Raw genomic sequence first — 71,722 nt, forward strand, 5'->3', positions numbered from 1 at the left:
GATTTCCAAAATACTGCCTTTTCCCCTGCAAAGTTAAGCTGTCAAATCAATCCATTTCTGCTCGCTGCAGAAACAGCCAATTTCATCTAACTACCTTTCTTCCAAAATCTTTTGCGAAGAAACATCCAAACACTCTGCATGGCCCAGGCAGCCAGGCTGGGGCAGAGACGATACGGGTCAGTGGATATCTGCAAAGCATTAGAACTGCAAATACCAGAGCTAAAGAATCCATCTGCAGTACTTCTCTTTTTAGTCAATACTGTCCTACAAGATTAAGTAGTTACTGGATCGTCATCCTTTACAGATCATAAGCAGATTTAGTTAGTTACAATGGCTTAAAACAAGAACGTGGGGCAGTTTCCCTTCCAGGTCTATCTCCTTGAGCAAGCCAGACCATCACCAGTTAAGGTGCAGCCAGGTGGGACCCAGGTGGGCAAAACCTTCCCCTGCTGCTCTTCCCCACAGCGTCAGTGCCACCAAATCTCAGCTGAGCAGAGGTGCTGAGCCCTCAGCTTGCTCCTTTCTACCTCAAATCCTACCCCCCAAAAAGAGAAAACCACTGAGAGATCCCAGGAGGCAGCAACCAGTGGTATTTCAGAGGGCAGGATTCCTCACGGAGCGGAGGCTGCAGGCAGTATTTATACTTCAGCAAAAGAAATGGACTCTCCTTGCCAGCCAGAGAGGTAGAAAGGACAGTGCCATCATGTGCAGGACAGCAAGGGCAGTGCTCAGGGCTTCCTCTTGGTTTTGCCCTAAGCTAAAGGGCTCCTTTGTGAGAGGAGTGACCTGACCCTGCATTGGCCTTGGGTTCACCAGCAAGGCTCCTGCAAACATATAAAGCAGAAGATTGAATGATTCATGGGAAGAGGCACTTACCAACACAATCCAATATTTAGCACCCATGTAGCCTCTCAGGGGTCACACTTGTCCATCTTCCTGAAGGGCAAGAACCCTTTGTTTTTGTTTCTCATCCAAATGTCCTTCAGTTAAAAGGATTCAGTTTTATTGAAAGTGATGTGAAAAACTGTTCCTTTCTGTCAATTACCATTAAGAAATGACATCGTCTTGTCTCAAATTTTCCAGTAAGAATTTAACTTCAGAACTGTGGAATTTCAGTTTCAATTCTGTTCACAGCTTTGGTGGGGTATTTTTCCATTTCATGACAAATCCACTACAACTAATACCACACGTTACTATGACTGACAAGGGCTGCCATCAGGAATGATGAGCTGAAACACCTTTGACTTTTTATTTAAACACACATCAGGGACAACAGATACCAAATACTTCTTCTCTAGAACAAAACATTTCTTGTTTGTTCCAATGAAGCGAGTTGAAGCAAGTTGACACATAGATCAAAGTGTTGCCTGCTTGCAAACTGTCAAACCATTTCATTGCAAACGAGATGGGGAACACTTTGAAACACAGGAAAAAGCTGATGTTTCATTCAGCAAGCCAAATCCCAGCCACCCTAATGCAAACAAGGAAAATGGCAGTGTGGTTTGCTTAACAGGATGTCATAGTATATTATTATCAGTGAAATCTGCTCTTCGCTATTAACACAGTGTCACAAAACGATCGTAAAACAAAACAAAGATAAAAGTGAATTTAAAGGGTCAGAGTTCCAAAGCGAAAATTCTTCTGGTCTATTTTAAAGGCATATTTTCACCTGGAAGTTCAGGTACTGAAGAACAGCAGCACATTTGCTGTCCTGGCCCTGTCCACCAGGCACTGTGGCTGGTGGAGTAGCGCAGGGTGCCCACCCCAGCCATTGGCTGCTGGAGCCTGCCAGGGCACAGCAGAGATATTGTGGCACATCATTAGGGAATTTCTACCATCTCCAGCATAACATTTTCTCAGCCTCTGACCTACCTGCCCTTAAACCATTAAATACCAACACATTGAATGAACTATGGAAAAGCATCTAGTGAGAACCACATCCTGGACCACAGAATGGAGGTTGTAGAAACGGATTAATGTAGTTAAGGACTGTGTAAATGAGTGGGGCATGCATTTAGGAATTAAAAAATAGTTATATATTGCTGTAGAGCTTGAAAGGAACCTCCATAATAAGAAAAAGATCAAATTTGTCATAAGCCAATGACCTGAAGAGTTCCTCTGTTATTCAGCAGAGCTGTTACCAGCTGCCATTGCAAAAGGTAATGCTTCACTACTAAAAAGGATGGATTTATCTGCATAGATATTTCAATTGTTACTTGTGACAAAAAGGTAAGAATTCAGACTACAAGGGAAAGCAGCAGTCCAGAGATATTCATACAAGTTACAGGTTTTCAAATCAGCTGGGTCTGCTGAGATTCACTGTCAGGTACTTAGAAGTGTTGGAGGCAATCCAAGGGCTGTTAGGGCTTATCTTTGAAAACTCAGGGACCGTGGTGTGTCCCAGAAGAGCAGAGAACAGAAAACAGAGCAGGGAATTACAGGCCATGCAGCTTAACTTCAATTCCCAGGAAAAATACTGCAACAAATCATCAGACACACACTTTCTAAGTGCCTAAGAGATAAAAGGCAGTGAGGAAGAGCCAACATGGCTTTGTCAAGAACAAATATCAATCCAGTCTCATATTTTACTATGGCAGGGCAGCAGGACTCATGGAGATGGAGATGTGGTCACTGTTGTATACAACAACCTCAGCGAGGCCTTTGGCATCATTTTACACGGCATTGTCTTAAGCAAGCTGTAACAGCACGGTTAGGTGAAACTGTTATAGTGGTAACGCACCACGTAGAAAGCAGCTTTCAACGACTTATTGTCAAACTGGAGGAACATATCTGTATGCATTAGGTGAGGATTTGTTCTGAACCACTGTTATCACTGTCACTGTTATCGCTATCTGACTGGGTAAAACATCAAGTTTGGAGACCCCATCAGCTGGAGCAGCGATGCAAGCAAATGGATGACAGTGGGCACTTGAACCAGTCTTGGTAAACAAGGGAAATGCTTCACAGAAGCAGCAGGTTGAGGTCAGTGAGGACCTGTGCAGAGACTTATGGTCAGATAGGAAAGACCCAGCACATGACCATCAGCCGAGGACAAACCTGAACAAAAACAGGGCCAGCAGTGAGGAAAGCAGGGCAGGACAAGGCATGGGGCAGTGGTGAGGCTTCCAGGCACTGCCATCCAGGAGGGATGTGGATGGACTGGGAAAACAAGAAAGGTGACTGTTAGGAAAGATGAAGGAGCTGGGATTCAGTTTAAAGAGAAGTTGTCGAGGAGAAATTAGGTAAATCCTCATGTTAGAACACAGAAGCCTCAAAGAGGGAGGTGGACAGATCATCCTCTGTATCTGCTATGGATAAAGTGAGAATGAACATGTCTGAATCACAGTAATGCACATTTGGGGTCAGTGTCAAAAGAAACCTGAATTGGAGGGGTAGCAAAGCGCCAGAACTGACTGCTCAGAAAGTATAAAAACATAAACCCATCACCAAAGCATTGAGGAAAGGTCAGGTAAACAATTAGAAGGATTATATCAGTTAGAATGCCCCATTCAGAGGCAGATCCACCCTGAGCTGCTCTTCCCTGCACCCAGCTGCCTGCCTGGCTGCCCAGCAAGATGAGCACCGTACCCTGCCCATCAGGAGCTCTTTGTCTCAGGTTTTATTATTATTTATGGGTTTTTTTTAAGGAAAAGCCAAAAATCCCTTTAAAGAAGCACCACTCATCATTGTTAGTGACTCATGAAAGTGCTACCTCTGTGAACAGGACGATTAATTCTCCACAATGTACTCTGCCACAGAGAGAGATTCGTTCTAGTGTCTAATGAAGATGGTACTAAACAGAAGATAAAACACACTTCCATAACAGCCACAATAATCTGAGTCCATTTTAAAAGAGCAGCAGAACACTGACATTTTCCAACACCACCACCCTTACCCCCATCAAAAATAAACTCTGGGCAATAATGAAGCACCTGTCATTTCATGCAGAGCCAAAGTTGCCGAATTTTTTTTTCATATTGATTTCTCTACAATATCACCTATAGATTGTACCCTCAAAGGAATAAAAAGGATACTGGCACAACATAGGAGCCAGGAGCACTTACACAAGGGCTTAGCTGAGGGGAGAGTGCATGGCTTGCCCCTCAAGAGGAAGATTCAAAGGAGCAAAGAAAGAAGAAGGGAAGAAATTGGGATCGTCTGCTCCTCCAGACAGCACACACAGATGCAGTGTCCCCGGTGGCACAGCACTGTAAATCCTCAGGATCAAAAGCAAAGTCACCCACTTGTGTCAGGCCAGGAACAAATCACCCCTATGGGGAAGTATGGATCAGCTGGAGAGGTGAGCGCTGCATCAGCCACAGCCCCGGACAGCAGCACTGCCAGGAGCAGCCTGCCAAGCTCAACTGAGCTAATGCTCCTCTCTTTGACCTCCCTGGCTGTAGGCTCTTACAAACTGAGTGCGGGTCCCAGGATGGAGCATTTTGCTTGTCCTGGGTCTCCCTTCTCACCCCAGGCCCCACACAAACTCTATTACCTTAAATTAACAGCTACAGGCTGGGCAGAGAAGAGATTCAGAGCAGCCCTGAGGAGAAGGACTTGGGGGTGTTGGTCAATGAGAAGATGAACATGAGCTGGCTTCAGTGTGCGCTTGCAGCCCAGAAACCAACCGTATCCTGGGCTGCATCAAAAGGAGCGTGACCAGCAGGTCGAAGGAGGTGATCCTGCCCCTCTGCTCTGCTCTTGTGAGACCTCACCTGGAGCATTGTGTGCAGTTCTGGTGTCCTCAACATAAAAAGGACATGGAACTGTTGGAACAAGTCCAGAGGAGGCCACGAGGATGATCAGGGACTGGAGCACCTCCCGTATGAAGAGAGACTGAGAAAGTTGGGGCTGTTCAGCCTGGAGAAGAGAAGCTGAGTGGAGACCTCATAGCAGCCTTCCAGTATCTGAAGGGGGCCTATAGGGATGCTGGGGAGGGACTCTTCATTAGGGACTGTAGTGACAGGACAAGGGGTAACGGGTTAAAACTGAAACAGGGGAAGTTCAGGTTGCAGATAAGGCAGAAGCTCTTCCCTGTGAGGGTGCTGAGGCGCTGGCACAGGGTGCCCAGAGGAGCTGTGGCTGCCCCATCCCTGGCAGTGTTCAAGGGCAGGTTGGACACAGGGGCTTGGAGCAAGCTGCTCTAGTGGAAGGGGTCCCTGCCCATGGCAGGGGTTGGAACTGAAGGAGCTTTATGGTCCCTTCCAACACAAACCAGGCTGGGATTCTATGATTTTTCCCTAAGCTAGGACTCCCAGAGAGATGCTGTAAAGCAGAGATTGCAGCCTCCTGAGCCTGTAGGCCATCCTTCAATAAAAATCCAAAGAAATTTTAACTACCTATTGCTTTCATCTCTTTTGTCCCAAAGCACAAAACCACAGCTGCAGGGCAGAGCCTGGAGCAAGCACAAAAATTGGATTGATTTACTTTGGGCCTGTTCATGAGTGTGAAAAATGTGGGGCTTTGTCAACCCTTTGTCTTCTGGTGGTATCCCCCAGGGACCTAAAAGCCTCAGGATATATGGGCCATACCGTGATATTGCATTGCTGCCCAAGGTCCCCAGACTTCCTACCTGCATCAGAACCTCCTTCAGTTGTGGCCATGGGACTTGCATTGCCCTGAAAACAAAATTTAGCTGAGTAATTGTTAATACAGAGCAAGTACTTGGGGTTTCTCCAGATATCTGCCATCAGGGACCTCTATCTGCCCCAAAGTCTGATGGCAAGTCTATGGTTTTGGCCTGTATCTCTGTTTTCTTCTATTTAATTTATCCTTCTCTTCCCCAACGTTCCCTCCCATCATAGCTACTCCCAGTGAATCACTAATTCCAGCCATGCACACCTGGTTTTCTCTTCCCATGCTAAACCCACTCCGGTTGCTGCTCTCGGCCACCCTGTCACAAATCTCACCCAACTGACCCGACTTCCCTGCTGTAATGCCCAGGATACAACAGCAGAGATAAGCTGCAGTCTGGCTCTGCAAATGCAACCCACATGTAAAATGCAACCCACATGTAAAATGCAACCTTGAGGGCAAGGCAGTGAAGAATTCAGCTTGGCAGCATTTTATCCCCACTTAGCACAGGTGTAAATGGCTCCACATGGAGCAAGGCAGAGGAGAACCAAGCCCAGAAAAGGAGATTACTCAGCTGCTGAGGTTTATCTCCATTCCCCCATAGTTTACCAAGCTCCTCTTATAACGATCACCCAGAGCTTCTGCTGGGTAGAATTTAGACTCCTGTTGGCTGCATTGCATATTAATAATTTACATAGATGGGACAATATATCAGATATATTTAAAACAGTACAATCTTGCCATACTCTTTATGGCATTTTAAAATTGATGGGCCCTGGTTTCAATACAAGGAAAATCTGAAACAGTGTTAACACTGACTGTACTTTGCTATTACATCCATTTTTAATTATCAAGAACACTCAACCAGGTTTGCAATATTTTCAACAGCTTTATGTGTTGTCACAAGTACCTAAATTATGGATGTGCACCATGTTTTGTTAAGCATTGCATGAAAACCATGTTGGGGGACATCATTTTCTTAGCATTAAACTGTTAAGGCAGAAGGAGGAGCTTCCAGAAGCAATTCTTGAAGCAGGAGGAGGAAGATGAGTGACAGCAAGATTGATTCTGCACTTCTCGTAGTGTTTTGGAGGGTGACGACCTAAACCCCAGCTGCTTTCCTGTGGGGAGGAGAGGAGATGGAAGGGCAGACATGATCCTGTTTTTTTTGCCTTGATGCTGAAGAGAGGTCTCCAAAGTGGCTGTAGGTGCTTCCTCTAATTGAGAAAGGGACTAAGCAAAGGATTTGCCTTCTTTAAGAGCAACTGCTCCCTATAGCTACACCTGGAACAGGTAAAGCTCTACACATGGAGCATTATGAAGCCTAACACATCCCCTCTTAGTCTAAACACCTTTGGCCTTTGAGCCCTCCAGCAAGACTGACCAGTGCTGTATCAAATTCAGACAAGGGAAGCTGAGGCACATGGACACCAATGAAAACCCAGGTGATGCAGCGAGCCAGAAGAATCAACAAAGGCATCCCCAAACCACTTGGATACAAGAACCACACAAAAAGCATTAGACCAGCTCTTGGCTCTTTTCCTCCTTCCTGTTATGTACCTACATAGAAGCTTCTGGCCAAACATCACCTAAAGATCACAACAGACAGGACATGAGGAAGGAGCAAGACTGCAGCCAGAGGGAGTAGCTGAGACTCAAACCCAGCTGAACAGCCCCATCTCAGCAACTGGGGGTCACTTTGGCACAACGCCTTTGACAAAAGCCTCAAGAGGCACCAATGCCACCCTTCCACACTGTTTTTCCTTGTTGTTGGGGTTGGGTTTTTGTGTTACTGAATAGACTGGCTCTGCCGGGCACAGTTATGTTTCTTCCACAACTGAAGTTTGAACAAGCTGCCTTGAGAAGCAATTCTGGAAGCAGCTGCAATGTTTATCATCAGCATACATAGGTTTTTATTCCTTTCACATCAATCTATCATGCCCCATTTGATCAGTTGCTATTTCTTACTGTTTACCCTCAGATGGGCTGGAAATGTTTCTTTTCTGTCCTGGAACTGGAGAAAACCTGGCAACATCAGCTTCTGATAGCAGGGACCACAGCAGCATCCTGAGGTGCATCCCCTGCTGACCTGCAGAGACACCACGACTGTGTGCACCAATAATGGAGAGGTCTTTTTATTCCCTCCCTAGAAGGGATGGGCTAATTTACATACAAGTGTTTCAAATCAGGAAGCATCCCTGGGCTCAGTCCTATTTCTGTTTGTACTTTCAAGTGACTCTTGAGCAGAAAGGTTCATTCTCATTGGTGGAAAATCATTAAAACATGAACTGCAATTAAAGGTAGCCATTACATTCAATTCCCTGCTTCCTCTGAATGCATCTAAGCAAGTGCAGATCCTGAATATTGCCAGAGTCTGAATATTTCCAATTTTTTGCCATGTTAAACAATGTTAAGAGATACCTTCACAATCTACTAAATGATTTGGACAACAACTGGAACTGAATGAGAATGCACAAATCAGCATTTCAAATAGCTGCCTCCCAATTACAAGTTCTTCATGTGTGCTAGGCCATAAAAATGCTTTTATTAAAGCATGCTTTGCATTTCAATCTGATTTACTACACAAAAGAATTATCCCCAGTCAATAAGATTGAATCACTTGTTCCAATAACTGGGGCCACAACCTTGGAGATGTTAGAGCTAATATCCATTATCTTCTTGCACCTGATTTATTCAGAGGTTGCAGAGGTAAAACAACTTTCCTGGACTGCTTTCTTGGGTTTGTTTATAACCAAATTTGGATTCATTTGAGCTTTATTACTGGCGAAAACTGCTATAAAACAGTTATTCTTTCTGTAACTCCTGCTTTTAAAGTCAAGGCAGCCCTTCAGCAAGGCTCACTGCAGGTGTTCAGCCAGGTTACAGCTACTCTTCCAGTGATTTGATGCACCAGAAAACTTCAGAAGTAGATGAGTTGCTTTAGCATTTGCATTTAGCATAGCTTACTTAAATATATTAAAGATTTGAATACAGATGGTAAGAATGTCACACTTCATTTTCTAGTTTAAGAAATTTGATGGCTTTAAAGCCATTTTTTTTATCTGCCACATCTCCTGTAGAGACTCTTTTGCAGGTAGAACCTAAATCATGGCTCCCAAAGAACCCACAGCTTCAGCTCCTGAAACTTTAACATACGGCAATTGAATATTCAGCTCCTCACCCTGCAGAGTACAACACTGCCTTGATCTCTGCACACCACCTCCTTTCTCCTGCATCTCACAGGGGTACAAAGATGAGGGTGGATGGATGCAGAGGACCAGGCAGCCCCTTGCCCTCAGCCAGCAGCAAGCTTAGCCAGTGATCCTGCTCTTTGTGCTTTGAAGATGACAAAAAAAGCCTCTCATCTTTCCAGGCTGTGGGTGGAGGTTGGAGAGGCTTCATTTTCTTTGCAGCAGGACCATCCTGTGCTCGCCCATTGCTGCATCCTGCCTCTGGAGCACAGAGCCCAAAAGCCACACGCAGGGAAGATGCTACGTACCTCTACAGTCACCCATGCTCCCAGGGCCACAGCCCTGTGCTTCAAAAGCTGAACAAGTCATAGCACCTCTTGGGCATGACAAGGAGCAAGAACTTCACTGTCCTCCAAAAAACTAACACTCGCCAGTGCATTTTTGCAGCCTTGGCCCAGGCAAAATGACAAATCCCTAATGCTTTCTGCAAATCCCAGGTTTTGCCTCCAGAGGTACCCAGCCAGCTAAACCACGCACTAGAATCCAATTTTCCAGAGCAGTGGAAACCAACAGACAGCCGGTTAGGACAGCAAGCCCCATTCTGCAGCCTGCTTTTATTATTACACCAGTCTGCTGTTAGTTTTAAGCAGCAGTGTTCAGCTCTGATTACCTTTTTGCCAGACCGTTGAGATCTACCAGGAAAATAATTTTCACCCACATCAAGGGACTTCAACTGCTGCAGAAAAGTAGTAAACAAGTTTCATTGAGAGAAGTCTCCTTTGGACCATGTTCCAAAAGTCACTGATGACTGAACAGTACTGGAGACGTGAAGGGTGACTTCAGGAATCAATGCTGATCTTGTTTCCAAAGAGAAAATGAAACACCAGGACAACAAATTGATTTGGACATGAGTAATTATTTCATTTATTAGTGTACTTGTCTGTCACACCAACTAAAGCAGAGGTGGCAAGGAGCTCAGGAGGAGCCTACGAGTAGGACAACCACAATGGGCACATTCCTGGTGCTGAGCAGCCCGGGACCACTTGGACCCCCAAAGGCTCCTTCCACCAAATCTGTTGGTGATTCTGCCTGTCCACAACCCTCCTCACAAGTGCAATCCAGTACCTGATGCGTAGAGCAGCAATTTCTTCCAAAGGGCAGAACAGGTTAGGCTGGGAAAAGCACAAATAACAGGAGATGCATCATGGAGGAAACAGTATTTGAGAGCTGTGTTATGAGAGCAGGGAGATGCAGGCGGTAGATGTGAAATACACCCATGTGGGGAGCAGTCTCCCAGTCAGTGCTCTTTCCTTTTCATGTTAAGAGGAGCCCTTTGGGTTTTGTGCCTGGATAGGGAAATGCTTTGGTAACCAACGCAGCCTGCATGAGGTACCCTTCTTAAAACAGCTCTGTAGTGCTGAGCTCCCTTGTCAAACTGAACACTGACCCTCAGGGGACATTCAGGCTCCACTGAACACTGGAGCTCTGCATCCCAGCAGCCATGTGCCAGGCACATCACCTCTCTGATGGCACAAAGACAGAGCACCACCTCCAAGGGATGGTGCAGGGAGAAGGAGCAGTTCACACAGCAGAGAAACAGCAAACCCAATTCAAAACAGAGGGCACATCTTCAAAGTGTTGGCCAGGAGGCAGAGTCAGATGGTGGGGAATGTAGGCTAAGCCCCTGCATGAGGGACATGCATTTTTCATGACCTTCCCCATTCTTGATGTTTCCAACCTTCAAATATATGTAAAGAGAGGTTTCTCCTCCTCTTCTCCCACCAGTGCAGCTTGGCTCTGTGTACACAGGAGCAGCTCAGGGGATGGAGAAGAAGGAGTCACTGAGGAGTCCCTCACTCCCTTAAAGGCCAAGCCTGACCCTACAAAATGAAGGAAGAATCTGAGACTTCCTCGAGATGGAGGACTCAGAAATAATGCACCCCATGGAGCACCGAAGTGCTGCTTGGAAATGAGCAAGTGAGCAGCAAGAGCAGAAAATTATCCTAAAAGGTGCTCTCATTTAAATCTCCAGCCTCAGAGACCGCCTGTCTTGGGCAGACAAGGCAGACAACATCAGCAAGTGGGTGTCCCAGATGGTGGCATTTTCCCATCTCAAACATTTACCACCCCCTTCTGTGCAGGTGAGAGGGAAGATGCAGGAAGCCTACAGGAAAACAGAGATGAGAACAAAGAAACTCCCAGTCCTGGTGGAAGAACAGCAGAGGGGGGTGGGGGTTTGAGGATTACAGCAAAGAAGTCAGCAAACTAAGAACATTTATACCAGCCTACTAGATACAGTAAGAGCTTCACTTCGTATGTACTGTTGTCTCTGCTCAGTCTGTGTGCCACTGCCAACACCTCACATGCTCTACCGGGGCTGTTTTAACGCTCGCATCACTTGCTCCATGTTAGAGAGCACCAGCTGAAAATGCTGCCATCCCTTTACATAGCTGGAAGCCAGGAGCCAGCATTGCCTATTGCCACCACCGGCTTATGCACTTTGTCTTCTGAACTTGCCCACATCCACCACCTTCAGAGCACAGACAGCATCCTCAACTATCCCACATCAGCAGCAGGGCCATGCATGAACGTGGTCTGACCCTTCAGTGGATGATAATCTGCACCTGAGGTCCCACCCTGTTCCATAGCATAGAAACACCAGCTACCCCACAGCACAAACCCATCTGTGATAAGGCTCACACAAATATCAAGTCTGCCTTACATGAGTGCTACCAAACTACAATTCATGGGCTCTTCCAGACTGGGAAGGATTTGTCCTGGGGACAGAGTTAAGAGTTCCCCTGCAAATGAGGTCAGTTTTGGGAGAGAACATCCATTAAAGGAAGCACTAATTTTGTGAAGCTTACAGGACCTCTCATCCCCATTTCTGAGCAGGACAGTGAGAGCTCCTTTGCATCCAAGTGTCAAATAAAGGCTTTGGTTGCTGATCCCTAAACAAGCACCTCCTTAACCAAGCATATATCTGAACCACAGCTGCATTTTGATAGTACCAGCAGAGCAGACATCCCCAGTCCAAACAGAAGGTTTCCACATGCAGAGTCCTTTCAATCATCCTCCCCAGAGCTCCAACTCCTAGACCTGTTGCCCCACTCTCCCACACACAGGTGATAATGTGCATGAGCAGAGTTTAACTCTTTTGGCATGCTTGCCTCCTCCAAAGGGGCCACATGATAATAAATAACTTACATTCACACCCAAGAAAGCTGCTGCAGCATTTTGGTCTCTGCTCCTGGCCCATCAGACAGTGATGGGAAGCACAATGCAAGGCAGGTTTTCTTAGCATGGGGTAAGGAAGAGACCTGGAACCTCCACAGTGCATAAGGGAAGAATTTTCAATCACTTCAGCTTGAGACCAGAAGCAGAAGGATAATGTTCCCATGCCTTGCTGCCGGGAGACCCAGCTTTGATGCCAAAACTCCCTCTGCATGAGGGACCTGGGCTAAACCTGACTTCTGGCTTTGCAATGCCCCATGGTTAAGTGCGACCGACCCAGGCAAAACTCATCCCCATCCCTCCTGCTTCCCACACGAGCCACAGCTCACCCCTCCCTAAGGGATGGACACCAGAAAAAGAAGTGTCAGAGGTGGGAGTTTTGTTGTCTTGTGGGTGTTTGGTGTCAGGGCTTTTTTAAACCATATGAAACTCCAGTGCAGGAGTAGGTGATACAGAAAAGCCTCAATCAGTATTGCTAACATGCACTTCTTATCAGTCAATATGCTGAGTGACAATACAGCAACCTCATGTCCTAATTGCCAGCTCTGCCCCACCAGCGTTCACCCTTCCCTCAGCCTGCCCAGGAGCTGGTATTTAGGCACCAAAGGAAACTTTCTGAGGGATCTGCAAGAAATCCAGGACTTGAAACCACACCAGGGTCCCAACAGACACAAATAGCATCCATAGAAGATATGGAGCTGGAATAGCAAGTCCCTGAGCACCCGCTCAGTGAGGTTTTCACCAGGATACAGGGCATTACACAAGAAAATATTCCTCTTTGCTGCATAAACAGGCTGCAGTTGTGTTCATTGCACAGGCTCACGTCTCTGCTCGGCCGGAGCACATTAAAAGCAAATCAAAGAGGATAAGTTCAGTTGCAGTTAACCACATGGCACATTGCAGGGAAGCTGCTGCTGATTAGGGGCTCACAGAAGCATTTCCTAGGGAAGGAACAAAGCTCCCAACCATCCCTCTGTGCAAATTGCTACCTGCAGCCACAAAGCTCACAGCGCTTTTACTTCTTTCCCTTGGTTTCTGGAGCTGTAAACTGAAGTCATGGGAACAATTGCTTCCCACACCAGCAAACATTCCACAGAGCCAGTGCTGTCCACCGCTGGCTGGGGTTTCTTTTCCTTCTTATTTGTGGCTGACAGATTAAACAAGGAGCACAGAATGTTACCCATTAGCACGAGCTCTTTACAACTTGCTGAATAAAGCTGCTTTGCAGCATTTCCAGCAGGAAATATGAGCTTTTCAGATAAAACATCCCCAGAAGCTACCTGAGTAACACCCAGGAGAGGGAGGGTCCATGGTGCAGCAGACCTGAATGAAGGAGGTCTGAGGTATGGATGAATCTCTGCCATGATGGCACAAAAGCTTATAAATTGGGGTTGGGGCATCCACAAGTGACTGTAAACCCTGTGGTCCTCAGCTACTTTTAACAGACAGGCAAAATGTTGAGCAACCTGAGGCACTTCTGGCCTGTGCTGTTGTTCATACCAGGTATCATTAAGGCTGAGGAAATGTTTTGGTCTGAAAGTGATGGAGGCAAAAGCTGGACATCAAAGGTGTTCCTAATGTGACTATTATAGAGCTTTGCTACCCATACAGGAGGGCATCCCAGCAGGCAGTGCCATCTCTCACCCATTAACAGATAACCCCCTTAGCTGCCTGAACATTTCCAGTTGAGCAGTATTTGAAAGCAGAGCAGGAAAAGACTTGCAAACGCATCTGTAGGTTCTCTGTGTCCTGTGCTCTCTGTTTGGTGGTTATTTTTAATTACAATTCACTCCCAAAATAAATTGTGAGACATTTATCTGCTGCCACTGCCACGACCACCCAGCCTGGGCTTGGCTGAGAGCAGCAGCTGGCCAAGGAGCACACGAGCACAGCTCTGCTGTGGGGCCAAGCACCCACCACCCCCTTGCTGATTGGACTCCTTTTAAATACCATCATTCCAAGGGAACTTTGGCTTTGCGATAAACCTCACAGGGGCAGGAAGTGCACTATTCCTTCTTGTTTCATTTGCAGTTCAAAGATACCATATTGGTCGGAAGCCTTTCTGCTCCGCCAGCTCTCACCCCAGCTCTCACCCCTCGCACTGATGCAAAGCCAGGCTGCACAGGGACACTGCTCACCACGCCAGCAGCTTCAGAGCCCTGGGCCTCTTTCAAAGCCATGCTGGCAGATGGCACCTCCCTATGGTTACCACCAGCTCTCTCCTCCGTAGCCCATGAAAGGGGAAAGAAAATCCCCCACAGTTCACTATCGGGGCACCCAGCCCAGGAACAGACCTGCTTGCACTGAGGCCTCCCATTGCGTTACTGGTGTGAAATGAAGAGAAAATGTAGATTAGAAATTAAATGTAGATGCAGAAATCAAAAGTAGTGGGATTTTCAGACTCAGAAGCATTCTCCACTTTTGGACTTCAGCTTCTCAGCTCCAAGAGAATAAGAATACTGCAGTGCTCCATAATTATTTAATCTTAATTTTCCGTATTAATATAGAATAAGGGAGATTTGCTTTCAAATGCAAATTCTTTCTCTTTTTTTTTTTTTCTTGTTTAAAGTACAAGCCTCTGAGCTGGTTGGCTCCATCTGAAGGCTTTGTTTTAAAATTAAACTTCCCTTCACATACATTTCAATAGCTACAATACTTCCAGAGCTCATGTGAGCCAGCAGCAAAGATGAGTCCAAGGACTTGTAGCAAACTAAGCTGGGTTTTGCTTTGTGCACCCAAAGAGGCAAGAAATAGCCTGGAACTAAGCTTGGGGAATGGAAGGAAGTGCTTAGAAAAGACACACCAGGGAGGGCATCTCCTGCATAACTCATCTACCTTCAAGCACCTTAGAGCCACAGACCTTACTAAATGGCTTCCAAAAAGCCAAGCTGTCCTGAGATACCAGCAAAAGAACGGACTCAGCCACAATCCCAGCTCCCAGAAAAACAGAGATGCTGTTCTCTGCACTCAAAACACGCTGATAGCAGTTGTCAGTGAGCCACCAAAAACACCCCAGTGTTTAGAGTCACTTTAATGCTGCTTATCCAGGGACATACAAATGGCTTACGAAGAAGCTGTATAAAACCAATAAGCCAACACTTCTCGCCTTTCCTTGGTAAGTGCTATTCTTCATCAAATTAGTTACGCTCAGAAAGCCTCATCTCTTTACTTGGCCTTTGTGTGTTCACTCCAAAGCATTTCTCTGCACAGTGAAGTGCAGCGAGTGCTTCTTTGCAGGTTTGCAGTCAATGGACAACCAGAAGGAACAAGCAGCTATTTGATTTGTGGTTTTAATACCGCCAGTAATTACAAGGAACCGGGTGGGATTGCAGGGAAATCCCATGTTACAGCTCCCTTTTACTCTCAGCACTGGCAGCACACAGAGCCTTTTCCAAGGTCCCTCTGACATTATCCCACAGGTAGGTTCACTAAAGCAGTGGTTTCTGCCTCCATTTGCAGTGGGAAGAGCACCAGAGTGTGCTTTAGAGTTGGCACACCTTAGTGCACTCCTGCTGCCAGGCAGAGGAAGGGGAAGGCACTTAGCTAGCTCAGTAGACATCCATTGTACTAACCCCGTAATTATGAGTATGGGCCACCATAAACCCATTTATTTCCTTTTTTCCTTACTTTCCAGTGGGGCTTTACGGGGAAGGCACATTTTCTGTAAAGAACTGAGTGCATTTCAGTGACTTTTGCCCCATGCCATGAAACAATGTACAAATGTGCAGATATCCCTTCGCTTTATACAGCCCTGCATGGAGCCCAAAGCCAGCAGTACAGTCAGTTCAGAGATCAAGGATCACTCCTAATAGAGATGCCTAACGGAGTTCATTTAATATTCTCCTTGGATTTGAAATAATAATATTGTCAACTAAATAAAAAGCAAGCATTCATTTGTATGTAAAACAGTTGGTTATATCAGGCATATTTATGTCTGTTCTGCCTTCCAGCTATGAAGAGTTATGACTGAACACCCAAGGGACCTTTATATATCTATCCAATTTCATGCATTTTTTTCCTTTAACCTATGTACTGTCATCTTGTACAACATGGCATGGAACAATAAGGTAGGGGTTTTTTTTCTTTCATATTCAGGCAAAGGAGGAAAAAATTCCTGCCAATAACAGCAATAATAAACTCCTGAGCTGGTTTGTCATTCATACAGACCTGTATTTATATGTGCATGTATACATATGTAAATGTATGCACACAGAAACATGTTATGGACACATATTGTATGCACACACAGATTGCTTCTTGACCTCCCTCTGCCTGTTCTGTTCCATCTCCCATTCCAATTCTCCCTCAGCCTTCCCACCTTCTTGCCATGCCAGACTTGCTTTTCTTTCAGTATCTCCCTGGTGACAGAGCAGAAAGAGCCTCAATAAATTACTCTATGCTCTTTTGTCATTAAGTATATTTTTAAAAGTGAAACTTTGAAAGACAGAGATGTATTTGTATAGAGCAAGAACAACACCTTTATAACCCAAGGAAAATGACTGCTGGGTGAAAAAGGTGGAAATCTGGAGGGTACAGAACAAAATCCAGCTGCTGATGACACTAACAGGAACAAAAGGTCCTTTAGGTTGACTACTTGTTTGGTTTTGCTAACTCTTATCAGTTGGGCTTGACTGATGCCCTTGCGTACATTTTTAGCCTAGCAAAGCTGTGCCACCAAAGAGTTCACATCTGAAGTCCCTGGCACTTGGCTGCACCCTAAGAAGGGGAACAGCCCCCAGCCCCATTTTGTATTTGGGGACCCCAGGCACTGCTTGGCCAGAGCATCACTGGTGCTTCTTGGGGAAGGAGAAGTGAGAAAACAGGAAAACCGTCCAGCTCTGATGGGGACAGTGGCAGGGCAATGCCTCAGGGCACACTGGGGAAAAAACCCATGTGCCTTCCCCAAAACAAAGCACCATCGGCATCAGAAGCTCAGGATCCTGCTGTGCATCCAGGCTGAAAGACCCAGAGTGGAATCACCCTCCTCTCACTGCAATTCCACCTCTAGAAAATGCCACTCTTGTGGCAAAATGCTTCCTGATTCAGGTGCCAGCAGAACCACTGCAGCAGCAAGCATCCCCCAAGCCCATGATCTCCCTGCTTCATCCTAAATCCACTTGTCACAAAGAACCACTGCTTACCCAAGAGATCCCCGCTTCCTACTGGCATCCCACACAGAACCCCTGAGACTGAGGCACTGCAGGGGCAAAATGACCCCAGTGGTGTGGGGCTGTGTTGCAGTGGAAAAAGAGCACATTGCCTTCCAGACTGCCTGGAGAGCCCAGGGCAGTTTTAAGGCAGCAAGGAGCATACTGAATGCAAGAGACATCCATAACTCTGAGATCTTACTGACTATTGAATTGCATTAAAGCTCAAATTTTCTACTTAAAAAAAATAAAGACAAAACCAAAAACAAGCTCCAAAGAGAGTCTTATTCTTGTATCTATTTCTCTAGGAACTGCTAATGTTTGTTGTTTGAGGTTTGGCAGGGGGAACACATGCAGGATGTTGAGGTCTTTGGGGAACCAGAAAAGCACTCAAGTAGCAAGAGCATCCATGCCCCACCTATCCTCAGACCTGGACCTTCATCTGCCACACATGCACTAAGAGGAATACTGCCGGAATAGCACTGCCCCATTGCTGCTATCCAAACCCATCCCTCTTCCTTCCCACCCACAGCCAGCAGGCACTACACCTCTCTGAAGCACTGTGCCTTGTCATTTAGGTGACAAGTTTCTTCCACACCTTCTGCCTCCTGCCTCTTCCCAGAGAGAATTGAGCCCCTTAAGTAAGCAGTAAAACAAACACAGAAGCTGGGTGGAAAAGCTCCAGCATAAATCTTTGGGGGTTTATAGTAGTTTATTCTATTGCATTCTTGTATTTTTTCATGTTTAATAACACATGCTGAGGCAGAGCAATCAATCTTCAGTGAGAAGAGCAGCCTTTCCAGGAGGAGCACAGTACATCTGCACAGTACTGCTCTCATGCCTGAAAATCTCAGAGTATCTCAATTTTTAATAGAAGCAGCTCCTTTGGGGTACCATTTTCAGCCTACCTTCATTCCACACTGCTGCTGCATGGGTGCAAGGGAGCACTGCAGCATCCAGCCACAGCCTGGTGCCAGCAGGGGCATAAAGATAAGAAGCAGCACTGGGATCAGAGAGTACAATAGACAGTCAGGATGGGCTACTCAGGTGTTCAGGTCATCCCATGCCGACAGTTTCCTGGGACTTTGGCTCTACAGCAATTCAAATCAAGCCCTGACCTGGCATCTGTGCATTTGAGAAGTCTTCCTACCATCAACTGCCATAAGTTGCTTACAAACACCCAGGATGCTGGACATTGCAATGGGTCCAAGCAGGTCTTGGAGCCAGCCACAGATTAAAGAGCAGTCTGGAAGAATCTCACCTTTATGCTGTCATCAGCCATCCCTCCTCTTCCTATGGAGAAGGACTTGGTGAAGATCTCATCCAATAAATCACCTCAGGAATGATCACTAGGACATGGCACTGCCTTTCGAGAGATATTCGTGTATCCTGAGCTAATGAGACCATTGCCCGGAAGGTCTGGTAACCCACTGAAGTTGTACAAATTAAATATGTTTTTCCCTACTTGTTAAGAAGAGCAAGTCCTGCCACCTATGAGACACTCACTGGTGGTGACAGGAAGGAGCTGGCTCACCACAAACCACCCACATCCAACCAAACACAAGGCTGGCATTTTACAAGTCACATTTGCAGCCTCCTCAGCTGCTCCTCAGGTACAACATCTCTGAGACTCCGTAATAAATGTACTACACTGTTCCCTGGTGCAGCCCCTCAGGTACACTGAAAACAGTGATTTTCATGACTAAATGGTTAGGGGCGTTGCAGAACGTGACGGCAGCTTGCTAAGTGCCTCATCTCGGAGTTACACATGATTATTTTCCCTACAAAAATCAAAGGTGATCCATCAATTACTGTCTTTTTACCCCATCTGCTTTTCTATTATTTTGTACTCTTAAAACATTGTGCGTATTAACTAAATAGAATTTACAGCACACACATTGATTTCCCATTAATCTTTCTTTAGCTGAATCTAAAATTCAAGCCGCTTTTTTCTGCCACAAGTGTGTGCAATTGATAGCAGCATAACCGAGATCTTGGTAGACCATTTGCTGGCCACTGATGGCTAACAAACCTCTAACATCATATGAGTGTATCTATTGAAAACACTGGAAAGATCCATCAGAGACCAGACTGCCAAGTGCAGACACATAAACACTGTCGTCTGTATACACCTTTTTAAGGGAAAACAGGATTTTGGGTGGGCAGCGAGTGAGTATTCAAAGGCAGGGACTAGCAAGAAAGAGGCTGACTTTCTCTTGGGCTGTCAAGCAGGTCTCCTTGTAATCCAGAGCCAGGCTGGTACACAGAGGAACACAGCTTCATCCAGGGACCTGGGAACAGGCCATGGTCATCCCCAACGGCCCCTCACATGATGTGGGAACAGATATCTGCATCCCTCCAGTGATGCTCTGCACATTCACACCGCCACAGCCACGCACCTCCTCCCCTCACCCACTGCTTTGAGGTTTCTAGATAAAAAGCTTCTAATGTAGATTAATGTATAATTAAACACATGATTTACACACACAAGCAGCTTGGCACAGCTCCTACCAATACATACATATTTCTAAGTGGCCAGAGACAAATGAAACAGAAGTAAGGCGAAACCCCGCTGCTCTTGAAGCTTCCCAAAGTTAATGGTGCTGCATTCCCAACGCCACCACAGAGCTTGGGACATAGCTGCACCACCACAGGTCTGAAACTTGGGTCTCTTCCAACCCTAATCATGCTATGGGCTCTTTTGCCCAAAAAAGTGGTGAATGCTCCATCCCTGGCAGTGTTCAAGGCCAGGTTGGACAGAGCCTTGGGTGAGTTGGTTTAGTGTGAGGTGTCCCTGCCCATGGCGGGGAGGTTGGAACTGGATGATCTTAAGGTCCTTTCCAACCCTAACTACGCTGTGATTCTGTGATGGTGTTTGTCTTCCCAGGTACAATTATGCACCAGCAGGGAGGGGGCTGAAGGGGCACTTGAGCTCCCTCAGTGATGCAGCAGTGACATTGCTGAAGCCTGGGCAAGCCAGGGTGCGAGGCATTCCTGCTCACACAGACAGCTCCGCCAGCAGCAGGTACAGCGGTTATCCTGCCATGCAGACAGCTCCGAGCACACCTCCACAATGGCACAGGTGTATAGGAAATGCTCTCACAGTCCTATTATTCCATACTACCACCAGGATAAATGGCAGCTGGGGAAAGCCAGGGAAGGTTGTGTCTTTTTGCTCCCCTGTGCACTGAAGATTAATTTAGAACAAATTAATTACATTTGCATACGCCTGAAAGCTGGCAGAGAGTGAGCAAGTGTCCTGAAGGTGAGTGAGCGCTGCAACAAGGGAGGCATTTCTCTTTGCAGGGTGGGGTGAGTTTGGAGATGGGAAGAGGCATGTTGCGGGGCACAGCTCAGAACATCCCTCTGACACTGCGGCATTGGGTGGGCTTGGACACGAGGTCTCGCCTCGGACACTGCAGGCTCCAGCTGGGCTTTCACTCCAGGCTCATCCCCATAGGATTCAGCTGCTGCAGCAAAGGGACCCGTCCATGCACAGCGATAATCTGCCTCCTGAGGGGCTGCAGGGGAACACCTTCAGTGTACTGAGAAGGATGTTCATCCTCGGGGGTCCTCTGTCAAAACACAGGCATCCCTCAAGCAACTGCTCTCCTTAGTACAGTACCACTGCTTCTCCTTCAAAGGATCCTGAGAAAACCTAGAGGAAAACCTTCTCTAAACCCAGCTGAGGATGTAGCTGGGACTAGGTCAAGTCTATGTCCCATTTCAAAGCAGTTTACCTTCCCACCCACCCCTATTTTACCCTGTCAGCACAAACCCAGCCCTCAAACACTTCCCATGAAGCAGAAGCTTAACAGAATAATCCACATTTTGCATCTGCATCCACCAGACGTTTCCCCACATCTTCAGCAGTCGCTTCACCTGGTTCACCCTGAAGACCCCTTTTGCTGCTCTACAGAGGGGAGACCATATCAGCCTCTTATTCAGTGATGTTCAGCCTTTCTCCCAACACCCCTCCTGCTAAGCAGTGTCCAAGGTGAGACCTCTGTGCTTCTCTGCCCGGGGTATATCCCTTAGCACATCTCCCATTTAACCCTGCTGGGTATCAAACACTCTGCAGCAAAGAGCCAATACCTGCATATACTCCAAGTAATATGTTGAAAAAAGATATCAAGTCTAGTTCCAGACTCTAAGGGAGTTCTTTTTTCGAAGTGCAGGTTTAATTATAACTCCCACAGCAGCTATAATAAGGAATACCAGGAAGCTGCTGATCTTCCTTAACCATTGAATAGCTATTCAGATTGAGTAACCCTCCCAGCTTGGCTCTGCACTCAAGAGCCTGACCCTGCAGCTCTGGGGGCCAGTTTGTCCACGAGCAATTTCAATCTCTGATCTCTGCCCAAGAGTCAGGAACACACAAATCAACCTCTTATCCTTTAAAAGCTACCTGTCATGGTAAATACACAGCCATAATGGCTATTCACAAAGCACAGAGCAGTTAATATAATGCATATTTAGCAGAGTTCAGTTGTACTACCCAAGATCCATCCAGCAGCATCTCCCAGCACTGTGTCAGAGGGCTCCTAACTCTTCACAAGCAAGCACAGACTCCCAAGGAAGAACCCTTACAGTCCCCACATGCAAGCTAGAAACCTGTGGTTTAGGTCATATTTTCTGTCGATTTTCCAACAAAGCAGGGAAATAAAGGAAGGAAATTAAGATTAACTTCTCCCTGACACCGTGCAAGGAGCCTGCTCTTCAGGCAGAAAACACCTTTGTGCTCAGTACTAACTCAGTCTTCTCCTGAGCTGTTCCAGTTTTTCAAGGTTCCTCTGAATTTCATACAAAAGAGAAAGCACAAACTCTTCCCATTGTTTTACCCACATTCATTTATCAAACTGTGACTAAAAATAGAGCTAGCTCTGTAGAAATCACTTTAACTGGTTTTGCACTCCTTTACCATCTATTGCAACGCGGCTCTAGCACTTTTCAAAGCTATGTGTAAAGCAGAAGGGGATATGCAGTGGATGGAGGAGAACATTGGCATCACATTGGTTCCCCCAGAAGCCCTTGGAAGTGGTTTAGAAGGTGGCCCTGCTCCTCTCCAGGTTCAGCTTGGGCGCAGTTCTCCACCCCTGCCTACACCAGGGCAGGAGAAGTCTGTGGTCACCTTGGTGCTCACTCATGGCAACCTTCAGCAACCAGCATCTCTCTTGCTGCTCCTATCAGTGGCATGAGGCTTCCACAGCTACAGCAAGTGCTGGGAGACAGGAACCTCCCAAGTCACAGGGCAAAGCAACCCTCGGCCCCAACCACTTCATAACATCTCCACCCATACCCCAGACATCCCTCATGATGGAACACCTTTTCCAGTGCAGAAGCAACCTTCCAGTGCACTGTAACAACCTTTTTCCCCTCACTTAGTGAACCTATGGCTGAAGCCCTTGGGAGCGTTTGTCTGGATTTGAGATGGAGGAACCTTTTATGGTGCCTGCCCAGCTTTTGGAGGCCAACCCACAGCACATTGCAATCTGTGAGCAGCTCAGCTTGCCAACCCCTTTCTGACAGCAGAAACCTGTCTTGTTTCCACACAGAAAATCAGTGCTCCAGGAAAGGCAGAAACAGAATTGCCACCTGAGCTGGCTCAGAGAAGCGAACTCCGTATTTGGCCACAAGGGCTGGAGAGAAACTACGTTAAAAGTGGGTTAAAATCAAGAACTGTGCATGGAGAGGATCAAACCGTGGCACTTCAGAGCTAAACAGCTGCTCAGGTGAAGCAGAGTTGCTCTGGCTGGTCCATTACTGGTCTCCCAGCTCTTCTCACCCCTTGCTTCTGCAGCTGGTGGCAGAGCACAGGAGGAGGATATGAGCTACAACAAGGCATGGAGGAGCCATAAAGTCTGGACTGATCACACTTGGAGTGGAACAAAGTGCTCAGCACTCTTATGATTACAGCTGGGACTCTTAACTTCTTCCTTCGGTTTCAATCACCTGGCCACTATTCCTGGCTCTTCATTTTCCTCAAGAACTATGGGCTGTGCCAGAGGAGCAGAGGGAACCTGCCAGGAAGGATTTTCCCTGCCATTAAGCACAGCTACTTCAGCCAGTCTCACAGCTGGTACAAGCACTGGTCAGCACCTTAATGCAGCAATAAAAGCCACAGAGGTTTACCATAAAACAACTCAGCATCCCAATTAAGAACACCAGCATCTCACCTAAGGGTTAGGCTACAAGGATGCTGGAAGGTGACTCTTCATCAGGGACTGTAGCAACAGGACAAGGGGTGATGGGTTCAAACTGAAACAGGGGAGACTGGGATGAGCTCTTAGGCAGAAGCTCTTCCCTGTGAGGGTGCTGAGGAGCTGGCACAGGGTGCCCAGAGAAGCTGTGGCTGCCCCATCCCTGGCAGTGTTCAAGGGCAGGTTGGACACAGGGGCTTGGAGCAAGCTGCTCTGGTGGAAGGGGTCCCTCTCCCTGGTTGGAACTGAATGAGCTTTAAGGTCTCTTCCAGCACAAACCAGGCTGTGATTCCATGAGGTTTCAGCTGATAAAGCAGCTGTGGGTATCATTCAAGGGAACATGCATCAGAGACCAGACACTGGAGGGGTAATCATGCCTCTGAGAATGAGAGAGGGTCTCACAGAGGCACAGCAGCACAATGGCCTACCCAGGGTCCGTACCCAAAGCAAGGGTGCTTTGCACTCGATCAACCTGGCCAAGATGTGCCCAAGCATCCTGCATGAACCTTCCTCCTTCAGGCCATCTATGTGAGAGCAGGACCAGTGCTCCCAGCAGTGCTGGAAGCACACCATGTCCCCCACAGCTCACACTCACCTTGGAGTGCTGCTGCTCACAGAGAGCAGCCACAGCATGTGGGAGAAAAGCAGGTTCAATGAAGCACTGTGAGGGGAAACAGGGAGAGCTGGGGGGACTGAGCACCCCATCAGAGCAGCCTCCTGCCTGTCAATATAGTACTTATTTAAAGATCCCAGCCCTTTCAGTTAGCAGCAGGCAGCATCCCATTAACTGTGTTGGGTTACCAGCTGCACCATGCAGCTGGTGAAGTGTTAGCTTCTTGCCACCTTATCACAGTTCTCCTTCCTTTAGTTCATCTTTATTTCCCCAGTCTGTGCTTCCTCAGCTCTTTTTCTTTGTACCCATCCCTCAGTGTCCCCATCAGAAGCTGTGCTGCAGAGTGCATCGCAGGCAGCCTCTGGTGCTTTAAAACTTTGCCAGCACCTGGAAGCAGAGAGTAAAATCTCACTCCGAGCCCTTAAAATCAGCTCCTAAATCCTGCAGCAGCCCGGCACAGCCAACCCACAGCCTCCAGAGCTTGGGAACAGCAGGAAGACAACATAAAGGAAAAGCTGAGTATAAGCATCTCTTTATTCTGGGCAACAACCAGCTCCCGCAGAGCAGGGGCTGCACAAACACTGCTCCTCTGGAAATGGTCCTGAGGGCACCTGTAACTGCTGGAGCTCTGGCAGTAACTCACTTCAGCAACAGCCCCACTCCCCCTGCACACACCCCTACGCCCTCCCCAGCATCTGCACTGCCATTTTCACTGCTGGGGCGTGGGTGCTCATGTGTGCAAGCAGCAGATGAGGTAACCTTAGGAAGAAACTGGCCTGTGTCTTGATAGAAGCTCTTCCATCAATAAAAAGCATTAAACAATAAAATAGAGTAAGCCAAAAGCTGACCTACCTGAGGATAAAGCATCAAGAAGCAGCAAGAGGGGGCTGCTCTGTAAAGGAAGATGAGACAGGAGCCAAGGAGAACGGCAACCTCACCAACATGGGGCTCGGTACCAGAGCAAGGAGAGCCAGCTCTGGGGCAGTGACTACCACCACACAGGTTCATAGCAACGGAGAAGGTCCAAAAGCAGTGCTGAAGCCAAGGCCAAGGAGCACGGCAATGCACAGCACTCACACAGCACAGGCAAGGAAAGGAAGAGGAGTAGGAGTCTGAGCTTAAATACAGCCCCAGCAAAGGGCTGGAGGTCAGTGGTAGCTGGGAGCAGGTCCCAGGTGAGGTTGATCAGGGTGGTTGGATGCATGCAGGCCTCCAGGGGATCCTTGGCACCACCCCATTACACTGATGCTGGGGCTTTACCCGCTGTGTTCCCAGTCCAGCATGAGGCACCCACTGCAGTGTCTAACCTCCCCTGTCCCGTCTTTTATCCTCACCATAGAATGAATTCAGAGGTGATGTTACAGAGGTTCCCCACAGCTACATAGAGAAGACAGGGTTTACACCACCTCTTCCAGGATCCAGAGTACTACAGCCACCGATGTGGGAGGCTCCAGGAGATCATTAAGCTCCTCTTTTAGAGCTTGTGTGCTCAATCCTGGTGGTCAGTTTCAACCCACTTGCCCTAAATACACCCCTGAATTCCAGGTTTGGGAGCTGAGTAGTTACCAGTGTGTCTCCTGCAGAAGCTGTCCCCAGAGTCCTGCCCACACAGGACACTGCTCTGCTGCTCCCCAGGCACCGCTGTCACCCAGAGCCACCAGTGTTTCCAGCCAGGAGCCACAGACCAGTGCTGCTTCTCAATGCAACACCCCATGAACAGAGGGGATGGTCCCCAGGTACCATTTTAGTCCTCCTGCTGCCCTTGTGCACTGTTGGCACAATCGCCCTCCCTGCTCATGCAGGGGCAGATGCAAAGCCATGCTTCTCCCAAATCCACATGTCCTCTCCTGGCCTAGATGGGAGGGAGCATAGCCCCCATGGGTGGTGTGAGAGGACCCACAGAGCATCCCTGGGCTGGCAGCACATATTGAATTGTCCCATCGGCACAACTGGTCCAGCATGGGGGGAGCACAGTGAGGATCCTCCCATCCTCCCTTCTCCATGGCCATACATCCCAACCCACAGGGCTCCACCAGCAGTGCCACCTTTCTCCTCAGAACGCCTCTGCTCCAGCAGGTTTGTGTTCATGCTGATCATTTCCACTCATGCCAAACTTTGATCCCTTAATTCCTCCTTCCGTTCACTTGCTGAGCCCTGGGAAACCCATCCATAACCAGCAGCTGCTGTTTCTCAGGCTACACATTTGAAATAAACCCACTCCGAACCCTCCCTCCTCCTCTTACAGCAGATAAGTATGAAGAAACAACCCCTCCAAGCACAGCACAAAATGGCTTTAATGGGAACAGCAGGTTTTGGGCAGACCCAGAGAAACCACCCCAGTTTATCTGTGGTGAGAAATGGGGCAGGGCAGGGGGGACAGGACTGAAGTCCCCAAACTTGCACCACCAACCTCCAAACAATCCTTCAGCTCTTAATGACAGAATGAGAACAGGAGGCTTTGTGTTTAGAGAATTGTTTCCTTTCAAACCCTTTAGGCGCTTTTAAGGGCTCTAATTCATTAACCTTTCCTTGGCTGAGAGCAGCAAATGCATATCCAGAAACACAGAAAGCAATTAGACAAATTCATGGGGAAAGAAGCCTATCAACATTATTAAACACAGCCCCTCAAGACACAGCCTGTGGGCTGGAGCAGTGCAGCCAAGGCTCTCCCTGAATTCAACCCATTCCCTCGGCTGCTTTTGGAGGTGAGGGTGCTGGGGAAGCTGGGCCTTTGTTCTGACAGGTAACCACCGTCCCCCAGTTAACGTCGCCAGTAAAGCCCAGGGATGTCTGACCTTTAGAGCCCTCACTCCACAAAGGAAATACCAACATTTTCGTATGGCCACCAGACTGCTCCCACCGAGAGGGGCACCTGCTGGAGAGGTCACTTCTGGGGTGCCTGGTCCAGCTCCAGCAGCAGCTCTGCAAAGCACAGCCTGCACATGGGCATCACACGTGGGCAGGGTTGCTTCTGTGCTCATTCAGACCCAGCTGTGGCTGACTGCCTCCAGGCTGAGCCTCGGTCTTTAGCACTGGAGAAATTCACAGAGTGGTTTGGGTTGAAGGGACCTTAAAGCTTCTTCAGTTCCAACCCCTCTGCACCCAGACAGATGCTCTGCTGCAGTGGAGCACAAGGAGGAGGGAGATGTCCCCCTTCTCCTTCTGGCTGCTGCCACTGCCTGGACAGGGGCTGCAGGGGCCAAGAGGAGGAGGAGGAGGTCTGGTTACAGCCCAAACCCAAGTGTTTAGAGAGTGCTAGAAAGGCATTTCTGAAAACGTTTGTGTCATTATTTAGCAGATGCAGAAGAACTGAAATCAATCAAACTGAGAGCTCAAATTCAAACATGCTTTGATACGGAAATGGACTTTTTACAGATGTTTCAAACAGGCACTCTGGGAAGAGAGACATGGCAGTGCCAGCCCCTGCGGCCCCTTCCCTCACCAGGACCCATCCTCAGCAGCAGTCCCCAGCTGGAAGAGGCAGGGGCCAGGGTCCTGCTGCTGCCTCCTCCAGCCTTTGCCTGGAGCTCCCCCTCAGTGCTCCACATTGTGGCTCGGCTCCACTGCATCTTCACTATTGGTTTTCCCTCTTCCTTCCCCACTCCCCACCTTACATCTCCCCACTTCATCTCGTTCTTCCACCTATTTCTTAGTAAAATTCAGGAGTTTTAATTCCCCTCAGATGCCCTCTTTGTATCACTTTGGAATTTCTTGTGTGGCATTTGGCATCATGTGTATCCCAGTGCCTCCCCGGAGCTGACCTCCCTCGGTGTGCTCAGCAGCTGCTCTGCTTTGTCCATGTCAAGGCACAGGCACATACTGCTGTTCTGTTGTTGGGGGCATCACATGCAGTTTATGTATTATTATTGAATCATAGACTCAGCCAGGCTGGAAAAGCCCTTTCAGCTCATCAACTCCAATCGTTCTCCAGCTCTGCCAAGGCCACCACTAGCCCATGGCACTGAGGTCCTCAGCTACACGGTGTGTGAACACTTGCGGGGACGGTGACTCCAGCACTGCCCTGAGCAGCCTGCTGTCCCGTGTGATCTTTTACCACGGCTCTGCACGGTTCATAGGAGAAACCACAGGCCCTCCAGAGGTGAAAAACTGAAACAACTGGTTTTGCTGTAAACTGCCCTAAAACCGTGTCAGCAGGAACAAAAGCCTTGGCAGGTTCTTATTCTTACAAAAGATCCGAAGTAGAAAAGGAGAAAGGACAGAAAGAAGGAAACAAAGCAATAGGCTCGGCAGCCCATGGATCCAGAGATGTCTTCCCCAGCAGAGCCCTTCCGGTTGGAGTCCCTGTGGTCCTCGTCGCCAGCCCGGCTGCGCTGCGCCGGTGAAGGATGCTCCCTGCGGCTGCAGCTCGGTGCCTCTGTACAGGGCCGGCTCCTGGGACCTCCCGCGGGTGAGGCTCCTTCCCGGGGGATGCGGGGAGCCCAGCCCGGCCTCTGCCGTGCCCCGCAGGTGCGGGGTGAGGGTGGGTGAGGGTGGCGGCCGCAGGGCGGGCAACGGGGGAAAGCATCCGCGCTCCCCGGAGCAGGACCCCGGCCCTGCCCCGCTGCCGGCTCCGTCTGTGCCCTGAGTGGGTTTGAGACGTACAGGAAGGGTCTCTTGGCCGTCCTGTTCCGGTGCCTGAGCTCCCTTGGGGAAGGAATTGTTCCTCAGCTCCATGTAAACCTGCCCTGGGGCAGCTTGAGGCCGTTTCCTCTTGTCCCATCCCTTGTTCCTTGGGAGCAGAGCCCAGCCCCTCCTGGCTCCATCTTCCTCTCAGGCACTTGTAGGGAGCGATCAGGTCCCCCTGAGCCTTCTCTTCTCCAGACTGAACCCCGCAGGTCCCTCAGCCGTTCCCCATCACACTTGTGCTCCGGGCCCTGCACCAGCTCCACTGCCCTCCTCAGTGGCATGAGCCAGCAGGGCACCAGTGAGCAGGAGCACAGTGCTGAATTGGCTTCTATTGCAAACACCACTCAGACAAGGTGTGCAGACCCTTGTGCTGGGCACACACCTCATCAGACAGGCTTGTCCCAGGGGAATGACCCCACAAAGCAGACACCCAAAAGCCCAGCCAAGAAACACAACCCAGCTCACACTTCTCTGTGCAGGGCTGGAAATGCTCATGGGCTGTGGAGCTGTCACGCCTGGTACTGCTATCCTGCCTCTGGAAAGTTAGGAAAGTGTGCAGAGGAAAATGACAAGGAAAAGAACCAGAGCAAGCAGCTGGTTCATTTGAACATCAAAGCACTCGCAGCCAGCTCTACCCCATTATTTATGGTTTACTTGTGGATTTAATTTTTCTGCTTCAGTTTTTGTTTAGTGGCTGTTGTTATTCCTGAGGAACAAGACAGGCCTCTAGGGCACCAAGAGGTTTTCTTGTTCTGCTTAGTGCAAATTCTCAAACGATTGTAAAAAACAAGGCAAAATCGAGAGGATTATTGTCTGCAGTGATTCAGCCACTCTGCCTGAGTGACGGTGGCGGCTTTGCCTGCCTGTCCCCCTCACACCGGCTCCTCGCAATAGGGCAAAGTGTAGAGGAAAGAGGAAACACTCCAACGAAGGCACATTTATCTTACTTTTGACTCTGGCCATGGGATATTTCAGCCTCAAATCAGAATTCAGCTCCCTGCACATCACTGCAGGGGAAGGACATCACTTACACCAGCTGGGAGGGGCTGGTTGGATTTTACACCAGCTTGTAGGTCCAGGGCATGAGAGTCCTGCAGGGGGCTCAGCAATTTGGCTCCTCTAAAAGAGCCTCTAAGTCCTTCTGCAAAGGCAGCTGGAATAAGGGACTGAGAACCCATACCTGCACTGCCAGACATCCCCATTCACAGTCACAAAAGGCTGTTCTGATGGTGAGTTCCCTTTGGCGGGGGGACACACACTATTTGTGCCCTGTGAGCACAGGTGTGACACACAACTGGCGCGTGGAGGCAGGAGCGGATTCTATAGATGCAGGTGGGCTTTTTAGGGGTAAGGACAAACTCAAACACATACTGAAGGAGAAAAGTCACATTTATGCCCTAACCCAAAACTCCCATCAAGGAGTTCTCGTGAGGCAGCTTCTGCAGAGACACAGCCCTTCTGCACTGCAATGTTGTCTTAGAACAAGGGGCAAGGGGAACACAGAAACAAAAACGGATTAGAAGCCTTTCATGTAGGCAGGGGGGAGATGGCGCCCCGTAAGGACAAACCTCCTGGTCCTTGTTCTCAGGGAGACCAAGGAAAGGTTTGTGTCAACAAGGACTCTTCAGACAAGAAATGCAGGCAAATATAACCCCAAACAAGTCTTTTGAATGTCTTCAAATAAAATTATTCAAATTAAATAAAATAAAGGTATTTTACAAATAAAACAAAGAGAGAGGAGCAGGGTGAGAGGTGATATAACAAATGACCAGACAATTGAGTTACTCCTCAGGAAATCAGATAATTCCCAGGCAGACAGTGGCTGGGGACTGATTCATTTGTATGCTGCTGGAAGTACCCCATGAAAGACAAGACCTGCTCCAGATCTTGCACCATGGACTGGAAATGAGCTGGGAAAGGCACATCCTGGGGACTTCTTGTTGCCTTTTCCCTCCTGGAACCTGGGTGGTGCCAGGGTCCTGCCAGGGCTCAGTCCTCCTGCACCGGCGGGACCATGGAGGGGATGATGCTGCAGGAGGTCGCTGCCTGCCCCTGGAGCTGGCAGGAGCAGGACCAGAGAGTGAGATTGGAGCAGCCACTCAGCTCAAATGAACACTCGGTGCAGTTGGGGTGAACTAAGCTTTAGTTGAGATCAGTGGAAGTTATAGGACCAGAAAGCAGGGATGAGGCAGCGCTTCCCATGGCCAGGAGAAACAGCCGGACCATCGTCTTCCCAACAGGCATTATTTTTATCTCCTTGAGATGAAGATGAAATGTTATGATCTTATTTATCATGCATCAATGGAAATATATTATGGATATAATAAAAGAGGAGTCTGGCATTCAGGTATGAATTCACCCAGTCTGTGTTGTGTTATTCTTCATCAACTTCTTGTATGACAAAAGTCACATTATTTTAGTCTTTTTCCCTGAACACCCTCTGTGGGATGGATTGTTTCAGCTTATGAGGTTTCCCAGTTGATTTCCAGGGGTGGGAACAGGCACACACAGAACAGGCTGCCCAAGTCACTGGGGATTCTGGCAGCAGGGTCTTCCTCTCCATTAGTCCAGTTGTGAACTTACTGATTACAGCCCCAGCCCACCCAGCTAGTCATTTTGGATGACAAGAGACAGCCAAGTACCCAGAGCAGTTCCTGCTGGAGCCTGCAGCCATTCCTCTGCTCCCAGGTGAAGGTACCAAAGCACACAAGGAAGCAATGAAAGACATGGCATGAGCACCAGGGAGAGGTTCTCTGTCCAGAGCTGCCCATGGATGTGGATGCTCATTGCATTGTTCGTTAACACGCCAGGTCTGCACACTGCTTGGAGTCCTGCTCATGCCAGGGCTGTAGCATCTCCTGCTCCATCCAAACCAGAATATCAGCTTTTAACCTTTTACAACTTACCCCTCACTGTTTTTCCCAGCAGACAGAGTTCCCTGTAAGCAAATTGGAGCTTCAACAGTGGTTCTGCTTTACTGCAGCTCTCAGCTTGGGCCAGGACAGAGCATGGGTTCAGAAGCAGTGGTGATGGTTTGCTGCAGTGCTGGATGCCACCGTGCTGCCACCCTGTCAGTAGACACAGCCAAGAGCTTGGCAAAGGCTGGTCATGCAGCTGCAGCAGATAAAACCCAGCGTGGCAAGACATGCTCATTGCAAACCCACCCTCTGCACGAGCTGCCAACTCTGCAGCTCCTCACTGGTGCAGAGAAGGAAAGGCTGGTACTGCTTTGCTGAGGATTGATTCTAACCCTGATATAAGGTACAAAAAGAAAGGTAAATTGCATGTTTGGAGGAGAGGAAGGGGTGCCTTCTGGTACCTTCTGGCTGGGGGATGCCTGGCCATGGGCACAAGCATCCCAGAGTGAGCTCTTGTGTTTGATACAATGATAATGGCTTGAGAGATGATGAGCACATCTCTTCCAGCACATGGGCTCCTACATATTTGATAGTGATGTTGTAACACTGATTACTTTCCATTTTTCCCACTCTCCCATTTGAGCAGCTTTCCCTTGCACAGCTGCCCAAAGTCTGCCTGGGGAATCTCCAGACACTGTGTTGAGAAGCATGATAGAAATGTGTTTGAGCTGATGCCTGGCTAAGCAACACCCATCCCATCATCATGTCAGTGGGGTGGGTCTTGATGTATTTGCTTTCATTTGCCTAATGTCAGCCAGAATTCTGAGCAGGGGGGTGCTGCTGTTGTCCCACAATCACACAAGCAACCAGCCAGACCTGGGTACCACACTGCAAGGGGCATGAGCATGCTGCACAAACAGCCTGCTCCAGGTTTAGGGTGGGAGCCTAGGAAGCCTCCTACACACCATCAAAACACCTTTGGTTGCTGCCCATGTGTGCAGAGCTGGGAGGGTTTTCCCGGGTTCAGGCAGCTTTGCAAAGGAGCAGTATGGAAGGATGCTGCGGTAGAAGGATCTGGGATTTTTACACCATTAAGACCCACATAAGGTGTAGCTTTCACTGTAGGCAGGTCTTCCTCTTTGCATTCTAGTCCAGAAACAGTCTCTGTTGAGCTTGTCTGCCCCAAATCAACCTCGTGACACAAGCAAGGCAGCCCCCAGGCTTTCTCCTGGAGCCTGGGACCCCCAAGCTCACCTGTGTGTGGTCTTAGCTCGATGAGAGACAATACAGCCCTAGGAAGGCAAAACCAGCTTGTTCTTCAAACCTGCAGAGACACCAACATGCTCTCCAGCATCAGTGCCACCAGCTGTACTACTTCAGGCCATTATAGGTAATGGTTTGATTAAGAATTTATACATGGGTTTTACCTTGTTTCTGTTGCTGTCAGCAGAAGCAGCCCTCAGCTGAGAGCTAAAACCTCACAGCAGAGACAAGTCAGTTTTTACCTACAGGAAATGCCTCCAGGATGAAGTTTCTGGATTGTCATTCCAAGGGGAAGCAAGATCTGCACCATGGCACAGGCTAGGGAGAAAACTTTAGGCTCCAGTGCTGGTGCGGGGACAGCAAAGCCTCTCACCGGGAGCTTGTCTTAATGTCCTGGATGGGCAGCAGAGGCGGGATGTCCCTCTCCAGGGGCTCATGGGGTACCCAGATGCCAGAGACTCCTTGTTTTGCTCCCCACCTCACCCAGACAGGGGAAAACCTGGCCCCGACCTGTGCCTGAATGCATTAAGGAGGCACCTGGGGGATCAAGAAGCCAAACAATTCGTTTGTGCTTTGTCTTGACAAGAACAACCAGGGGCACATACAAGAAAATTCAATAATGTTATTTTCCTAATGAACACCAGTGGGCTTGCTTTGATTTGGTACTTTAGACATTTACATATAAATTGCTCTGTAATGGCTCTGCCCTCCTTCTCTTTAGCGTTTGCTGTTAATGAGCTGTACAGAAGGTCATGGGGCTGAGCCGAATGCTGCTGCGGGGCTGTGGTGTGATGCCATCCGTGGAGCTGAGCTGCAGGTCCCTCCTTTCCCTCCCGCTGGCTTGCCAGGCCCCCAGGCACCCGAAAAAGCAAGCAGTCACCTCAGAGATGCAAGATGCATTTTGCATCCCATTCCCAGTGAGGTCTGGTCCCATCATATGTGACTGTGTGTTAAAGCAGCAGAGCTGAGGAAGGAGTTTGGGCTTTGCTGGCATGAATAGCAAAGGGATTAATCCAGTTTCTAGCAAGCCTTCTCCATCCAGCCCATTGTGCTCATTGCGGCCAGCCTGATGAACCCCATCCTAACAGCACTGCATCCATAATCTGCATCCACACAGCATCACACTAAGCACACATTTGCTCCAAGACACATTGGAGCTCCCCTGAGATAAAGGGGAAAGAGCTGCCAGCAGGGCTCCAGCACTGGAGGGTGCAGGAGGCAGCAAAGGGAGACTGATGGATTGGGGGTGGGAGGCTGGGGGACCCAAGCAGAGCCTTGCCCTGTGGGCTCCCAAAGGCAGGAGAAGGCTGGAGGCAGCCCTGTCTGCCTGACGCTGACCTATTTTCTGCCATATCCCCAGGATGCGCTTGTCTCTGGGACCAGATAAGGCTCCCTTTGATCAAAGGAGGCTTGTGCTAAAGTCAACTTTTGTCCACAAAGAATTTAGGATGTGGGTGCAGGAGGGAGGGGGCTGCTCTGCAGTGGGAGAGATGGGTAGGAACGGGCTTGAGAGAAATGCCATTAAGGGCGACAGGCTTTGAAGTGACAGAGCCAGGAGGCTGTGACATTCCCCAAGTGCAGCAATGCCTTGAACAGTGAGGAAACAAGAAATAAAAGGGGAAAACCCCTCAGAGAGCAGCTTCATCCTCGAGTTGAAGCTGGAGATTGCTGGGGGATGGGGGGGGGGGGGGCTGCATCTGTAGGAGCAGGGCACCTCCCATGCATCAGCTCCTCATTGAAGATGAACCGGCTCCTACAGCACACGGAGCTTCATGACTGCCCCCTCATTGCCCAAAGGCTCATGGCAAAGCTTCTCTGCACGGTTCTGATGTGCCTAACAAGGGGAAATAAACTGGCAGAATGCAGGGCTGGGGGGGGGGGGAAGGTGTTCAGGTTTACTGGCATGGGACAGAGCGAGGGTGTATTAGAAGAGTGCTGCTACCCAGAGGCTGCAGGACCCTGAGGCGCTGGTGCTTGTCTCACCTTAGGTTTTGCAGATGACCTGTAACTGAAAAAGGCAGCAAGAGATCATGACAGAAAACCCCAATGTGTTTGTATTACCCCAAACCTCCAGCCAATTCTACCTCTTTGCCGCCCAACCACACAGCACGACTCCACCTCTCATCCATGAGTCCTGCCCAACCCAGGGAGGACCAAACAACCCCTCTGCCACTGGATGGAGGGGTTTCTGCAAACCCCTGCACAGACAGGCAGGCAGTTCATATGCTCATGGACGTCCCTTGAACACAAGGCGCTGTGACGCATTCACAAGAGACAGAGTACTGGGAATTTGTGCAGGGAATAAGGATATTTTTTATTGCAACATTGGTTTAATCCAATGCCTGCGTTTGGTCAAAACCACTTTCCCTGTTCATTTGGATGAGTAAGTCTAAACTGGAGATAAAATCCTTACTGCCAAAGCGCAAAGGAGAGAGAACATCCTCTGTCTCCCACAGGCAGCGCTTGGCCAAACAACAAAACTGAAAAAGACAGCAAATATCCTTTTCCCTTGGCTTTAAGCCCAACTTAAGCCCCTGGGGGCTTTATGTAGGTGTTGCTGTGAAAGCACTGCCAAAATATTAGTGGCCTCTGCAAGGGAGGCAGCCTGCAGCCCTGCCAACACTCTTTCCTCACACTGCGAAGCTTTAGAGATGCCCTGTGAATCCCAGGTTTGAGATCAGAACTAGAGCTGAGAGCAGGACTCTGGGGCGTATTTATCTATGGCAAAGTTGGGTTGTCACCCTAGCATTTCCTCCAGGCCATCTGCACCATTCCCTTCTTACCAAATGGAAAGGTTTTTTGCTGAGAGAGATTTCCTCTGGCTAATCTGAATTCTTTCATTCCGGAATATGCAGCTTCGGTACTTAGAGGCAAGAAAAACTGAAAGGGAAAAGAAATGCTGGCATTATAATACCAGAAAGACAGTTACCCCCAAACTGAACAGGCTCAACAAGAACATCAAACATTTTAGTTATCTTACAGCAAAGAAAAATGGAACTAAAGAAGACCTGAAGAGGTGAAAAGTGTAAGAATGGATTCTTTTGTTTTCGGAGGGAACACAAACAGCTGGGATAAATCCACAGGAATAACATGAAACTTCAACTGGGAGCTGGAAAGAGGCAAGCAGGGACAAGGCACGGGGCAGTGCTGAAGGCACACACTGCTTCAAGGCTCTGCCTCTCCTTTCCAAGTGAGAGAAACCTGCCAGGGTGGTAAGAGGGTGAGACCTTGTCCCTGTCCCCCACCAGCCCAGTTCCTGGATTCCCCTTCCTGCATGAATCTGCCATGCACAGCACTTCCTGCTCCTGGTAGCTGTCTATAGCTATCCGAAAGACAGTTTCAGAGGTGACTCTAAGCCACAGTTGGCAGACTGTAAACAGCAATACGTAGAATATAATGTTGGGCTAGATACTAAGGAAAGAATATCCCCTGGGAGGCTGGTGTAGCTCTGGACAGGTCAGCAGAGGTGAATTCTCCTCCCTTGGAGGTTTCCAGGACATGGCCACACAGAGCCACATCTGACCAGATCTGGTGGTGGTGACAGCCCTTCGAGCAGGAGGTTGGGCTAAAGACTTCCAAGTGGTGCTTTATAGAATCATAGAATACAATCATTTAGGTTGTAAAAGGACGTTTAATTTCATCCAGTCCAACCATTCCCCAGCACTGCCAAGGCCACCACTAACCCATGGCACTCAGGCCTTGTCTCCACGCTGTGTGAACACTTCCAGGGACGGTGACTCCAGCACTGCCCTGGGCAGCCTGTTCCAATGCCTGAGCTCCCTTTGGAGAAGGAATTGTTCCTCAGCTCCATCTAAACCTGCCCTGGTGCAGCTTGAGGCCGTCTCCTCTTGTCCCATCCCTTGTTCCTTGGGAGCAGAGCCCAGCCCCTCCTGGCTCCATCCTCCTCTCAGGCAGTTGTAGGGAGCGATCAGGTCCCCCCTGAGCCTTCTCCAGACTGAAGCCCCCAGGTCCCTCAGCCGTTCCCCATCACACTTGTGCTCCAGGCCCTGCACCAGCTCCAGTGCCCGTCTCTGGACAGCATTTTATTTACCTTTTTCTTTATCCCTTTTCAATCTTTCACCCAACACAACCCATCCATGAAATGTCAACAGGAGGTTGGTTAAGAAGTAACCATGCCAAGTGCAAGGTCCTACACCTGGGTCAGAGCAATCCCAGGCACAGCTACAGGATGGGCAGAGAAGAGATTCAAAGCAGCGCTGCAGAGAAGGACCTGGGGGTGTTGGTCGATGAGAAAATGAACATGAGCCAGCTTCAGTGTGCGCTTGCAGCCCAGAAAACAACCGTATCCTGGGCTGCATCCAAAGGAGCGTGACCAGCAGGTCGAAGGAGGTGATCCTGCCCCTCTGCTCTGCTCTTGTGAGACCTCACCTGGAGCATTGTGTGCAGTTCTGGTGTCCTCAACATAAGAAGGACATGGAACTGTTGGAACAAGTCCAGAGGAGGCCACGAGGATGATCAGGGACTGGAGCACCTCCCATATGAAGATAGAGTGAGAAAGTTGGGGCTGTTCAGCCTGGAGAAGAGAAGCTGCGTGGAGACCTCATAGCAGCCTTCCAGTATCTGAAGGGGGCCTATAGGGATGCTGGGGAGGGACTCTTCATTAGCGACTGCAGTGACAGGACAAGGGGTAATGGGTTAAAACTGAAACAGGGGAAGTTTAGATTGGATATAAGGAGGAAATTCTTCCCTGTTAGGGTGGTGAGGCACTGGAATGGGTTGCCCAGGGAGGTTGTGAATGCTCCATCCCTGGCAGTGTTCAAGACGAGTTTGGACAAGGCCTTGGGTGATATGGTTTAGTGTGAGGTGTCCCTGCCCATGGCAGGGGGGGTTGGAACTTGATGATCTTAAGGTCCTTTCCAACCCTAACGATTCTATGATTCTATGATGTCTGAAAGAACTAATTGCTGCAGTGTTTTAAGTAGGAGATACCAAGAAGTATCTCAGAGATGTGGCACTTCATGTAGAGCCCACCCAGTGCTTTGGGAGCTCCACTCCAGGTAACTTCTGAGCTCATGAAAACAGGGCATGAGTGCACAAAAGAAGAAATTGTGTAGGAGATTCCTGCCCCTTCTTCCTTGCAAATAAACTGGAGATGCTCATAGGAAAAGCTGCCCCAGACCTGCCAGGGAGCCAAATGCACTGGGAGCAATGGGGACAGTGGAGGTCAGGTCCCTGGAGCCTGGCCACCTCAGCAGAGCTGGGGTTGCTCTGGTCCCTCCAGAACTGCTCAGCCACAGAGATGAGCATCCCCAGAAGCAGTGACCACAGGAGGATCTGTGAGCAGCAAATCACTGCTGGATGAAGTGAGAAATACTACATAAGTGATCACCATTTAGTATAATTTAGAGGACAGCCTTGTCCAAGGAAACAATCAAGCACTCCTCAGAACAGAAAGGGAGGTAAACAGCCTGAACAATAGGTTCCCAAAGCTGGTGAGAATGTGAAATCCCTCTTTTTGTTAGTAATATCATAATATTGCAATTAAAACAGTTGCCTGAAAGAAGGAAAGTGTTAACTCAGCCTGTTGGATGATCCCACCACAGCTCCAGCAGGATATGGGGTGTCTCTGGAAATCCAGACCCTCAAAAGGGCACAGAGGGAGCCAAGTGATGGTGATTTCCATGGTGAGCACAGGTAACCTGGTTATGGTGGTTACAGAAAACTCCTCGGGAAGCATCTCATGATGGCCATGGACACCTCAGCAATTCCCTACAGCAGGCAGGAAGGAGCCAGTGAGGGACAAACAGCCAAGGCAAAGAGGTGCTTTGGATGATGAGGATGTGCTGGTGAGGGATGCTCACATCCCACTCATTACCAGTCTCCAGAGCCCTCCCATCTCGCAGCTGATTAGCAGAAAACTCATTTGAGAGGATGAGGGCTTCTCCCACCTTTGCCCTCCTGCTGTGTCCCCACAGGAAGCAAACACTCATTGCTGTAACTGATGGACAACATTCACTGCAATTAGTACTGCAGCAGCAGGCAGTTAACCCTCAGGGCAGAGCGTGGTTGTCTCTATTTGGCTTGCTCTGCCTTGCCATGTATTTAGAGCAAGCTCTTTACATCAGTGTTTGCTTGCTGACCCTCTGCTCCTCCCACCAACTGCCTAAAGCAGCAGCATTTTGCTGCCTCAATCCCCTTTGGCTGCAGATGCCAGGCCAGGAGAAGCCCTGGGCCACCACTGCCTGCGGCTCCAGTAACAAGGCTGAGGTCCTGCCCCTGCTAAGAGGATCTGGTACGAGTCATAAATGCAGGCACTGCTGCAAAACACCTTAATGGCTGCAGCGCCCAGGCTGATATTTAGACAAAAAGCAATTTTTGTCCTTTAAGTTCCAGATAATCTGCATTTATTTTAATTGGCACTCATGGCACTCGTTTGCAGACAGCAGCTGGGAAGGTGTAATTGTGCTGCTGTCTTAAGCATAGGTACAACCTAAGGGCTTTCTGCTCACAGAAAAGCAGAGGGAAGCGGGACAGCCATGGACTGTTTGTGATGTGGACTGGACCCAGCACGGAGCGCTTTGCACCCTGCAAGGACAGCGCTCCCAGTGCTGGAAAGGGCTTGCCATCTGCCAAGGCTCCAAGGGCAGTACCGCTGATGGGGAGCACCATGCACAGGACTCAGCAAGGGAGGGGAAAACGTGGCAGAGAACCTGGCAGGCATTGAGAAATGCAGGGATTTCCCTGGGAATAGGAAATATCTGGGGGGCTCTTGGGGAATTACGAACAGAAAGAAAAGTCCTGCGGAGCTCGATCACACGTTGGGGGTTACGAGGAAGCAAAGGGTTGGGTTTGGGGGATTTGCACTCCCCTCTCTGCCATGCTGTCCATAAAGAGCTGTCACCACTGAGACCAGGAGCAAAGCATCTATTCACAGTGTCTGCCTCTGGAGAGGAGCAGTGGACGCAGCGAACTCCCCATCCATCATTTTGATCTTGGTCTTGTTCTCCAGGACCCCGGCAGCCCTTCCCAGCTCTGCCTGCCTGTGCTGCCCACAAGCCATCTGCAATATTCAACCACAGACATGAAGCCTGCACTGATGCTGCTCACCTGAAGCTACAGGAGCTGCAGCTCAAGAGTCAGGATGAGAGCACCCCCAGGACATCCAGCCTCACGTCCCTGTGCACAGAGCATGAACCCAGCCTTGTTTGTCTGCCAGAGGTGCAGGAAACCACTCACACCTCTGATTTCTACCTCTACATTGTGCTGCTGCCTGGAGATCCTCTCACTCTCCAACACAAACCACATCAGCCTTGGTCCTTCCCACTGCATAGACACTGTTTTTGCAGCAAAACCTGCCCATCATGATGGCAGCTCACAGACACTGCGTACCATCACCCTCACTCCTCACTGCAGAGCTGTGCTGGTAGTTGAGCCTTTTCCAGGTATTTGACTGGGAAAAATAGTCTTCAGGCTTTCCAACTTGTATTTCCCAAGACCTTCTGCATGGAGTGGATGCCTGACAACATGCAAACACATGGCATTTCAGTGAGCTGCTCTTCATCAGCTGAGTTCTTTTGCTCCAAATACAAGGTAAAAGGGTTTGAGTTTAAACTTTCAGAGAAGGCAACTTAAGCCAATGCCTTGTTCTTCACAGCTGGGTTGGTCTCAGAGCACCCACAGAGCCCAGCTCAGCACCATGAGTGGCAGCTCACTGAGCTGTTGTTACCCAAATCATGTTCGATCCTGTTCATACCTCCCATATTCTAATAAGAACTTGTTTTCCCTCTTCCTCCCTCAGAAAATAAATGTCCTGTCTTTACCAGCCTAACTCTGCCCTAGAAAACTTCTTGTCTGTGAATATTCATTTATTTCCACAGTGTTTTTAACAGCATCACAACACGCCTCAACAGCTGCCTTAAATCCTCTCTGTCCTGGATATATTGATGATGCAGCTAAAAGCCTGGGCAGGGTAGTCAAAACTCAAGTGGAAAAAAGCTCAGGTTAATCATCAGAAAAAATATGATCACCCTGGACAAAAGCCACAGAGCAAAATAAACCACCCCTGGCCCAAATACATGGAAGCAAGGGCCAGAATACAAAGGCAGGGGGGAGATTACCTGCAGGAAGTGTCTCAGCCCAGCGCAGCAGGGCAGAGGCAGCCCCAAGGCTCAGGGCTGGCATGGAGCAGCACAGGTACAGGGTCCAGCCTGCTCCCCCTGCCAGCTCCAGCATCCTTGTGCCCACATTCAGCGTGTCAGGCTGCTCCATGGAGCTGACTTCTGAAGTGTAATTTGTTATTCTGTTACGGTCATTTTCCATATTAAATCTATGCAGCATCAAAAAGCCCTTTCATATGTTAAACTGGAATTCATATGCTAATGCCCCATTTATGGCAAGTTAATTATTTTTCATCAGATTTATTGTTCGGTGTTCACTGGGGAAGGTGAATTTGGGCACTGTGCAGAGCGGATGAGGCAGGTAACACCCTCCTGCCTGCACCCAGGCACATTGCTCCTGACAAAACTCCCTCCTGTCCAACACGGGCATCCCAGTGCACCTATTTGTCTCCTTACTGGTGGCATCTCTGGCAGTTTGGAAAAGTCTGCTCCAAAGCTTTGAAAGAGCACTGCTCAGCTCACCGGAGCTGTCCCCGTCACGGCTTGGGCTAGGGACTTGTGTAACCTGCTCCAGGGAAGCAGGGAGGGGAAAAGAGATTTTCAAAACATGAAGTAAGGAATAACAGAGCATTCCAGGCAGAAATCAGACAAAACTGAAACAGGAGAAGGACCTGGAGGCAGCTTCCAATACCTCAAGCAGCTACAAGAAACCTGGAGAGGGCTTTGGACAAGGGCCTGTAGGGACAGGCCAAGGGGAATGGCTTGAACCTGCCAGAGGGGAGACTGAGATGAGCTCTTAGGCAGAAGCTCTTCCCTGTGAGGGTGCTGAGGCGCTGGCACAGGGTGCCCAGAGAAGCTGTGGCTGCCCCATCCCTGGCAGTGTTCAAGGGCAGGTTGGACACAGGGGCTTGGAGCAAGCTGCTCTAGTGGAAGGTGTCCCTGCCCGTGGCAGGGGGTGGAACTGGGTGAGCTTTAAGTTCCCTTCCAACCCAAACCAGTCTGGGATTCTGGGATTCTGTGACTTTTGTCCCATGCTGCCATGGAACAGTGGCTGCAGTTCTGCAGTTTCCACTCAACATCAGGTTGTGACAAGCAAGAGGGGATGGGGACAGCCCAGGATGACCCCATTTCAGAACTGAGCACACATCCCATGCGCAGCACATTGCTTTACCCTCTCTCCCACCCCAGGAAGAGTTTTGCACATCATCAGGAGCACCCACACCTCTGCTGTGAGTGTGTATTAGAGCTGCATTCAACCAGACACAGGGTAGGGGTTTCTCTTTCCATCTTGCCCCTGTTTCGCCTCCTGTCATCACCATGACCTGCCCTGACACCACTACAAGGGGCTCGGGAGGACTGAGCAAGCACACACATGAAGAGGGCAGCAGAACGGGGATGGGGACCATATGTTGAACATAAACCCCACAGTAGCAGCTTAACCTTCACCCAGTTTTTGCTACCCGTCTATTTTCTGCTTGAGGAAGCAGGTGCATTTCCCATCCTTGCATCGAGAGCAGACAGGCTGTCGGAGTTGTGACGGCTGCAGGACAGTTGTACAGCCTCAGATTTCACATTCCTGACACATCCCATAATTATGCCAAATGAGCTCAGCTCATCCTCAGCCTTCGGAGCTGCACAGATTCAATTAACTGAAAGCTGTCAGTGTCGCAGCCAGGAACGGCAGGAGGGGAGAGGCACCCCCACGCCGTGCAGTGGGCGATGGGATGGGGCTCAGGGGGTCCCCACCACCCGCCTTGGCAGATGGTTCACCTCGGAGAGCAAGGACCAACCCTTCCCTTCCCACAACTGAAACCTTCACCTCTACCAAGCCCCTGGGAGGGATGATGCCAACCGCAAGAGCTCTGCTGTGCTTCTCTCCCCATCCCCAGGCACCAGCCTCTCCCCATCTCTCTTTTCAATTAACCCTTTTCCTCAAATCCTGCTCTTGTACCGCAGCCCATGCAGGGGGGGTTCCACATTCATGTTTTTCTTCTATCTTATATTTTTAGCATAACTCCCCCCCATGATTTATTCCAGTGATAGGAATGAGCTCCACCAGGCAAAACGAAGCTGCAACCCCCTCAAGCTAAACTCCAAATTCATTTCCTAATCCTCAGATAAAAGCTTAGAAGCCAGAATATTCATTACCAGCCCCGGCTCCATGAGCAGCTGGGGTAGGAATGGAACGGAGCAGATTTGACACAGGGGATGTTGCTACAGAAATTAGCCTGTCATAAGATTACAAGCACTAAGTGTTATTGGGTGATAAGGTGTGATGTGTTCATATTAAATTATCTCGCCAGTTAGAGGAAAAAAGGCACTGATGAAACTCCCATTTATTAAAAGCCCTGAATACGATATTAAAAGATCTCCGATAAGTCAGTTTATTTCTATAGTGGGGACCAAATTGAAAGTATTCTCCAGGAGGGATTGCTTTGAACGAAGCATTACAACAGTGAAACAACAACAAAAAGAGTCTTTAGTAAATGTTGCAGGACTAAAGAAGCCTTAAAGATTCCAGACTAATCTCTCGGGAAGGGTTCATTAACCTCTCATTCCCTCTCTTGTTGCATCAAAACAGGGATTAACTAGAGAGTGTTTTCATAGGAACTAAACCTCTGTACATCCCAAATTCCCTCTCTATGGCAAGTGGAGGTTAAACTGTGCTGCTCTGTGCAACACAAGGCTGGGATAGGACAGAAACAAAGCTTTCTGGCAAAAAAAAATCCCAAACTAACTCAAATAAACCCACAAGCACAAAGCTCCAGTGATTTGTCCAAGTCAGCAGGACCAGTGAGATAACAATGGGACCATATAGGATCTAGACTTTGCTTTAGAATTTGATTTGTTGCCATCAGACGGCAACAAATAACCTGGCACCCAGGGCACATTTGTTCTGGAGCCATGCAGCCGCATCCATCACCCACCCTGAGCTCCGGGTTTAAGCCAGCATGGTGGGGCCCAGGGTGGAAGGCTGAGAGCTAAAGCACAGCAGAATTAATGGAGCCTTGGGAGCGGGAGGGATTTAGGATGCAGCCGCCTGGATGGTGCTGCGGGAGCGCAGCCTCAGCAGCAGGTTTTAACCCAGATAACCCATAAAACACATTGCAGTGAGTGGTGATGGGCTCTGTGAGAGCACCCCTGCCCTGCAGAGCATGTGGGGAGCTCCTGAGGGTGGCAGGGGCACCAGCCCTGAACTGGCAAGGGGATTGAGCTACAGTTAGAATCACAGAACCCCAGCCTGGTTTGGGTTGGAAGGGACCTCAAAGCTCATCCAGCTCCAACCCCTGCCACGGGCAGGGACCCCTTCCACTAGAGCAGCTTGCTCCAAGCCCCTGTGTCCAACCTGCCCTTGAACACTGCCAGGGATGGGGCAGCCACAGCTTCTCTGGGCACCCTGTGCCAGTGCCTCAGCACCCTCACAGGGAAGAGCTTCTGCCTAAGAGCTCATCTCAGTCTCCCCTCTGGCAGGTTCAAGCCATTCCCCTTGGCCTGTCCCTACATCCCTTGTCCCAAGCCCCTCTCCAGCTTCCCTGCAGCCCCTTTAGGCACTGGAGCTGCTCTCAGGTCTCCCCTTCAGGAGCCTTCTCTTGTCCAGGCTGACCCAGCCCAGCTCTCTCAGCCTGGCTCCAGAGCAGAGCTGCTCCAGCCCTCGCAGCATCTCCATGGCCTCCTCTGGACTTGCTCCAAGAGCTCCATCTAGTTACATCTGGGTCAGAAATCACAAGACGTTCTCTAATCTCTTGGAGCAATAGAGCGAGAAAAATAATTAGCTTTAAGAGGCTGCTAAGTTCATTAAATTCAAATACAAGCCAGTGCATTCAAGTAGGGGAGCTGGAAGCTCCATTGGTGAGGCTCCCCAGCTCCAGGTCCTGGTCCCTATGGGTGCTTCCCCATCTCTCTAGGTTAACAGTGAGTCGCTGCCCCCCAGGGCAGCTGAGGGATATCTGGGAAGGGGTCTATAAAGGAAGACTACAGCCCGAGACACCTAGATCCCTGAGAGACCTCTAGGAAGGGATGTATGCATTCCTAAATAACCACTTGTGGTGTTCTCTCAACTCCCAGCTGTTTTGCTTTTCCCCCTTACAAGAAAACCGTGGCACATTCTGCCCATGGCCCGGCCAAATGAATTATTCAAACCTTTTCAAATCCAGCCGCATTACATCTCACTTCTCTTTGCTCTGATGCACTCAGCGCCGCTCTGGCTTCCCAGGAAGCAGGAGCTGTGGAGATGAACTCACACGACTCCTGTTCCAACTTCTGACCTGCAGGTTGGACCATCCTGAGCTGATTAAGAGCTGGCCTGAAATCAAGCCACCAGGATAAAGAGGAGAGTTTCTGTCCCCAGCTGCAGCATGCTTGGCCGCAGTGGGATGCTTCTGTTCTCTCTCTCAAAGAATTCCACTTTTTTAACATATTCTGTGAAATGTTTTGTGCCCTCTGAGCAGTACAAAACCTCCAGCTCAGGGATGCTGCACGAGGCTGTGTGTCCGCTGGGGGAGATGGAAGCAAACAGCGTTGGTGCTTAACAAATCATAAATAACCATCAATTATTGATCACAACCCCAGCTAATTACGTTTCACCCCTGTGGCTACCATGATACCAGCAGACCCCTTTGATACAGCCTGTGAATGGCCTTGCAGAGCTCAGCTCTCCTCCCTCTGCCCCGGGAGCCTGAGAGATGCGGAGCAGGGATCCAAGGAGGGGGTGGGAGGTGATTCCACACACACATCCTCTCCACTGCTGGGCTCCCAGGGGATGTGTGCACATCCAGAGCACGCAGTTTCCAGGGAAGCGGAGTTGCCTGCAATAGCATCCTGGGGCTGTCATAGGGTGGGAGAGTCTGGGATTGCAGCAGATGCCTGGCACTGATGAGCTAAGCACCAGCGTCAGTTTGGGCTGTGAGAGGGGTTCTTGGTTGTGCAGTCTGGGAGTGGGTCTGAGGGCATCCTTGTGAGAGCATCCTGGGGCCTTGAGGATGCACTGATGAGGCCATGGAGCCCAACAGCCAACACACTACTGTGGGTCAGGGCAGCTCCCCTCAGTGGGGTCAGACAGACACTGGGCCCCCCAACACAGCTCCTCTGCACAGTGGTGGCAGCAGGAGGCAATGGCACCTTGTTCTGTCCCTGCCTGCCCTTATTCCACAAGGAATTTGTGGAAGTGTAAGACAGGAGAGCTCCATCTCGCAGTTCCGACAGCAGCCGGCTGCCTGCTCCTTTTATGGGGACGTTAAATCCTGTTATTAAATGCAAGCCATTATCAGGATGTCAGCAGCGTCTCCTGATGAAGCTATGTACCTGCGCAGACAGCTACCCCACGTTACCTTATTTACTATTCATTATAAATACCCTGGATTGATTTTCCTCTGCTTTATCTCTGCGGCTGGAGGATTTGTTTTCTCTGTGGAGCCCAGGGCACGAGAGCTTGTTCCCTCCTCCCCAGGGCACAGACAGGAGTGCAAAGCTCTGCCTGCTTTTTGGGCAGGTTAGCACACCCCATCGCTTGTGCTGTTGTGCCAGACCCTTGGTTCCTCATAAACACAGACCCTTGGTTGCCTCCAGCGGACACTCATCCTTTGGGGAAGAAAGAAAGAAAAACCAAAATATGTGTTTTTTTCCTCCTGAAACCTTATTTCCCTGTGTTTTTCTTCAGGGAGGAAAAAAGTACTGAAAAAAAAACCAGTTTGGAGTCAAAGGCAATAAAGAGGGGCTTCCCAAAACCAGAACAGGGACCTGAGCTCCAGATTCATAGAACCCCAGCTCCCTTTGCTCTGGAAGGGAGCTCAAAGCTCCTCCAGCTCCAACCCCTGCCACAGGCAGGGACCCCTTCCACTGGAGCAGCTTGCTCCAAGCCCCTGTGTCCAACCTGGCCTTGAGCACTGCCAGGGATGGGGCAGCCACAGCTTCTCTGGGCACCCTGTGCCAGCGCCTCAGCACCCTCACAGGGAAGAGCTTCTGCCTAAGAGCTCAGCTCAGTCTCCCCTCTGGCAGGTTCAAGCCATTCCCCTTGGCCTGTCCCTACAGGCCCTTGTCCCAAGCCCCTCTCCAGCTTTCCTGCAGCCCCTTTAGGCACTGGAGCTGCTCTAAGATCTCCCCTTCAGGAGCCTTCTCTTGTCCAGGCTGACCCAGCCCAGCTCTCTCAGCCTGGCTCCAGAGCAGAGCTGCTCCAGCCCTTTCAGCATCTCTGTGGCCTCCTCTGCACTCACTCCAACAGCTCCACATCCCTCTTGCTCCAGGACAGTGAGGAATCAGGACAGGGAGGATGCATTCCCTGGATGAGGAGCTGCCTCCTGCGTTACACAAGTTTCCGACCAAATTGTATTCCCTCCTGCTCAGGCCATACGCATTTGTTAATTTGTGTTGGAAAGGAGGGAATTCAGTATTCCCCTCCCTTGCTGCATGGGGAATAGCCCCAGTTTCCCAGAATTCTTCCCTGACTTGTCCTTTAAATAAAGTTTAATAAAGACACACTGTCTTTTAGGCAGCTGATGGCAGAACATTAAGAAATTGGTACAAACATTTACTCATATACAAACACATTTACAATGCCCTCCTTCAAGCTGCCCAGCAAGTGCTGTAGTCAATCACACCAGACTTCACACACCTACAAATGAATGCTGCAGGACAGGCCATTAACTCTTCTTTGTCCACACAGGATCCCAGACACACACTTTGCAGAGATGCTCCAGTGCGATGTGCTGGCCCTGAGCATCCCCATCCCTGCTCTCCCCCTCTGCACATTATTATCCACAAGGTCAGGCAAAACACTATTGACAAGGTTGTGATATTTTCCTAGGAGGGAGCACAAGCAGCCCTTCAGCCTGGCTGACCCTGGGGTCTTCATCTTCCATCAGGTAAGGAATTTCCTCCCACCCAGCTGGGGTCCTTATCCAGCCCTGTAGGGGAGGGAGTCAGTAAGGAGCCAAAACCCTCCTGCTCCGCTCTGTGGAGGGCCTTTGCAGCCCTGGTCTTCCTTTTCCTTAGCCATAGGCTGATGAAGTCCCTGCAGCACCCATACACCTGGGTCCTTGTGTTTAACCCCATGGTAGGAAAAGCACATCCCAAATCTGCAGGGCAAAAGGAGGGTGCTGGGGGCACGGATGCTGCAAGGAGGAGACAGGATGGGGCTGCCCAGGGACGAAGCACCATTTGCACCCCATTCCCAAGCAAGCTGGAGCATTTTACCCTCCACAGCAGGCCAAGCAGGAACAGAAACTTTCCCTCTCCTCTCCTCATGCCTTTCGTCTGTGGTGCATCCCCAAGCTCCACAGATCTCACGTTGCTCCAGGGTTTAAGGCAGATTCTTGCTGCCTGACTCAAGGGATGTGGAAACAAGCATTAAATGGGATTTAGAGAGCAAAGCTGTTACTAGGGATAAGCGAGAGCAGAACAGGGGATGTCTGTTGAAGCCAAGCATCCTGCCTGGGTGCACACCATGCTGCTGCCTTCCTATATAGGGTATGTTGCACTGGTGTGACAAGGATGCAGGGAAGGAATAGGGCATCCAAGAGAACCTTTCCTCGAGCCCATGGGGCTGAGCATCCTTTCTGCCCTGATGTCCCTGCTCAGCTCACTCCTGAGGGACTGGGAGCCAAGCCCCAGCTCCCACCGGAGGAGAGCAGGGAGGAACCTGGCCCGGACGGGCTCTTTTCTCTCAATGGCATCGATTATTTGTGTAATCAGCACCTCGCTGCCAAATCTGAACATCCATTATTACGGGATTCTAAAACAAAAATAACCCAAGGGAAGGAAACAGATATCATTGAGAAGCTGCTGCTCCCAAGCCATGCGCTTTGGGTCAGTGCCATCTAGAGGCAGCAAACCAGCCGACGGCACCTAAAGCACCCAAAAACACCCTCACCCTGTTCACCCAGTGCCCTGGGGCTATGTGATCCCAAAGCGTCGGGGAAGGAGACCCAAGAGGACCCATGGGACACAGGGAGGAGCTACACCACAGATCTGGCAGCCCTGTAGAGCGGGCAGCACCGCACCCTGCATCCTGCATCCCACACCCTGGCACGGCAGCAAGGGCAGCCACAGGCCTGCGCCACCGAGAGCAGGACCAAGGCATAGCCAAATGTGCTCCCCCATCACAAGCAGCCCAGCTATTAATATGCATGCAGCTGTATTAATAGAGCTGGTTAAACACTGCCTCTGGCCAGAGAAATATTTCAGCATTTAATTTTCATCCCAAACTAGACTAAACAGCTGAACAGGAAATTCTTTCTTATTTTAGTTTCTCACTCATGGAAATTTCAGGAAAAATACCAAAGGAGAAAATGTGACATGAGCACATCTCACATCTTGCCCATCACTGGGATGTTCCTGTCTGTGCCACCCTGCCCTATGGGCACTGTGGGCTCACACACCTTATGGTTGGTGCCCGTATTTCAGTGTGACAAAGCTGCCCATGGGAGCAGACAGGCTCCCCCGGCCTGGCAAACCCCACCTGAGATGGCTGCAGCCATCTGTGTACAGCTGCTCTGTAGGCAGGGCTGGGACACAGCTCACACCAAAGCCAGCTGCAGCCAGGAAAGGTGGCACCAGCTCTAAACCCTGTGCCAGCACCAAGCCCAAAGGAGCCTCCATCCTCAGGCTCTCCAGCAGCACCCCCACAGCACACACCTTCCCATTCACACATTTCTCTTCAGCATGTTTAAGAGCGAGGAACGTGCTTAATGAACGGGCAGAATTGCCTCCTGTCCCTGGGAACCCTGTCCTATTTTGCAGTGATTAACTGACTGGATTTGCATACTGTCCATCGCTGCTTGGAGACTCAGGGGAAGCATTTCCCAACACTTTCTCATCTTGCCCAGAGCCTGCACGCAGCGTTGTCATTTCCTGACAACCCCCAGTGTGGCTGCATCTGCCAAGCTCCACTTTTGCTTCCTTTTATTCATATTATCTCATAGTTCCATTGCCAGCTTGCCCATAGTCAGGGCCCCACTGTGCTGGGACCTGCACTAATGAGAGGGATGATGCCTTCCTCCCCAGGGAACATTGCTGTATAAATCAAGTGGTGTCTGCATGAACAGTGGGCTATTAAGACCCATGCCCACATAGGCACTTGAGGGCATCATGGGTTTTGCTGAGGTTTTATGCCCATGCTCCCATCTAGGCTACTGGGGTCACTGGGAATTGCTGCTGCTCTTCTCCCCCTGGGGTTTGCATGAGAAGGATTCCCAAGATGGGGTCTCCCCACATGCACTGATGCCAGTGGGGTCTTCAAACCACTCAAATGTCCTGAGGTGCTACCTATCCACTGGTGTCTATTGATGAAGCAGCAATAGACCAGCCCATACAACCCCCAGTTAAACAATATAAACCCTAGGCTGTCACTCAAGGGAAATGCAGATACTCCAGTGCCTTTGGAGCCGGGAATGCAATCGGAAATCAAAAGGGCTGGGGACTCAGCAATCACCATGGCAGGGGTTTATTAAGCAAATTATTACTGCACAAGTAAATAAAGCAGCAGGAATCAAAGCAGCAACTGACAGCACAGGTCAATGCGGGCAGCCCGAGCACGGCCCCGCAGCTCACCCCACAGCTCTGCCAAAGCTGGGGCTAGTGCCAAGGGGGGGACACCCCACTGCACGGGTGGGTGAGTGCGAGCCGAGGGGAAGTTAAAACTACAGACACCCCAGACCCCAGCTAGATGAGCACAGGCTGGGATCAGGGTGTCCCGGGGTCTTTGTTCTCTTTTACACCCCACTTACACACCAGCCTTCCCCACGCTATGGCCCCACATCACAGCAGGAACACCGGGCAGCACCGGCACAACGAAGCCTCTTTTCTGCTCACAAAACCACCAGCAGAGGATTAGCTGTCATCTGCTGCAGGTACCCCTTTTCTTCCCTTCCCTGCCGGCACAAAGGGAAGGAGTCACACCACAACTCACAGAGCTTGTCATTTCTGACAGCATCTCGCGTGTGGTATCCTCCCCTGTGCAGACCCAGCAGCATGGAGCACACGGAGGGCCTCCCACCATGGAGGAAAGTGCCCCATGGGTACCCAAGGGAAAGTGTCCCATCTCCACACTGAGCTCGATCTGTTTGCCAAGGTCAAACTGGACCACAGCATCCTCACATGGACGGATGCACGGGGGATTGCTTCCCTGTGCAAGTGTCTGCCCCACAAGCAAAAAGCATCTCCCAGTCACAGCCCACTGCTGTCCTGTGGCCTCAGGGCTGCCCCCAATCCCTCTGCCAAGGACAGCACCAGTGCAACTCCCCTGGGTGTCTTCTTTATGGGACTGAAGGTGACCAGATCCCCAGCAGTTGTTAATAAAGCACAACAGAAGTGATGGACACCTCCCTGCCCAGCAGGGATACATCATCTCCCTCTGAGCCTGGAATTTATGTGCTTGGTTTGCACAGGCTGCATTACTCATTAAGGGTAACCTGAGAGCGTGGCCAAGCCCACGGACATAAATCTGGTGCTCAGGAAGGCTGTGAGCACTGACCCACACCTCAGGGAGCTGCTGCAATGGGCACTTGTCACAGCAGGGGAATGTGAGCGCTGGCAGTGAGCATGGCCACCCTTACCCATCCCACCACCAGTCCAGCACCTAGTTCCCTCTTTCTTTTCCTATCTCTTTCTCTTTTCCCCACCTCTGGGAGGAGACCAGGAGCTGGGATCTCAAGGGGAACTGGTCTCTACTTGCCCCTCCATGCACACATGGACACGAGCCCTCCGGCCCTGACATGCACAGATGGCCCTGCACTGCGTGATGCTGCTGGGAAGTGTCAGTGTCCAATATGTCCCAAATTTCCCACTGCACCATCCCAGCTGTAATCAGCTTTGGATTACCATCGTCTTGCACAGCACCAGGCTCTGATAACATCCCTTCTGTTACCAACTCTTTAAATCTCCCCAGTCACGCAGATGGCTTCCCCCCAGCAACCCAGCACCAATTACAAGGAAGTGAAAAGAACCCCAAAATAGGAGAAAATCATCATAATCAGGTGAGAGCCAGATGCTGTTGCCATGCAGCTGATGCCTGGGTTTTTGCAGCAGAATGTAAGAGGATATAGAAGGAAATCAGACCACAATACATTTGCAACTGACCACATGGTATCATCTACCTCTGGAAGATGCTGCCACAAATTGTCTGTGAAGTTTCAGTGGCTCAGGGCTTGAGCTGATCGGGTGTTCAGACTGATGGGGAGCAGAGCCGTGCATGTGAAACACAGGAGAACAAATGGGCTACAGAGGTTTACCCTTCAGGACAGTGTCCTTCCCTTGGAACTGCTGGCACATGTAGCACCAAGAGCATCCTCCACAGGCACTGGTCCCCAGGTTTTTGAGCTGCCTGGTGGGAACTTCTCATCTCCGATTCTCCAACGAGTCCCCAGAGGCTCCTCACCTGAGCTCCTTCTGCATCAGGATGCCCTTTTGTCTCCAGCTTTACAGAAGGTGCCATTTTCTACACAGGGACATGCTGTGTGCACCCATACCAGCACAGCCCATGCACCCACAGGGGCACAGCCCACTGGGGCCAGCTCTTCTGCCCATCACCTATTGGAAAGGGAAGATCCTGAAAATCAGAGATTGCTGCTATTCAACAGCTTTCCTCATACACTTAATTTGGGGTTTAAACCACCTTGCAGAAGGGTCTTGGTTGGTAAAACTCAGGTCATGTAGGAGATGGGGCATCGTGAGACCAGATCCTCAAGATGCTGTTACAGCCTGGTGTCTGCTTAGCAGAATACAGTCACACAGGGACATTCTGGTACCCAGTGATGTAGGAGAGGTTCATCTCTCACATCACCTCAGTGCCCATGCAGCTCACAGCAATCACTGCAGCTTTCAGGGAGGGACACGTGGCAGGGCCACCACTAACAAAGCATGGCACATTCTGGGAATGCTCCTCTGGTGACCCTGTGCTGGCCCTTTGGCATCCTCGCTGAGCACCGAGGGCAGAGGCCAGCAGGAACAGAGGCATTTACAGCCCAGCCAAGCACAGTGGAAAAGGAGAGAGAAAAAGAGCTGACAGAGTGTGATGAGAGAAACTTGATAGGTTCTTGCTTTCATCCCTTCCCTCTTGCTCTATGGAGAATGGGAAAAAACAAAGAGAAAAGCCCAGTGCCTCTGCAGGGATGCAGCGGGCTGGCTCTCACTGTGACCTGCCGCCATTGGCATCATTTTGCTCCACGTAAGTCAGCCGGTGTCTTCAACTCTTTAACATTTCCAAAGGACTGATAAGGTAAAGCCTCTCAAAGCTGAGCAAGGCTCCTACTGGACCCCACAGGAGTTTTGCCTGAATGCTGCAGGATTATTATAACCAAAATGTTTCTGTGCATTCAGATCTGAGCCTTTTCACATAGAGCCTGTAGCTGAAGGTTTGCCAGTGAATGGCCCTGATAAAGCCTGCCTGATTTCACCCCCATTTTAATATAATTGGTATTTCTTTCCCTGTAACCCAGACAACTCTTTCTCTGCCATTTGCACACCAGGACTGAGGGGTTTCTTTTTTCTTCCCAAAATGCAAAATTCAAATTCTTCACCCTGTACCCCAGATGCTCCTTTTCTGCCTGAACAAGCCCGGTTGCTCTTCAGGTGCCAAGACAGACCCTAAAGCTGAGATGGGAAGAGACCAGCAACTGGAGTCCCAGCTGCAACGAGCTCCCCTGCCCAGTCCCAATGGGATCAGAACACAGCCAGGAAAACAGGAGGGAGTTTTATGTGCACCATTCGTGGGTTAAATTGCTGCCCAGTAGAGCCTGCCATGTCCATGGAGGACAGGGGCAGCTCTTGATGGCTTTGTGAGGCTGGGGTCACCCCAGGAGCTGTGGCATGGAGTGAAGCACCCATCAAGGCCAGGACAGGGACAAACTAGCCGTCCCTGGGAGGATAGCACTGGGGAGAGGGGCTCACACACTGCCCCAGCTGCTGTGGGGCTTCCGGCCAGCTGAATTAAGTCTATCCATTCAGCTTAGTGCCCGAAGCTGCTTCTGCAGGGCAAGCGGTGAGGATGGGGGGATTACTGCCCAGTGAGGGACGCTGGGCAGCATCTGGAGGAAGGAATTTCTTCTTGGTGGTCTTTTTTAGGTGATGAGCACTGATGACACCTCCTGTGAGTGATGTCCTGAGAAATGCATCACCCAGAAAAGAGGGGGAGCTCAGAAGTTCCTTTAAAGAACTGACATCATGTTCAAATTGCAGATTAAAGCCATTCCCCTTGGCCTGTCCCTACATCCCTTGTCCCAAGCCCCTCTCCAGCTTTCCTGCAGCCCCTTTAGGCACTGGAGCTGATCTCAGGTCTCCCCTTCAGGAGCCTTCTCTTCTCCAGGCTGAACCAGCCCAGCTCTCTCAGCCTGGCTCCAGAGCAGAGCTGCTCCAGCCCTCGCAGCATCTCTGTGGCCTCCTCTGGACTAAAACTGCCCATTTGCTCAAGGGATTAGCCATCCACCAAGAACAACAGGAGCTCCAGCAAGTGTTGGCTCCTTCCTGTCAGACGGGGGGAGAGCAGATGCTGATATTTGCTGTATCCACAAATGCACTTCAGGGCCGTGAGGTGGGGGGATCCATGCACAGAGCACTGAGCAGCACAGTCCTGCCCAAGGACCTCACTGGCACATCATCAGCGACCACCTCTGCTGAATGGGATTCACTTTTATTTGGTTTTATTCACTTTAATTTGGTTTTATTTTGGTTTTATGTCTTTTCATTTGGTTTTCATGTCTAGACACAAGGGCCACGATCTGTAACTCACACAGAGGAAAATATGAAATGGACACATCTCACTGTTTAAGACAGTTGCAATCATGACGTGTGATCTGCCCCGTTATTAAACGCTGGTCCCAAACCTACCAATCCATGGGAAACAATTTCCTAGCAGGTTAGAGCTCAGCCAACCCTCCACTCTTGCATCCAATACTCAACCCTGGGCCTGCCTGTAGCACCTCTGCACATCACCCGGCTTCGCTATCTCACCAGCCTGCGACACGATCTTACTCCTGATATAGGAGGCCATTGCATCTGATACATTGCATGCAATACAGAGAAGGAATTTAAAATAGAAGGTGTATCCAGAGGCAAGTTCTGAAATGCTTCTGCACCTCTGCCTTTGCCCCCACCATCCCAAAGCCTGTAACTTGGTTTGAGTGGAAGAGGTAGCTTGGGGCAGTTTCCAGCTATCCCTGGGGCACAGCAGAAGCCAAGAAGCTGAGCTAAAGTGCACCTTAATAACGCAGTCTTGTGCATCCCTTCCAAACACCTGCATCTTAATTACTTCAGAGAATGAATTCCTGACACTGGAAATGCAGTTAAACTTGCTGGGGTGTCTCTTGTGCCTTCCTAGCTCATTTTGCTACTGGTTCCTTCAAAGGAAACCATAAAGCCAAAACCATTTCCTTTAATGCACTTGATAGGGGTTTGATGTGAGTGGTGGGCTCTTTCATCTGCTGCTTCTTCAAAAACGGACGTAGATAAAAAGAAAGTAAAAGGGAACCTGGTACATTAGTACTGCTTCGAGAGACTTGTTTGCTCTGCTCTTGCTCCATCAGCACAGCCCATGGGCTCACACACCATGGTTTCGCCTGCTGCCCCAAGCAGGGGCATGCAGCACCTTGCCTCTCCTGATGGCTTTTGCCCATCTGTCACAGCCTCCTGGACCACTGGAGTTACAGCCAGGATGGGTACAGGTCCCCAAGAGTCTCCCTGCTGTTGCTTGGCCCATTAACACACCAAAGCTACATAGGGGCTTTTGGGCATCACAGTCCCACCCCAAGCCACAGCCCTTTAGCATCTCATCTCACCCAGCCCAGCATGGTCAGCAGGACACAGCATGGATCCCCCATCCCCTCAACCTTCCCCTGTAGCCTCCTAGGGGCTCATCTGCCATTTCCTCCCCCCATTTCTTTCCTCCAGGTCTAAGGGGTCAGCCTTACTAACCAGAGGGCACCTTGGAGTTCAGAGGAAGCTCTTTCATCCCCCTTCTCCTCGGGAGCTGAGTGAGCAGGGCCCAACAGCACAAGGAGATGGGTCATGCCAGAGCAGGGCACCATCTGTGCCCCAGAGCCTTGTCTCGTGCTGTGAGGGTTCAAAGCATCCTCCCTGTGTGCCTGGGGCAGCTTCCCTACCTCCCACCACGCACACCACAGGCACCAGGTAGGATTCCAAGCACACACACAGCAAATTCATCCTCACCACGACTTCCGAGCACCACCTGGGCTGTGTAGGTGCTGCCTGAGCCCAGCAAAGCTCACAGAAGAAGGGACGGTCTGAGCACTATCCAGCACCAGAGAGCTGCCACTCCTGCTGCTAACCCTTGTGGGTAACCTGCTGCAAAAGAGCATCAGCCAGGGCCAGGAATGCATGTTCCTTCCTGGGAAGAGAACAGGGAGGGAGAGAAAGAAATAGGAGAGGAAAGATTCGGATGAGAAGATGTGGGAGCTGCCAGCACTCCCATCTATCACCGCAGGTCTTGGCCTCAGCGCTCATTAAAGCCCTGGGTCTTCAAGTCATGCAAATTAGAAGTGGCAAAAGAATGAATAAAGCCCCACCTCTCTGGGAATGGTTTCTGGAAGAACAAAGAAGTGGCACTTGTGTTGAAAAGGGAAAAGAATCTGTTTTGACATCAAAATCTTTTGCTATTGTAAGTGAAATAGAGAGGTAAATACATTCCGGTTAGGTTTTATTGCTACAACTCCTTCTGACATTTACATTGTGTTGAGGTTTTAATATTAATACTGTGCTGCTATATAATATTTAACACAAAAATTAAATATATATATTTAAGTTAATATTTCATATGCTAAAATCCAAATGGCAAAATCCTTTTGCTCCATCAAAGATAAAAGCACCCAGCTCTAATTAAAAGTTAGCTGATGCTACTGTGGCTCAGGACCAAAAGCAGCAGCAGATAGATGCCCTGAAAGCAAATCACTGTGATGCCAGAAATGTTTGCAAGAGCATCTCAGGGGCTCTTCCCTGACCTGTACTGTTGTGGGGCCAGGTAGAAAATGGCTCTTCCTGCTCTTCACACCTTTGTACATCACACACTGAAAGCAGAGCAGGAGCAGCACTGACAAGCATGAGGGAAATGGGTGCCCTTCCGTAACGCAAGCAGCCATGGAGCCCACACAGGAGATCAAGAGGAACTGTTCAACCCTACAGTAAAACCAGTACCTGTCCCCGGCTCTGCGCTATGCACCATTGTGGCCAGCAGGAAAGGGAGGCTGGTGCTGAGACTGGGGGTCTCAAACACCCAAAGCACAGATCCCAAAGCCATGCACGGCTCTTTGGGTCTTACAAGATCCAGTGCCTATACTTCCTTGTAATCTGCAGCTTGCTGGACACCCAAACACGTTGGAGCCATCCAGGACTTACCCCCCCATGTACACAACTGCCCCACTATGGCACAGACCTTGGTCCTATCCAGGTCTATGGAGTTCAGATGTTACATCTCTGACAGTCAGAGAAAACTGAAGGGGACACAGTTATTCCCTTTTATTCCCCCAATTTCCAGTCAGTCATATTCGCCCAGTTGTTTCAATGAGCATCACCTCCAAACCTCTCAGGGAACCTTTGGAGATCACCAGTCTGGAGACCATCCTTGCTTCCTTCGTGCTGAAGAATGGATCTGAGCTAATTCACTGCTTGTGTTCTGCCCATGACTGGCCAGGGGATCAATCCCACCAGGGGGGAGCTGCAGATCCATGGGGCTGCTCCACAGATCCACCTCTCCCTGCAAGTTCTGCTTTTCCAACAGTTTCTGCTTAATGATAGGCCAGCTTTGAACTGCCTGTGGTTAACAGGGCCCATCTTCAAACTGAATGTCTTTAATAGAACCTGATCTTCATAATGGCTCTGTCTGAGGGTGTGGATTTCAAAACAGCTCCACTTAATAGGACTTTGTCTGGACCCTCAACCGTATAAGAGGGCCCAGGCTTAAACCAGGAGCTTTTAATAGGACCTGAATTTTAAAGCACACACATGTAATTGCACCTAATCTTTACAGCTCCCATTCCCTCCCCTTCTCTGGTGTCTCTTCTCCTTCTTTGCTTCTCTCCCCTCCCTCCAGCACCAAGACCCCCAGTCCTGCCATGGCAGGTCCCTGGACCAGAGCCCCCCCAAGGCCAGGAGCTGCTCTCACAGGGACCACCCCAAAGCCTTTGAGAACCCTCCAGGGCTTCCCAAAGCAGCTGCTAATCCCCACTGCGTTTCCGGTGCTCGCACCATCTCCTCCTCAGAAACTCCCCCAGACCAAGATGGTCCTGGGGATGCAGGCACAAGCCTCTAGGTTTGTTTTAACAGACCGTGAACAGTAGCAAAAAACTCAAACACCCCATTTGGTGAATGGAAAATGTGGGATTTCCCATCTTCCTCTGCAAGAGTCAGCAGCCTCAGACTATTTTACTTCAGTATTGCCTCCCCCAGTGCTATGAGGAAGGTTGCACCCTTTGGGATGAGAATCCTCTCCCAGCAGGAACCAAGATGTTCCATTTTAGAGTTGTAACCAATTGGCTGACGCAACCATTTCTTTTGCCTCATCATTTATGAAATGGGAGTTTATTTCACTTTTCAATGAGCTCCATCTCACAAAGCTCACCAGCCATCAGCATCTCTTCCAAGCAAGGAAGCCACAAATACACACAGAGTGCTTCAACAGCAGCTCTGAAGAGTCCCGTGCTCAGCTACATCCAAGTGTTAAATGTGCCCATGTGCAGCAAAGCCCCTCATCTCACACAGCCAGTAGCACTGCACTGGCCCGGGTTTCAAGGCATCCAAGTCCATGTGGTTTTTATCACACACAAACATTTCAAGCCACCTTCTTTCTATGTGCTCAGAGCCCGAGTCCTCATGGGGCCAAACTGCACTGCTGAGATACAGCTCTCAGTCAGTACAACAGGACCGGCTCTGTGCCCCCGCTGCTGATCCCTACCCTCACATCACCTTGCTGCCCCTGGCATCTGCTTCCAAAATACCTCCGAGGCTGCAAAAGCTTCAATAGTCAATTTTAACACCTGCACTGACCGCGCATTAGAGCAGTGCTGTCCATGGGTCATGGGCTTTTTCAGCACACCTCACATCTGAGGAACGATGCTGTAACCAAGCCATAAAGTTTACTGTTCCCTGAGCTCTCAGCCACCTCTGGATCACAGAGCGCAAGGAACAAAGTGCGGTGGGGTTTGTCCCCTCCCAGCCTGGGCTCTGCCATTAGCACAGCCACTCTCTGTAAAGACTTTATTTATGTCCTGAAACATTGCTTCAGGTCCCACCACGCAGCCAGAGATGTGCTCCCGAGCCCTCCCTGAGGCTCCCCAGGGTCACAGCAGCCATCCCCACACCTCATTAGTGATGGCAGAATTAACCAAGCCTGTGCCCTGTGGCCTCAGTCCCTTACCTGCTGGTCCTTGAACCTGCGCTTTTGCCCAGAGACCACAGATTGGCTGCATGAAGCCATACATGAGCCCTGGGTGAGACAGGATCCCAGGGCAGAGACCTGTGCCCCAGTTTCCCCTGCCCATCCCTGCAGTGCTGGGAGGGAGCAAGAGCAGAAGGAATTTGTACTTCATGGCCCATTGCTGCAGTATCTTCCACAATGCTCCTCAGAGCCATCCACCTACAGTGTGGAGGAAACAGAGAAAAACATTCTTGACCCCAAGTGTCCAAGGGAAATTAAAGCAGAAAGCAAGCAGCAGGTGGTTCAAAGGGCAGGGAAAGATGGAGCATGCAGCAGAGACTGCACAGGGCAGCTCTTCTCCATCGCCTGCACAGGCAGAGCATGATGATGAGAAGCTCTCCATGACCCGGCTTCAGTGTGCGCTTGAGCCCAGACCCCCCCACCATGCGCTGGGCTGCATCCCCAGAGCATGAGCAGCAGCTCAGAGATGGGATCCTGCCCCTCTGCTGTGCTCTGGGGAGACCCGAGAGCAGCTCCCGGTGCCTAAAGGGGCTGCAGGAAAGCTGGAGAGGGGCTTGGGACAAGGGCCTGTAGGGACAGGCCAAGGGGAATGGCTTGAACCTGCCAGAGGGGAGACTGAGATGAGCTCTTAGGCAGAAGCTCTTCCCTGGGAGGGTGCTGAGGCGCTGGCACAGGGTGCCCAGAGAAGCTGTGGCTGCCCCATCCCTGGCAGTGTTCAAGGGCAGGTTGGACACAGGGGCTTGGAGCAAGCTGCTCTAGTGGAAGGGGTCCCTGCCCGTGGCAGGGGTTGGAACGGGATGAGCTTTAAGGTCCCTTCCAAAAGAAAGCAGTCTGGGATTCTGTGACCTCTCATATCCCCAGTCCATCGGATAATCAATGAACCCTTCCCTAGGACCACGATTCTCTCTGACCTCCCAGGATGGGGCAGCCCAGCTCAAGCCAGGCCATGGGGCCAGGCATCCGCAGCTGCCCCACACTTACATCTCCACCAGTGATCACCATCCGCTGGGTTCCTCCAGAATTCATTTGCCACATTTTATCTGCATTTGAACCAAGCCCTGGCACTGCCGTGAGATTTATGCTCTGCAGAAGCCTTATTGATGGACAGCGGGTTTGGAGGTTAGAGGAGCAATAGTGCCGGAATCTGCATAAAACAAGAGCGTTTCACAGTTTAGCCGATGCTGGTTTGGGTGAGATGAAGCTGTGACCATTTCATTATTAGATGGCTAATCATAAAATAACCTTCGCGAGTCATCGAAAACCATCATTACACAAACGAATTTCTGCTCAGTACCAAACTTCCCTTACCCTTGTCCTTGAAGATCAGAAACAGTACAAGTAGACCTTTATGGCAGAACGTATTCTGCAGCCAGCCCCACGTTGTTACTATGGTTTATGGATCACAAATCCATAAGAACCACAAATTAATCAATAAGGCAGCGCTCCGGGGAATGCTGCTCTTTCTCGTGCCTTTCCATGGCTGGAATTGTTTGGCTGGCTGCTCACTGATCTTTTGACATGGATTTATTGTTTTGGAGATACCCTTCTCTGCATCTCAGGGCAGATTCGCCAGCTGAGAGAGGAGGAGGGGGAAAGTTTATTAGGGTAAAAAAGAGGTGTCCTGGCAGGCAGCAAGAATCATTGCTCTGGGTTCGCCGGCCAACTTGTCGGGTTAATGAATGGCCCTAAGAAGCCATTAAGTATGCAGCGGGTGGAAGATCCCTTCTTCAGCAAATAAAAACAAAGCTGAAGCTCCTCTTCCCCGTGCCAGTGCTGCTCTCGTCAGAAAGCCCTGCTGGGAAAGGTAATTGCTGCAAAGGGACCCTGGAGCATCCCTTGCTCTCTGCCCAGCCCTCTGGCACTGCTGCTTCCCTGCAGCAGACATCCCTGCCTGCCCAGGAGGGACCCTGTGTCTGTGCCTCGACATGGAGATGGTGTTTTCCAGAAATCCAAGTGTGCTTCCTCCAGGGTTTTCCTTACACTTGATTTACAGTCCCATTACAGAGGTGCTGCTCCATGGTTAGAGCTGAAAGCGGGGGTCTGGGGTCCCACACTCCTCATCTCCCCTCATATAATAGTAGGTTTTTTCTGACAACTCCATCAGGCAGCTTACAAAGAACCCTGCACCAGCACCGAGGACTTTGCTCAGCTCCAGGCCAGCCCTGACCCAAAACTCACACCAAGCTTCAGCAGCACCTCGGGCTCCTGCTGCCACTCCCATCCCTGCACCAACAACTTCAACCCACCCTATGCTGCAGGATAAAAGACAGAAGAGCTTTCAACATGCATAGTGCTTGGAGGTGGGGGGCAAATCAGCATAAGATGCTTGGACATTTATACATCTGGAGGCAAAGCAACAGCCGTGGATTGCAGGGCAGCCCGTGCCCAGCAAAGCTGGTAAGAAACTTCCTCGGGAATAGTCTCTGTAAAATAAGGAGCCAGCCAATTCCTGTCCTCTGTTTAATTTTCCATGCTTATTATAAGTCTAATTCTCTATTGTAGCTCATCCTTCTTTGGTGTGCCATTAGGCCATCTCACCCAAAAGCCATCATTCACCTGATAAAGCAGAAGTATCTCTTTGTCCGAAATAAGAGGGATTGAATAAGTTGGGGCAGGTGGGGGAGAAGGAGATTAAGTCTATAACCTTTAAAACCAAACCCACTTTAAAATGTGGGTCATAATACATCATTTACTGCAACCTGTGTGCCCACATCTGTGTGCCGCAGCTCAGACATGCGTGAGATCCTCCTCTAAACCTGGAGCTAATCCTAAAAGCCTAAAAACTGTTGACCTATCACAATTAATTAGCTTGTGTTACCAAAATACACAGGAAAGATGATCATGTTATTAATGTCTGTGCAACCTGCTGTGCTGCTGTCTTGGGCAGCAGGAGTCTGACAGTACCAAAAGATTCCCTCCCACTCCCCAGCAGCACCCTGGGAATCAGCTGCTCACCTGGAGCAGAATCCAGCTTGGCTGCAGCCTCATGCATAGCACAGGGCAGTGTCACCACTGCAAGTGTGCAGTAAACACAGTTAGAGAAGAAACCAATGATTATTTGGAGTGTGTGTGGGCAGAAGCAAACACTAAGGGATGTAGGGACAGGCCAAGGGGAATGGCTTGAACCTGCCAGAGCTGGGGAGACTGAGCTGAGCTCTTAGACAGAAGCTCTTCCCTGTGAGGGTGCTGAGGCGCTGGCACAGGGTGCCCAGAGAAGCTGTGGCTGCCCCATCCCTGGCAGTGTTCAAGGGCAGGTTGGACACAGGGGCTTGGAGCAAGCTGCTCCAGTGGAAGGGGTCCCTGCCCGTGGCAGGGGTTGGAACGGGATGAGCTTTAAGGTCCCTTTCAGCACAAACCACTCCTTGATATGTAGAAGCACGTCAGTAACTGCAGGAGCACTTTCCAGATCTCCGTATTTTATCAGGGGAACGGGGGAGTCGGGAGTGGAGGCTCTAACAAGCCTCCCTCTTTAACGTCAATGCTGCCACCAGCAGCGCAGGCTGAGCGGGGTTTACTCACACCTCCTGCTGCTCACGGCTGTCTGAGGGTCACAAAGTTGGTGGCACTCAGCTGTTCACGCCCAGATCTCCCTCCAGAAGCTGCAGTACTTCTTTCTGAGGGAGAGATGCACGGATCCCTTTGTACCTCGCTTTGCCTCTCCCACCACCCAGCCCCAGTGGGGCCAGGACAAGCACACTGGACCACATTTTATCCCATGCCCTAGGGCCCAGGCAGCCTGATGTTGCCTTTGAGTCACATTATTTATGACTTGGGTGATGCAAAGCATTACCAGACACACACTGCGAGACACCAAGGGCTGACGTGCAATGCCTGGGGCGTGTTTCCTAACTGAGCTATTATGGATTTAAACGATAGCATTTTCCAAGCACTTGCACCAAGATGCTTTCAAAAACCTGTGTGCGCTAAGCTTCAGCTGAATAGCTGAATGATTTCTTGCAGAGATGCTGACACAGAAAGGAGGAATTTAGTTGATTCCTTATCAGTAACACCAAAAAATGGCTTCTATCGTTTTTCAGAAGGACTTAGAAGTAGCAGCTTTGCCTTCCTCACCTTTACTGGCTAATGCAGAGCTGTAGCTCTTTGTCCTTAAGGAGCTATGCTGCTGTGTCCTCTCCAGCTTCTCACGCTGACCTGGCTCCTGGTGCTCTCCATCTCCTAAAGTCATTCTGAGGTCCTGGCATCTCCCTTATTCCAGGGACATGGCCCTAGAGGCAGGAGGTGAAAGCAGCCAGCCCAGAGCCAGAGGAGCACCAGTAAAACCCCAACTAGAATCTTAAACAAGGCAAGGGAGAAAGATGGGAAAGTTTTGCATTTCACTGTGCCTTGTTGCTGGTAACAAAGGGAACTTTGCAGGTCTCCAGCCAGCCAAGGAGCGCTCCATGACAGACACAGGGTGGCTTTTTGCCAAGCAGAAGAGCTCATCTCCCTTCGCCTTATCTTAGAAGACACTTCTGGTGGTCACTTGCCCAGAAAAAGCCTTTTCTAACGTAGATACCCAACGTGAACCTCCTGCCTGATGCAAAACCAGGGCGAATTGATCTTAAGGTCCTTTCCAGCCCTAGTTATTCTATGGTTCTCTGCTATGGTAGAACCGCTGGTGATGGGACTGATCCGGTGGGATCGCTCAGCATTGCTGATCCTCGGGAGCCATCTCGTGGGGACGATTGACGACTGCACCTTCGGTCTTTCCTCCTCGGAGAGCCAACCGGTAGCAGGAGCAGCGCCCTACACCTTCCGGCCTTCCTTTCCCCCTTACTTCCTTCCAATCTCCTCCTCCTCCTCCAGGATACCCACAGCAGCGTTTGAGAGTTCGAAAGGTTTTGAACAGAATTCGAATAGCCTTGAAACCAGCCCGGGTCTTTCACTAGGAACCAGCGATGTTAGAATCACAGAATCCCAGCCTGGTTTGGGTTGGAAGGGACCTCAAAGTTCATCCAGCTCCAACCCCTGCCACGGGCAGGGACCCCTTCCACTGGAGCAGCTTGCTCCAAGCCCCTGGGTCCAACCTGCCCTTGAACACTGCCAGGGATGGGGCAGCCACAGCTTCTCTGGGCACCCTGTGCCAGCGCCTCAGCACCCTCCCAGGGAAGAGCTTCTGCCTAAGAGCTCATCTCAGTCTCCCCTGTTTGTTTGAATCCGCTGCCTCTCATTCTAGAATTAAACAATCAACTGGCTTGGAAAAGCCCTTTCAGCTCATCCAGTCCAACCATTCCCAGCACTGCCAAGGCCACCACTAACCATGGCACTGAGACCTCGTCTCCACGGTGTGTGAACACTTGCAGGGATGGTGACTGCAGCCCTGCCCTGGACAGCCTGTTCCAGTGCCTGAGCTCCCTTTGGGGAAGGAATTGTTCCTAATATCCAATCCAGACTCTGTTGTTGAATGTGGTTCAGGTCTTGCTTAGGGTTAAAGAGCTACTGCGGCTACTCCAACCCCTGTGGGAAGCACTGCGGCTCCAAGGTGACCCATGTAGTCCTCAAGGTCCCCTACAAGAGCAAGATTTAGTTGGTCTTTTCTTACCTCTGCCGCCTCTCCCTCTCTCCCCCCGCAAACTCTCCCTTGGCTCCTGCAGCAGCCACTCCTGCAGATGAGAAACATCCATCTCCGGGCAGTTCAGAGGCATCCTCTAGTGTGGCCAGGTCCTGCCAAAGCTTGTTCTGGAGGGTGACACAGGTTGTGCTTGCTGTAGCCTGGACAAGCGCTCACTCCTCTGTGTGCTGAGGTGTCCCATGGGCTCAGGACAGGCCCTGCTTCAGCCACACAATGAGGGCAGAAGGGAAATGCCTCCCTTGAGACTCTGCATGCTTGCACTTCCCTGCCGATGCCCAGCACCAGCTCAGCCAGCAGCAGCGCCCAGCCACAGTGCTGCCCTCGCCTCTTCTGCACTGAGCACCTCCCCACGTTGCCACAAGTAAAGCCCCATCCCTGGTCACTGTGCTGCTGACCCTTTGCCTACACCCTCTCACATGAATGTTTTCTCTGCCTCCAGCTTGAGCATGGTCACCTCTGCGATGAGGAAAGGCAGAGAGAGTTGGGGTTGTTCAGCCTGGAGAACACTCCGGGAGACCTTATTGTAGCATTTCAGTTCTTAAAAGTCCATAAGAGAGATGGGGAGAGACTTTTCTGCAGGTCCTCTTGCCATAGGACAAAGGGTTACGGCTTTAAACTAAAAGAGGGAGATTCAGGCTGGACATAATGAAGAGATTTTGTCCAATGAGGTGTTAAAACACTGGCACAGGTTGCCCAGAGAGGTGGTGGATGCCCCATCCCTGCAGCCATTCCAGGCCAGGCTGGATGTGGTTCTGGGCACTCTGATCTAGTTGAAGATGTCCCTGTGCTCATTGCAGGGGGCTGGACTAGATGAGCTTTGGAGGTCCCTTCCAACCCAAACTACTCATGATTCTACATTGCCTGTAGTCATTCAATCCTTCAGAGTACAAACCACCTATGGAGAGAGGAGATAAATAACCCAAGAACTGTCAGCTATTCAGACTGCCTTTGTCTGAACAGCCCAATGCCAGCGGGAGGGGAGCTGCTCCTCTGCACAGCCTCCCCTCCCAGGAGGTCTAATTCCAGAAGGGGAAATTAATGATGTCAGAACAACACAGTGCATCACAGCTGAGATCCTCCTGCATCTTGATCATATGAGAGGAAACGTGTGCCTACAAGGGGAAAACTAGTCCTGATTCAAGCACAGCATGACAGGCTTTGCTCTGACCATTAGTGCTTTAAGGGGCACTGTGGGGGTCAATAATAATAATAAAATTAATAATTAAATAAAACCAACAACACACACACACACACCAAGTGGGAAATTAAACACTGGGCTTGTTCTCTCTTTCCTTCTCCCTGCTAGAGAGAACACCACTGCCTAACTCATGGGTTGTCTGGGCTTAAATCCCGGCTAAAGCTCTAGCAGCTGCCCCCCAGAAGAGCACCCCGGAGCTAGGAGAGGTTTGGAGAAGGGCAAAAATGAGGATGGGACTGGCTGAGTAAGATGGGAAAGGTCCACAGCAGCCCAAGAGGCTGGGACTGCCACTGGAGCAGGAGCTCATATCTAGTTCAAACCCAAACACATACAGATGGCGTTACTGAACCTGTTTTGCACTGTGTTGCAACGTGAATGGGACAGACTGCAAGCAGTTAAACCCTGGCATGGGAGAGTAAACTCCTTCAGCAGTCAGTCACCACCTCTGAAACAGCCACAAGTATGAACCATTGTCTTGAACGAGAGCTTCAAATGACATTGTCAATCTTAAAAACTAAAGATGAGGAAGAGGAAACGCATCGGGAGGAAATCAGGCGAAAGAAGCAGCACAGGCAGGTTTGCCATCCTGTCAGAGAGGGAGGGAGAAATGAAGTTGTACCAGGGACAGGTGAGAGCGCTGGAAAACCGCACAGAAAACCAGAGACCTGCTCTCTCTCAGGTTCTAACAGAGAGCACCAGAAGGTGGCATCCCAGCGAGAGCAGGCACAGGACCTGGAGAGGCGGCGAGGACTGCGGCCAGCAAAGAGCTGGAGGAGGGAGACCGGGAGATCGAATTCCAGGAGGGGAAAACAAGAGATGCTGGAAGCACGCGGAGCATCGCGAATGGGAATCTGCCAGTGGGTCTTCAGCGTATGAAAGGAAACTTGAAGGCGAAGAACTTCGAGCTTGTGTCTGTGACTCAGCAGATGCGAGAGGTGGGAGTGGAGGTACAGGTAACGCAGAGAAACGCAGAGATTGAAGAACTAAACCCCGGCAGCACGAACCCGGCCTCCTGTGCTGCTCGTGTGGATGCTGCTGCTGTGGCACGGAGCTCCCAGCACCCCGAAGCTCTAAGCCCATTTGGGAACAGTCACCCAGAGGTTTCCTCCTCCCCCAAGGCTGCATCGGGACTGCAAGGGATTTGCCTAGACCCTACCAGCAGCAGCTTCAGCTCTCCCTGAGCTCCAGCCATCTGCAGGCAGGGGAGCAACAGCTATTCCTTTGCAGCAGAGCCATGCAGGGACAGCACTGGCTTTCCCAGAAAGACCTTAGGAGTGGGGTCCTGCTGGAGGAGAGGAGCATTTTGGGTGTAATCAAAGCAGCTGCTCCCAGTTACACTCAGCCCTGCATAGACCTGCTGGGATGGAGCTGGGTGATGGGCTTGTCCAACACCTCCTGTCCCTCTGTCCCAGGGGACATGCTGCTCCTGCCCGTGTGGGAAGAAACCAGTTCCTTACTCTTTTAACAACTGCAAGTACCAGATTTGGGTTCCTTTGATTCCTAATGTTTGGTTTGCTCTCCTACTTCATAACTATTCAACTGCCAGATGCTGGATAAAGCACCCATGAACCCCCCAGCCCATGATGGAGCAGATCCTGTGGCTCCATCCTGCTGGGGTCCATCCCAAAGCTTAACACAGGATTGAGCCCATGGCCAAAGCCAACAGCCTGTAGACAAGCCCTGCACCAAAACACACACACACACAGAGTGCAAGGCCATCAAAACAGCCCAAGTGGGGTGCAGGCTGGGAGATGACCCCTAACCACAGGGGTGGCTCTGGAAGGGCATCCCCGAGGAGCAACGGGATGCAGCTGCTCCCTGGGAATTCAGGTTTCCTGTGTTTCCTTCCCGGAGCACCATAGGATACGCTGCGCTGCTGCTCCCGCCCCCCAGCCTGCTCCACAGAGGCAAAACCCAGGGGGCTCCCTGGAGCCCAGGGCAGGATGGGTTTGAGGGAGCCTGATGTTTCCCTGCTCCCTTTCCCAACCCCGTGTGCCCACTCAACCCACGACCAGCTGGGGACACACACACCTGCACCACTGGAGTGCATCAAAGCTCCAGGCCGCTGGACACCCCCTCACTGACGGCTTAGCCAGGGATGGAGGGGCTGTGGGAGAGAGAAAGAGGGAATAAACCCCCAAACCCTGCCCCACGGAGTGCTCCTTTTCAGCAGGGCAGGCTCCCAGCGAGGGCAGCACCGAGGGCAGGCAGCATCACTGCAGCCCCGCCCCGTGCCTGCTCAGTCCTGCAAACCCCAGCTCCCGCTTCGCTGTCCCGTTTCTTGCCAGACTCACTCTGGAGCATGTCAGCATGCTGTCATGTGAGGAATCTCACTCTGGAGAGGCTTATTCTCTCTCTTTTCCCCTTTAGATACAAACCAGACACAGCCACACTCGATTGGGTGTGAGGGCAGGGCTGCCTGCATCCAACCTTCCCTCCCCAGAACGATGCTGGAGTGGATTTGGGTTGGGCTGTTCAGGACACTCTCCACTGTGCATGCAGGGACCATCCGTGCATGGGTGCTCATGTGCAGGACCCCTGCACCATGCTGCAGGAGCTGTGCATGGGGAAAGAGCCAAGATGCTCTATGAGGTGGCTTTGGGGCTGGCTGGGTGCAGCATGCTGAGCCCTAACAAGACTTGGAGCAGGGTGATGCTGCTTCTTCCTTCTACTGCCTCATTTTGAGGACCAATACCCCATTCCCAGAAGAGTCCTTCTCCCCACAAGACCCCTGGGGGTGCTCATACCCTCCTCTCAACCTCATCACCCCAAACCCCCTCAGTGAGGCCACAGTCCCTGCACATTCCTGCCTCTCTTATTCCAGGTGAGTGCTCAGGCCCTGGAGCCCTTTACCTGCCTGACCCTGGCTGGAGGCTCCATGTTCTGGGGATAGAGAACAACAGACAAGTCCTGGCCTGGCCTCCCCAAGTCCTTCTCATCCCCCTGCGCCCCAGCCCCATGGTAAAGCAGAGATTTCCCTTCTCCAAGTAACTCATGTTTCTGGCTGCCTGGGGAGGCAGAGAGCAGTGTCATCAGCAAGATGATTGATTGATTTTGGGTGGTATTTATGGACATGGGGTAATTTCACTGATTTTCTGATGATTTCAGCACTGCTCCATGTGGTATCGGGGCTCCCAGCTGAGCCCTGCACATTTGTACCACGATGGAAGATGCCCAAGGATCCACCTCAGTATCAACACTCTCTAGCCCACCAAAACTGACTGCACTGAGACTTGCTGGGATGCGAAATACTTGGAATGTACGGTGGATGAGGGAATAGGAAGTTGGAGCATCCCTGCAACCCCTTCCCCACCACTGCCTCCAGTGGGCCAGGCAAGGCAGGGGATTGCCAGGTCTGACCCATGCAGACATCAGGAAATGTATTTTCTTGGGAGGTTTTCCTGCTGTTTTCTCACTCCTCACCTCCTGCTGTGAAGTAGCTGCCATGCATCTGTGTGCTGTGAGCTGGGCAGCCTGCTCTGTACACCTGATGTTATCCTTCCTTTCCGAGATACTTGGCCTGGGAAGCAAGAACAATTTGCTTGGGTCAGTGAAAGATTAAAACCCTCTCTGGGCCTTTAGAGCTGTCCATCTGCATAGAGGGGTTTGGAGCTGGGGGCTCCAGACAGACATGCCTAAGAAGGGCTCCAAGAGCTGAGATGCCCCTGTGATGGAGGCACAGCACAAGAGGAGCTTTGAAAGGCTGTGAGTGCTGATGCTCCCAAAGTGCCCCCCATTCCACCCAAGCCCCCTTTCAGTCCTGTTCACAGCCTGTGGGAACTCTGCCTCATCACTGACTGGGACCAGAGAGGTGACTGAGTCCACAAAGACCTGAAACACGGTTGGTGTCTCAAGTTTTACCTGTGGTAACACTGGAGTAGCTTTTGCCTCATCCTTTAGGATTAAAGCACATTCTCACAATCTCCATCATGCCAGGCAGATGTTCTGGGGAACATTTTGGATGCAGACTGCTGCACTCAGTGAAGCATCCTACCAGCAATGCCAGGCCTGGACCTGTTCCCTGCCAGATGTAGTCCTGAGTGCTCCCAGGAACGGTCGGGATCTGAGGCAGCACATCCCCTCTGCACAGCATCCATCACCTCTGCTCCCCCCTGTGCTCCTGCAGCAGCGCAGCCATCCCTGACCTCACCTCTCCCCATCTGCAGCACTGCCCAAAGGTGTCCTGAGCAGGTTCTGCATCCCCAGGGAGGAAACACCTCCTGTCCAGGGCGCCCTGGCCCATGTGGAGCACAGCTTTGCAAATGCACCAGCATTTGTTCAAGAGCTCACTGCAGTTTAAAGGGAGAGCTTGTCTCAGACGCACCCTCTGTGATGTTTTTCCATCCCAACTCTCATCAAATCATCGCTGGACATTTATTGTTTCTGGGCATGCTCCAGTTCCTCCAGGAGGCAGCAATCAGAGGGCCCCTCACCTCCTTTTTCTCCTCCATCCCTATGTGCTCAGCCCCATCCCCCCTGGTTTCCATCCTCAAAGCATCCAAACTCAACACCCCAACAGCCCCCACCAGGAGCTGGGCTGGATCGAGCCCCAGAAGGGCCAAGGGCTCTGCATGCACGGGGGGCAGCCAGGCCAGGCCATGGTGCTCACCCTGGATGGTGGTAACAAGAGGGTAAGCAGCATGGAAAGGGCTGGCTGGGGGCAGAGCACTGCAGTCTGGGGAGGCAGAGGAGGTGAGGTGGATGCCAGCATCCCTGCTGACCAGTGCTTGATGCTCCCTGTTGCAATTTGAAAGCTGCTGCAGCCTCAGGATGAGGTTTCCAGTACAAACACTTGAAGGTTTTCACTCCAAGTCTATGTTCCAAGACTAATTTCCCAATATTCATTTCGGGAGGCTGCCTTTCTGTGGGTGTAAATCGGTGTATCTCCACTGCTTCGGAGAGGCCTGCGCTGATTTATATCAGCTCAGACGCTGACCCCAAATTTGCAGTTTGCACAAATGTTCCTGCCAATAAAACTGTTATTTAAAGTATTCACAGAAAGTGAACCCAGGAGGCATGTGAATATGGTCCAAACAAATCTAATTAAAGCTTTCATCCAGAAAATTCTTCCTTGCTATAGAACAAGAATCCATAAATTAATACTTGTCCTCACTTCACTGGGGCTAAAAAACTCATCTTGGAGGCCCACGGTAAGTGATACTTGTGCCAGGCTGAGCACTCACAAACCCTGCGGGCTCCTTTGCTCCCCCCTGCATCCCCATCCTTACAGCATCTTTCTGAATGGCTCCGAGGTTTGTAAAGAAGCTGCTGCTTAATTCAGAGCAGCCCAGCTGGGCTGCCGCAGAGCAGAGCCACATGCTGCTGCCTGTGCTGGGGAAACAGCTAAAGCAAACATCCTGGAAGGGGCTGCCGGGAGCAGAGGCACCGGCGTAAGGGGAGCTTGGGTGCCACCAGCTTGCAGAAACAGCAGAGGTGATCCAGCTGCTGCACCCCGGCTGGACCAGTGGCTGGGTGCTGCTGGTGATCCCAGTTCAAGCCTTTCTTAGGGTGGATCATGTCTGGTTTTAATCACTGATCATTTATTCTGCACAAGCTACCACAGTAAAGCTGCCCAGGAGGAGCTCAGCCAGCCCTTGATGTCAGAAGGCTCCATGTTGCTCACATCCTGCCCAGGAAACTGGATGCACAAATATACACCCATCACATGATGAGGGTGCTGAGGGTGCCCAGAGAAGCTGTGGCTGCCCCATCCCTGGCAGTGTTCAAGGCCAGGTTGGACACAGGGGCTTGGGGCAAGCTGCTCTATTGGAAGGGGTCCCTGCCCATGGCAGGGG

At 50.4% G+C, this 71,722-nt stretch overlaps 1 long non-coding RNA gene across 1 annotated transcript; it reads right to left on the reverse strand.

The window, feature by feature from the left end:
- Positions 1 to 15,015: 15,015 nt before the first annotated feature.
- LOC134159287 (uncharacterized) lies at positions 15,016 to 25,118 on the reverse strand. Its single transcript, XR_009963100.1, has 2 exons — positions 24,812 to 25,118; positions 15,016 to 15,511 (listed from the first exon to the last, which is right to left on the reverse strand). It is a non-coding gene; the product is annotated as an uncharacterized LOC134159287 (long non-coding RNA).
- Between the last annotated feature and the right edge of the window lie 46,604 nt (positions 25,119 to 71,722).

Source organism: Pezoporus occidentalis, unplaced genomic scaffold (genome assembly GCF_034315485.1).
Source record: "Pezoporus occidentalis ecotype Australia unplaced genomic scaffold, CSIRO_AGI_Poc_V1 ctg144, whole genome shotgun sequence".
NCBI lineage: Eukaryota > Metazoa > Chordata > Aves > Psittaciformes > Psittacidae > Pezoporus > Pezoporus occidentalis.